This window comes from Chlorocebus sabaeus, chromosome 20, assembly GCF_047675955.1.
Source record: "Chlorocebus sabaeus isolate Y175 chromosome 20, mChlSab1.0.hap1, whole genome shotgun sequence".
Lineage (NCBI taxonomy): Eukaryota > Metazoa > Chordata > Mammalia > Primates > Cercopithecidae > Chlorocebus > Chlorocebus sabaeus.
In genome coordinates this window covers 123557934-123629436 of record NC_132923.1, presented here as the reverse complement: position 1 = coordinate 123629436, position 71503 = coordinate 123557934, and the positions used below count along the sequence as shown (strand labels likewise).

General features: G+C 45.8%; 1 protein-coding gene and 1 long non-coding RNA gene across 2 annotated transcripts; both read left to right on the top strand.

Annotated features, from left to right (window-relative positions):
• The first annotated feature begins 711 nt into the window (after positions 1 to 711).
• On the top strand, positions 712 to 13409 carry LOC140709397 (uncharacterized). The gene is made up of 3 exons (XR_012089896.1): positions 712 to 823; positions 1577 to 1809; positions 13223 to 13409. It is a non-coding gene; the product is annotated as an uncharacterized lncRNA (long non-coding RNA).
• A 12123-nt stretch (positions 13410 to 25532) lies between these two features.
• PDPN (podoplanin) lies at positions 25533 to 61356 on the top strand. The gene is made up of 6 exons (XM_007980479.3): positions 25533 to 25936; positions 49721 to 49854; positions 53280 to 53409; positions 56796 to 56834; positions 57728 to 57839; positions 59306 to 61356. The coding sequence occupies exons 1-6, from the start codon at positions 25870 to 25872 to the stop codon at positions 59310 to 59312; spliced, it is 489 nt and encodes a 162-aa protein (XP_007978670.1). The 5' UTR covers positions 25533 to 25869; the 3' UTR covers positions 59313 to 61356.
• The last annotated feature ends 10147 nt before the right edge of the window (positions 61357 to 71503 follow it).

The following is a 71503-nucleotide window of genomic DNA, read 5'->3' as shown; positions in this document are numbered from 1 at the left end:
ATACCGAGGGATAACTATATATGCTATGCTTATCCTATACAGACATATATATGATAAAGTTTAATTTATAAATTAGGTGCCGTAAGAGATTGTTAGATATGAGTTCTAAATTCCTTTTCAAAAAATTGATATGTCAGTATGTTCAGTTCTTTGCCTTCTACTTTTAAACTTAACTTCCTTGTAAAGCATCCTTTTTCCATTACCTACTCCACCCTGACTCATTCTGATCACCTGCTTCACCGTAACTCATTCCAATTACCTGCTACCTGCTGGGCCCTGGCTCCTGCTAAAGCACTCACTCGGTCATTCTCTTTAAATTAGCCAATGGGAATTAGCTGAGCCTGTGCAGTCCAACCCTAGCCAATAGGGGGGTGACACAGCAGCAGGGGCCACCTGCCTCAGGAATAAGAACACTTTCCCCTCCCTTGTCCCAGTGTGCGCTCACCATTGTTCCATTTTTAAAGGCGTACCCTTCTATAGAGAAGTAACTTGCTTTGCTGAGAATTAAAAAGAAAATTTTATATTCGAGTGCTATTTCTTTTGCGGCACTGAATCTTTATATATAACAATTTGAGGTCTTGCCCGGGATAGCATCCTCCTCCGAGGACGGCCTCTGGTGCACCCCGCCCTATTGTGGCGGCCTCAGGGGTGAGAAATCAAGACCCACCCAGTGCGAGAAATAACCTGAGCTCTCAGCAACGTGGGAAAAAAAAAAAAAAAAAAAAAAAAAAAAAAACTGGCCAGCAACCTAGTTTAAAGGATCCTCACATAGAGCAGCGACAACTCTGTGCACAGACCAAGGAAGGAGAAGCCGCAAGAGCTGGTAAAGTATTTCCTTGGTGGTCAAATTCTGGAGGGCTGAATGTGTGTGTGCATGAACGATCACAAACGACCCTGCTTGCGGTGTTGTTCATGTGGATGGTGACAAGTCCTACTGCTGGGTGGGAGTGAGTGGATCCTCTCTGTGGTTCCGTAGCTACCTCATATGACTTAGGGCGGATCCTGCCTTGGGCACCCCAACACTAAGAAGGGCCTGATTCTTCCTTGGGGGAGCGGCCAGAGAGGACAGCATGAGTAGGAACTCTGCAGAGGACCTTCAGAGAGGGAAAGGGGAGAAAGAGATCAACGTTCCAGAACAGGCAAGACACCCCTGGTTTGAGGGGTTGAGCTGTCAGGCCTCTGAGCCCAAGTTAAGCCATCATATCCCCTGTGACCTGCGGGTATACATCCAGATGGCCTGAACAACAGAAGATCCACAAAATAAGTGACAATAGCCTTAACTGATGACATTCCACCATTGTGATTTGTTCCTGCCCCACCCTAATATGATATATTCTCCCCTGCCCTTAAGAAGGTACTTTGTAATATTCCCCCCCCCCACTTAAGAAGGTACTTTGTAATATTCTTCTTCCTCCCCTACCTTAAGAAGGTACTTTGTAATATTCTTCCTCCTCCCCTACCTTAAGAAGGTACTTTGTGACATTCTCCCCGACCTTGAGAATATACTTTATACGCCTATCCCAAACCTATAAGAACTAATGATAATCTTACCACCCTTTGCTGACTCCTTTTTCAGACTCAGCTCGCCTGCACCCAGGTGAAATAAACAGTCTTGTTGCTCACACAAAGCCTGTTTGGTGGTCTCTTCACAAGGATGCACGTGACATTTGGTGCAGAAGACCTGGGACAGGAGGACTCCTTCGGGAGACCAGTCCCTTGTCCTCACCCTCACTCCGTGAGGAGATCCACCTACCACCTCGGGTCCTCAGACCAACCAGCCCAAGGAACATCTCACCAATTTCAAATAGGGTAAGTGGTCTTTTCGCTCTCTTCTCCAGCCTCTCTCGCTACCCTTCAGTCTCCCTCTCTCACTATACTTCAATCTCCCTGTCCTTCCTATTCCAGTTCTTTTTCCTCTTTAGTAGAGACAAAGGAGACACATTTTATCTGTGGACCCAAAACTCTGGCGCCAGTCACGGACTCGGGAAGACAGTCTTCCCTAAGTGTTTAATCACTGCAGGGACACCTGCCTGATTATTCAACCACATTTCATTGGTGTCTGATCACCATGGGGATGCCTGCCTTGGTCATTCACCCACATTCCCTTGGTGGCAAGTCAATTGCGGGGATGCCTGCTTTGGCTGCTCACCCACATTGCAGCCCAGAGCTGCTTACCACCCTCTTCTCCGTGTCTCTGCCTTTCTCTTTAAACTTACCTCCTTCACTATGGGCAACCTTCCGTCCTCCATTCCCCCGTCCTCTCCCTTAGCCTGTGTTCTTAAAAACCCAAAACCCCTTCGACTCACACCTGACCTAAAACCTAAATGCCTTATTTTCTTCTGCAACACTACTTGGGCCCCAATACAAACTCGACAATAGTTCCAAGTGGCCAGAGAATGGCACTTTCCATTTGTCTATCCTACAGGACCTAGGTAATTTTTGTCAAAAAATGGGCAAATGGTCTGAGGTGCCTTACGTCCAGGCATTTTTCACACTTTGCTCCCTCCCTAGTCTCTGTTCCCAATGCGACTTCTCCCAAATCCTCCTTCTTTGCCTCCCACATGTCCCTTTAGTCCCAACCCCAAGCGTTGCTGAGTCTTGTGAATCTTCCTTTTCCGCCGACCCATCTGACCTCTCTCCTCCTCCACAGACTGCTCGTCCTCAGGTCGCTCCCCACCAGGCTGAATCAGGCTCCAACTCTTCTTCAGCCTCCACTCCCCCACCCTCTAACCCTTCTATTACATCCCCTCCTCACACCCGGTCTGGCTTACAGTTTTGTTCTGTGACTAGCTCTCCCCAGCCTGCCCAACAATTTCCTCTTTTTTTTTTTTTTTTTGAGGCGGAGTCTCGCTTTGTTGCCCAGGCTGGAGTGCAGTGGCACGATCTCGGCTCACTGCAAGCTCTGCCTCCCGGGTTCACGCCATTCTCCTGCCTCAGCCTCCGAGTAGCTGGGACTACAGGCGCCCGCCACCTCGCCCGGCTAATTTTTTGTATTTTTAGTAGAGACGGGGTTTCACCGTGTTAGCCAGGATGGTCTCGATCTCCCGACCTCGTGATCCGCCCGCCTCGGCCTCCCAAAGTGCTGGGATTACAGGCGTGAGCCACTGCGCCCGGCCCCAACAATTTCCTCTTAAACAGGTGGCTGGAGCTGAAGGCACAGTCAGAGTACACGTGCCTTTCTCTCCATCAGACCTTTCCCAAATCAGCCAGCGTTTAGGCTCTTTCTCATCAGACCCCATTAAATATATACAGGAATTCCAATATCTAACTCTGTCCTACAGTTTAACCTGGAGTAACTTAAATGTCATCCTGACTTCTACCCTCTGCCCAGACGAACGGGAAAGAGTTTTTTCTCTGGCCCAATCTCATGCTGGCAACCGCCAGCTTCATGAACCAGGCTTCCAGGAAGGCATTAGAGCAGTTCCCCGAGAGGACCCCAATGGAACATCAGGCCGATTCCCCAGGTATAGCGAGGCGAGATTACATGGTTTCCTGCCTAGTTGAAGGGCTTAAAAAGGCAGCATACAAAGCTGTTAGTTATGACAAGCTAAAGGAAACTACCCAAGGTAAAGAACCCAGCCCAGTTCATGGCTCGCTTAGCAGCAACCCTTAGACGCTTCACCGCCCTAGACCCAGAGGGACCAGAAGGCTGCCTTATTCTCAATGTGCATTTTATTACCCAGTCTCCTCCCGACACTAGAAAAAGCTCCAAAAATTAGATTCTGGCCCTCCAACCCCACAACAGTACTTCATTAACCTCATCTTCAAGGTGTACAATATTAGAGTAGAGGCAACGTATTTCTGACTTGTAATTACTTGCCTCCACTGTGACAGAAACCCCAGTCACACCTCCGGCACACAAGAACTTCAAAACTCCTGAACCGCAGAGGCCAGGTGTTCCTCCAGGACCGCCTCCCCCAGGATCTTGCTTCAAGTGCGGGATATCTGGCCACTGGGCCAAGGAATGCCCACAGCCCGTGATTCCTCCTAAGCCATGTCCCATCTGTGTGGGACCCCTATTGGAAATCAGACTGTCCAACTCACCTGGCAGCCACTCCCAAAGCCCCTGGAACTCTGGCCCAAGGCTCTCTAACTGACTCCTTCCCAGATCTTCTCAGCTTAGTGGCTGAAGACTGACACTGCCCAATCGCTGCAGAAGCCCATAAGACCATCACAGATGCTTTCGGTAACTTACAGTGAAGGTTAAGTCCGTCCCCTTCTTAATCAATATGGAGGCTACCAACTCCACATTACCTTCTTTTCAAGGCCCTGTTTCCCTTGCCCCCATAATTGTTGTGGATGTTGATGGCCAGGCTTCTAAACCTCTTAAAACCCCAACTCTGGTGCCAACTTGGACAATATTCTCTTATACACTCCTTTTTAGTTATCCCCACCACTCAGTTCCCTTATTAAGCCAAGACATTTTAACCAAATTATCTGCTTCCCTGATTATTCCTGGACAACAGCTACATCTCATTGCCACCCTTCTTCCCAACCCAAAGCCTCCTTCACATCTTCCTCTTGTATCCCCCCACCTTAACCCATAGGTATGGGACACCTCTACTGCCTCCCTGGTAACCGATCACATGCCCCTTACTATCCCATTAAAACCTAATCACCCTTACCCCACTCAATGCCAGTATCCCATCCCACAGCACAATTTAAAAGGATTAAAGTCTGTTATCACTCACCTGTTACAGCATGGCCTTTTAAAGCCTATATACTCTCCTTACAATACCCCCATTTCACCTGCCCAAAAACTAGACTATCTTATAGGTTAGTTCAGGATCTGTGCCTTATCAACTAAATTGTCTTGCCTGTCCACCCTGTGGTGCCAAACCCATATATTCTACCCTCAATACCTCCCTCCACAACCCATTATTCTGTTCTAGATAAACCTAGCTGACCCCATAAATCCTAAATCCTTTCCCCACTCCCCTTTCCATTCCTTAAAAAACAGCCCTAAAAGCTGCTTCCATACTAGCTCCCCCTAACTCATCCCAACCTTTTTCATTACACACAACCGAAGTGCAGGGTTGTATGGTTGGAATTCTTACATAAGAGCTGGGACCGCACCCTGTAGCCTTTCTGTTCACACAACATGACCTTACTCTTTTAGCCTAGCCCTCATGTCTGCGTGTGGTGGCTGCCGCTGCTTTAATACTTTTAGAGGCCCTCAAAATCACAAACTATGCTCAACTCACTCTCTACAGTTCTCATAACTTCCAAAATCTATTTTCTTCCTCACACCTGATGCATATACTTTCTGCCCTCCAGCTCCTTTGGCTATACTCACTCTTTGTTGAGTCTCCCACAATTACCATTGTTCCTGGCCCAGACTGCCATCCGGCCTTCCACATTATTCCTGATACCATACCTGACCTCCATGACTGTATCTCTCTGATCCACCTGACATTCACTCCATTTCCCCATATTTCCTCCTTTCCTGTTCCTTACCCTGATCACACTTGGTTTATTGATGGCAGTGCCACCAGGCCTAATCGCCACTCACCAGCAAAGGCAGGCTATGCTATAGTATCTTCCACGTGTATCATTGAGGCTACCACTCTGCCCCCTCCACTACCTCTCAGCAAGCTGAACTCATTGCCTTAACTCGGGCCCTCACTCTTGCAAAGGGACTAAACATCAATATTTATACTGACTCTAAATATGCCTTCCATATCCTACACCACCATGCTGTCATATGGGCTGAAAGAGGTTTCCTTACTACTCAAGGTCCTCCGTCATTAATGCCTCTTTAATAAAAACTCTTCTCAAGGCCACTTTACTTCCAAAGGAAGCTGGAGTCGTTCCCTGCAAGGGCCGTCAAAACTCATCAGATCCCATCACTCAGGGCAATGCTTATGCCGATAAGGTAGCTAAAAAGCAGCTTAGCAGTTCCAACTTCTGTGTCTCACAGCCAGTTTTTCTCCTCATCGGTCACTCCTACCTACTCCCCCACTGAAACTTCCACCTATCAATCTCTTCCCACACAAGGCAAATGGTTCTTGGACCAAGGAAAATATCTCCTTCCAGTCTCACAGGCCCATTCTATTCTGTCATTTCATAACCTCTTCCATGTATGTTACAAGCCGCTAGCTCACCTCTTAGAACCTCTCATTTCCTTTCCATCATGGAAATCTATCCTCAAAGAAATCACTTCTCAGTGTTCCATCTGCTATTCTACCACTCCTCAGGGATTGTTCAGGCCCCCTCCCTTCCCTATACATCAAGCTCTGGGATTTGCCCCTGCCCAGGACTGGCAAATTGACTTTACTCACATGCCCTGAGTCAGAAAACTAAAATACCTCTTTGTCTGGGTAGACACTTTCACTGGATGTGTAGAGGCCTTTCCCACAGGGTCTGAGAAGGCCACCGTGGTCATTTCTTCCCTTCTGTCAGACATAATTCCTCGGTTTGGCCTTCCCATCTCTATACAGTCCAATAACAGACCAGCCTCTATTAGTCAAATCACCCAAGCAGTTTCTCAGGCTCTTGGTATTCAGTGGAAACTTCATACCCCTTACTGTCCTCAATCTTCAGGAAAAGTTAAAATGGACTAATGGTCTTTTAAAGACACACTTCACCAAGCTCAGCCTCCAACTTAAAAAGGACTGGACAGTACTTTCACCTCTTGCCCTTCTCAGAATTAGAGCCTGTCCTCGAGATGCTACAGGGTACAGTCCATTTGAACTTTTATATGGACGCACTTTCTTGCTTGGCCCAAGTCCCATTCCAGACACCAGCCCTCTAGGTAATTATCTTCCAGTCCTCCAGCACGTTAGACAAGAAATTCGCCAGGCTGCTAATCTTCTCTTGCCTACTTCAGATTCCCAGCCACATGAAGACACCCTAGCAGGAAGATCAGTTCTTGTTAAGAATCTGATCCCTTAAACTCTATAACCTCGATAGACCAGACCCCACTTAGTCCTCTATAGTACCCCAACTGCCGTCTGCCTGCAGGATTCTCCTCACTGGGTTCACCGTTCCAGAATAGAGCTGTGTCCGTCAGCCAGCCAGCCTAATCTTTCCTCTTTCTCCTAGAAGTCGCAAGTACTCTCCCTACTTCTGTTAAACTCATTCACATTTCTGAAGAACAGTAATAACCCTCATGAGGCCAGGCGCAGTGACTCAAGCCTGTAATCCCAGCACTTCGGGAGGCCGAGACAGGCGGATCACGAGGTCAGGAGATCGAGACCATCCTGGCTAACACAGTGAAACCCCATCTCTACTAAAAAAAAAAAAAAAATACAAAAAACTAGCCGGGCGAGGTGGCGGGCGCCTGTAGTCCCAGCTACTCGGGAGGCTGAGGCAGGAGAATGGCATAAACCCGGGAGGCGGAGCTTGCAGTGAGCCGAGATCCAGCCACTGCACTCCAGCCTGGGCAACAGAGTAAGACTCCGTCTCAAAAAAAAAAAAAAAAAAAAAACCCCATAAGCCTACTACGTCCCTTCATTCTGTTGGGTCTGTTCGTCCTTACCCTACTTTTTGCAACAGGGTTTTACGCAGTCATCCCCACTACTTGGACTGTGCCCCCAAAAACTTGTCATCCCTACTAGCTTCTGTCTAGTCATACTACTATTCACCATTCTCAACTACTCATAAATGCCCTGCTCTTGTTTACGCTGCCGGTTTAACTGTTTCTCCAAACTATTACAGCTGATATGTCCTGGTGCTATCCCCAAACTGCCACTCTTAACTCCCTCTTAGAGTGGATGGTTGATCTTTGCTGGCAGGACACCTTCTAATACTTTCACCCTGATAAAATCCTATTCTTTAGTTTTATACTCACTCTTATTCTCGTTCCCGTTCTTATGCTACCCTCTACCTCTCCCCAGCCATCTCCACCACACTGTCAATCTTACTCACTCTCTCCTAGCCGTTTCTAGTCCTTCTTTAAAAACAATTGCTGGCTTTGCATTTCTCTTTCCTCCAAAATCACCAAGGCTCCAACTTACTGCTAAAAAAAAAAAAAAGGAGGGGGGGGGACTCTGTATATTTTTAAATGAAGAGTGTTGTTTTTATCTAAATCAATCTGGCCTGGTATATGACAACATAAAAAAACTCAAGGATAGAGCCCAAAAACTCACCAGCCAAGCAAATAATTATGCTGAACCCCCTTGGATACTCTCTAATTGGATGTCCTGAGTCCTCCCAATTCTTAGTCCTTTAATACCTATTTTTCTTCTTCTTTTATTCAGACCTTGTGTCTTCCATTTAGTTTCTCAGTTCATACAAAACCGCATCCAGGCCATCACCCATCATTCTAGATGACAAATGTCCCTTCTAGCAACCCCACAATATCACCCCTGACCCCAAAATCTTTCTTCAGTTGAATCTCTCCCACTCTAGGTTTCCCACACCACCCCTAATCCCACTTGAAGCAGCCCTGAGAAACATCGCCCATTATCTCTCCATACCACGGCCAAAAATTTTCACCGCCCAACACTTCATTTTGTTTTGTTTTTCTTATTAACATAAGAAGACAGGGTGCGGTGGCTCACACCTGTAATCCCAGCACTTTGGGAGGCCGAGGCGGGCGGATCATGAGGTCAGGAGATCGAGACCACCCTGGCTAACATGGTGAAACCCCGTCTTTACTAAAAATGCAAAAAAATTAGCCGGGCGTGTTGGCGTGCGCCCGTGGTCCCAGCTACTCAGGAGGCTGAGGCAGGAGAATGGCGTGAACCCCGGAGGTAGAGGTTGCAGTGAGCCAAGATTACACCGCTGCACTCCAGCCTGGGCGACAGAGCGAGACTCCGTCTCAAAAAAAATCCTTAACCCAGTAACCCGTGGATGGCCCAAATGCATTCAATCTGTAGTGGCAATTGCTTTGCTAACAGAAGAAAGTAGAAAAATAACTTTTAGAGGAAACCTCATTGTGAGCAGCTCAGCAGTTAAGAACTATCCTAAGTCAAAAAGCAAAAAGGTAGCTTACTAACTCAAAAATCTTAAAATGTAGGGCTATTCTGTTAGAAAAATATGATTTATCATTAACCACTGAAAATTCCCTTAACCCAGCAGGTTTCCTAACAGGGGATTTAAATCTTGATTACCATACAAAGGTCCAACCAGACCTAGGAGGAACCGCCTTCAGGTCAGGAAGATAGATGGTTCCTCCCAGGTGATTGAGGGGGGAAAAATGGGTATTCAGTAATTGATAGGGAAACTCTTGTAGAAGCTGAGTTAGGAAAATTGCCTAATAACTGGTTTGCTCAAATCTGGGAGCTGTTTGCATTCAGCCAAGCCTTAAAGTACTTACAGAACCAGGAAAGAACCATTGATATCAATTCTAAGTTAATTTAGACTAAACAAGGTCTTATTAAGAGCAAAGGATAATTGAAATCCCAAACTTAGAAGGTTTTCAACAAAAGTAAAGTTTGCTAAAAGTTAACAGTGTAACATGTATTATCCTAACTTCTAAATTTATGGCCTTAGGCAGTCTAGTCCACAGAGGTGAAGGAAGTCTGCTTTAGAAAAGAATGGTTATCTTTAGGAAAAGAAAAAAGAAAAAAAGTGGGGGAGGAGAATTTATGTAAAAAGAGTGTTATATGGTAAATTCTTGTCCTAAAATAACTGGTTGTTTAAAAAAAAAAAAAAAGGATGCTTGCAACAAGTCAGAAAGTTAAGGCATGTCAAAAAATTATCTGTTAAAGTCATGGGAATAAAACAGGTTATAAAAGGAAATTTATGGAAGAAATGTTGCATAATTTCAAAGTACTTAGGCCTCCTAAATGTAAAACTATTGAAGAAACAGTTTATGTGCAAGGTGTGTAAGGAAAGTAAAATATACTTTTGTTAAAAAGATGATAAAGGAGGCATAAGAATGTGAATTTTTATCTACATTATAAGGTTAAAATATATATATTTTGTTTTAAAAGTTTAAGCCAGTTTTAAAACGTTAATTGTAAAGGAAATTCTGTGTGTAAACATATTAGCTAAAGTTAAAGAGGTATCCAGTTTTTCTGTGAACTGGACATTAAATAAAAGCACAACAGGTTTTTCTTAAAGCACTAATCTACTCTTTAACAAAAATTATAAAAAGGTTAAAAAGAGTCTATAAAAATCTTACCTTATGGTCAGACATTAAAAATTGGATAAATATGTCTACAAGGTTTTATTAAAATTAAGTTTAACATTAATAACACTAATATAAAGGTGAAATTTAGCTTATGGTCAATTTCTTAAAAATTATATACTTGGTTTATCTTCCACTTTCCTTTCCCTCCAAACTAAGTCTTTTAGCACAGGTACCACCCCTAGAATTTCCGGTAAACCAGCACCAGCCTGAAGATCACCTTCTCATCAAAGGGTGGAAAGAAAAAAACTCGAGCCAGCCTGGGAAGGACCCTACCTTGTGCTGCTAACCCCCGAGACTGCTGTTCGTATAGCAAAAAAGGGATGGACTCATCACACCCGAGTCAAAGCGCCACCCCTCTCCAAAGTCGTGGACCATAGTCCTAGGGGAAAACCCTACCAAACTAAAGATAAAAAAAATTTAACTCTTTCACCTATTCTATTATTCTTTCTTCTTTCCTCGCTCTATTGCTGACCATCTAGTTATTAACATAACCAGTCAATTTGACCTCAAACTATTGCTTTTTTTTTTTTTTTTTTTTGAGATGGAGTCTCGCTCTGTCGCCCAGGCTGGAGTGCAATGGCGCAATCTAGGCTCGCTGCAAGCTCTGCCTCCCGGGCTCACGCCATTCTCCTGCCTCAGCCTCCCGAGCTGGGACTACAGGCGCCCACCATCATGCCTGGCTAATTTTTTGTATTTTTAGTAGAGACGGGGTTTCACTGTGTGAGCCAGGATGGTCTCACCGTGTTAGCCAGGATGGTCTCGATCTCCTGACCTTGTGATCCACCTGCCTCGGCCTACCAAAGTGCTGGGATTACAGGCGTGAGCCATCGCGCCCAGCCCAAACTATTGCATTTAATGCTTGCCTTGTTATATCCTGTTGGGACTTGCCAAGTCAAAAACAGCTCTCTACTTCAGAAAAGTACCTCTGGCCCTGCTGACTCTCATCAGACTGGGCATTAGTAAATTGGAACCATTTAATCCAAGGAGATTTCAATAAAGACCCCATTGTCAACCAGGAGTCTTGCCCCTGATGTAAAGCTTTTATGCAGTAGTTGGTCCAATGTTTTGTGGACCACTAAAGAGCAAGGATAGACTGCCCCAATCGGTTTTTGTAATTTCCTAAAACCATACATTCATTTTACTAAAGGGACAGCTCCCCCTGTCAGCTAAACCTGTGCAACCCTATACAGGCTATTTCAAGCCCCCAAAGTTCTCCCCTTTTCTAAGCCGGTTCTCTTCTTTAAGCCAGTTTTATGGCATGAGGGCTAAGTTTTCAAGAACAGACGCTGCTGGATTCTTTAAAATGCGTTTCATTGATTCCCCCACCACCTGCACCTGCCTCTAAGCCTTCTCCCAAAATCTCTCACAACAGAACCATTGTTCCTCCTCCATCTAATGACAAGGCCAAGATAGCAATGGTAAAAGTTAACGACTTAAAACAAACTTTGGCAATTGAGACAGGATACCAAGATGTAAATGCCTGGTTGGAATGGATCAAATATTCCGTCCACACATGAAACAAAAGCAATTGTTATGCCTGTGCGCATGGCAGGCCAGAGGCCCAGATGGTCCCCTTTCCACTAAGGTGGTCCTCCAGTCGACCAGGCGTAGGCTGCATGATACAGCCTGGAGTAATAAGTCATGCCAAGCTCTCTCTCTCTGCTATATCCTGAAATCCGGCACCCTGCGGGTCAGCCCCTGAGAGCCATCCAGCCTCCATCACCCACCACTAAGTTCACTTCGTATCTCTTACGACAGGGAGGAAGCTTAGCATTCCTTGGGGACCTGAAAGGATGCAGGGAGCTGAAGAATCTTCAAAATCTTATCAATCAGTCAGCCCTTGTTCATCCCCGAGCGGATGTGTGGTGATATTGTGGTGGACCTTTACCGAACACTGCCAAATAACTGGAGTGGCACTTGTGCTTTAGTCCAATTGGCTTTCCCTTTCACCCTGGCATTTCATCCACCAGAGGAAGGAAAAATAAGCATTATAAAGCAAGAGAAGCCCGTTGTAGGTCTTTCAACTCTTACGTCTATTTAGTCACAATTAAAGTCCCACGGGGAATACCAGGTCAATTTAAAGCCCAAAATCAAATAGCTGCAGGATTTGAGTCAGTATTTTGGTGGGTAACAATTAACAAAAATGTAAATTGGATAAACTACATCTATTACAACCAACAGTGATTTATTAACTACACTAGAGATGCTGTTAAAGGAATAGCTGAGCAATTGGGGGCCACTAGCCAGATGGCTTGGGAAAATAGGATAGCCTTAGACATGATATTAGCAGAAAGAGGAGGAGTTTGCATCATAATTAAAACTCAGTGTTACACGTTCATCCAAAACAATGCTACCCCTAATAAAAGTATAACAAAAGCATTGCAAGGTCTGACTGTTCTATCCAATGAGTTAGCTGACCTCTTTATAGGACGGCTAAAAAAAGGCAGCTAGTAAATGGAAAGGAATAATAGCCTCAATTCTTTTTTTTTTTTTTTTTTTTTTTGAGACAGAGTCTCACTCTGTCGCCCAGGCTGGAGTGCAGTGGCGCGATCTCGGCTCACTGCAAGCTCCGCCTCCCAGGTTCATGCCATTCTTCTGCCTCAGCCTCCCGAGTAGCTGGGACTACAGGTGCCTGCCACCACGCCTGGCTAATTTTTTGTATTTTTAGTAGAGATGGGGTTTCACCGTGTTAGCCAAGATGGTCTCGATCTCCTGACCTCATGATCTGACCACCTCGGCCTCCCAAAGTGCTGGGATTACAGGCGTGAACCACCGCGCCCGGCCATAGCCTCAATTTTTACTTCCCTCGCAGCCATAATAGGTGTACTTATTCTTGTCAGGTGCTGTGTCACACCATGCATCAGTAAATGAATGCAGAGGCTCATAAAAACGGCACTCACTAAAACCTCCCTTAACTGTCCTCCACCTAATGCAGAGAAGCTGCTCCTTTTAGAAAAGCAAGCGAAACAACTAAGCCAAAACCTGTTGTTAAAAAAAAAAAAAAAAAAGTTTGAAAATAAAGCTGTAAGGAAATACAAGGGGAGGGATTGTTACATGTGAGTTCTAAAGTTCTTTTCAAAAAAATTAATATGTCAGTGTGTTCAATTCTTTGCCTTCTACTTTTAAACTTTCTCGTGACAGACTGGATTAAGAAAATGTGGCACATATACACCATGGAATACTATGCAGCCATAAAAAAGGATGAGTTTGTGCCCTTTGTAGGGACATGGATGCAGCTGGAAACCATCATTCTCAGCAAACTATCGCAAGAACAGAAAACCAAACACCGCATGTTCTCACTCATAGGTGGCAACTGAACAATGAGATCACTTGGACTCGGGAAGGGGAACATCACACACCGGGGCCTATCACGGGGAGGGGGGAGGGGGGAGGGATTGCATTGGGAGTTATACCTGATGTAAATGACGAGTTGATGGGTGCTGACGAGTTGATGGGTGCGGCACACCAACATGGCACAAGTATACATATGTAACAAACCTGCACGTTATGCACATGTACCCTAGAACTTAAAGTATAATAATAAAAAAAAAATTTGGGGGGCTTTGACATTTAGGATAATAAAAAATAAATAAATAAATAAATAAATAAACTTTCTTGTAAGGCAACTTTTTTCCATTACCTGCTCCACCCTGAATCATTCTGATGGCCTGCTCCACCCTACATTCCAATCACCTGCCCCACCCTAACTCATTCCAATTGCCTGCTACCTGCTCTGCCCTGACTCCCACCAAAGCACTCGGTCCGCCATTCTCTTTAAATTTGCCAATTGGGCTGGGCGCGGTGGCTCATGCCTGTAATCCCAGCACTTTGGGAGGCTGAGGTGGGTGGATCACGAGGTCAGGAGATCGAGACCATCCTGGCTAGTATGGTGAAACCCCGTCTCTACCAAAAATACAAAAAATTAGCCGGGCCTGGTGGCAGGTGCCTGTAGTCCCAGCTTGGAAGCTGGGGCAGGAGAGTGACCTGAACCCAGAAGGCAGAGCTTGTAGGGAGCTGAGATCGCACCACTGCACTCCAGCCTGGGTGCCAGAGCAAGACTCCGTCTCAAAAAAATAAAATAAAAAATTAGCCAGTCGGAATTAGTTTAGTCTGTGCGGGCTAACCCTAGCCAATAGGGGAACGACACAGCAGTAGGGGCCACGTGCGTCAGGAATAAGAACCTCTTCCCCTCCCTTGTCCCAGTGTGCTGTCACCATTGTTTCATCTATAAAGGCGCACCCTTCTATAGAGAGGTAACTTGCCTTGCTGAGAATTAAAAAGAAAATTTTATATTCGAGTGGCATTTCTTTTGCGGCACCGAAACTTTATATATAACAAGATTAACAATAATAATAAAATAGAACAATTAACTATCAGTATCACTACTCTTGCGCTTTGGGGGCAATTATTAAGTAAAATAAGGCTGGAACGCAAGCACTGCAATACCACGACTGTCAATCTGATCACCCAAGATGGCTACAAAGTGACTTAACAGGCAGGTAGCATTGACAACGTGAATATGCTGGACAAAGGGGTGACCTTTGAGTCCTGAGACTCAAAGACTTTGGTGTGCTGAGAGAAAGGCAGCACAATAACACAAGATTTCATCACGCTACTCAGAAAGGTGCACAACTTAAAGCTTATGAGTTATTTCTGAAAGTTTCTATTTATATATATATATATATATATATTTTTTTTTTTTTTTTTTTAATTAAGACACAGTCTCACTCTGTCACCCAGGCTGGAGTGCAGTGGTAATGGTGTAGCCTCTGCCTTCTGGACTCAAGGTATCCTCCCACCTCAGCCTCCGAAGTAGCTGGGACTACAAGCATGCACTACCACACCTGGCTAATTTTTTTTTTTGTATTTTTGGTGGAGACAGGGTTTTGCCATGTTTCTCAGGCTGGTCTGGAATGCCTGAGCTCAAGCTATGTGCCCACCTAGGCCTCCCAAAGTGCTGAGATTACAGGCTTGAGCCACTGCGCCCAGCCCTACATTTGATATTTTCAAACCGCAGTTGACTACAGGTAACTGAAACCTTGGAAAGCACAAGCGTGGATAAGTGGGGACCACTAAATCACCAGGACTTACTAGATGACTACACATTTACCTATTATTCTTTCACTTAGAGGTCCTTAGGTTAATTGGATATACTCAAAAAACGATTGAGAAAATAAAGACATTTCTAATCTCAAGAGAACTTTGCCAATGCATTTAAATAAATTGATTTTATATTATCACATGCTTTACATTTATTTTCTTTCTTTCTTTCTTTCTTTTTTTTTATTTCAGATGGAGTTTTGCTTTTGTTGCCCAGGCTGGAGTGGCGCGATCCTGGCTCACTGCAATCTCTGCCTCCCGGGTTCAAGCGATTCTCCTGCCTCAGCCTCCCGAGCAGCTGGGATTATAGGCATGGACCACCACACCTGACTAAGTTTGTATTTTTAGTAGAGATGGGGTTTCTCCATGTTAGTCAGGCTGGTCTTGAACTCCTGACCTCAGGTGTTCCACCTGCCTTGGCCTTCCAAAGTGCTGGGATTACAGGTGTGAACCTCCCCTCCCCAGCTTCTTTCTTTCTTTATATGTGTTTTAGAGATGGCCTCTCAGTATGTTGCCCAGGCTGGTCTCAAACTCTTGGCCTCAACCGACCCTTTCAGCCTCCCAAATAGCTGGGATTACAGGTTTGAGTCATGACACCTAATTTACATTTATTTTTTAAAAACCCATAAAGTTGCAAATTTTACTTATTGAAGTAACGGCAAACCTCTCCCATGACACATAATTGTCAAAGCCAGTCTTTATCAAATCATATTTTTTTCTGTCAAAAGTCTAACTTTGGCCGGGCACGGTGGCTCAAGCCTGTAATCCCAGCACTTTGGGAGGCCGAGATGGGCGGATCCCGAAGTCAGGAGATCGAGACCATCCTGGCTAACCCGGTGAAACCCCGTCTCCACTAAAAAATACAAAAAACTAGCCAGGCGAGGTGGCGGGCGCCTGTAGTCCCAGTTACTCGGGAGGCTGAGGCAGGAGAATGGCGTGAACCCGGGAGGCAGAGCTTGCAGTGAGCTGAGATTGCACCACTGCACTCCAGCCTGGGCGACACAGCAATACTCCGTCTCAAAAAAAAAAAAAAAAAAGTCTAACTTTATTTTCAATTCAAAATAACTTTATTATTATTTGAAGCAAGGTCTCCTCTTTTGCCCAGGTTGAGTGCAGTGGCATGATCTCAGCTCACTGCAACCTCCCTCTCCTAGGCTGAAGCAATTCTCCCACCTCAGCCTCCTGAGTAGCTGGGACTACAGGTGTGCACTACCATTTTTGGATTTTTTCGACCAATTTTGCATTTTTTGTAAAGACAGAATCTCACTATGCTGCCCAGGCTGGTCCCAAACTCCTGGGCTCAAGTGATCCTCCTGCCTCAGCCTCCCAAAGTGTTGGGATTACAGGCATGAACCATGGCGTCCAGCCCACGATAACTTATTATACACCTTCTTGAGAATTCTAACAGCATCTGAATTCTAATTCTAACATGGATACATGGATAAGGCTGGGAGCCTTGGCCACGAGCTTGTCTCCTGTTTGAAGTGGTTGCTGCAGCCTCCACGGTTTCTTGTCATTCTGCCTTTGCTTTGGTCTTTCAGGGCTCTCTCGGCAGCAACACATCTGAGTCAAGATCCAGGCTTTGGAAGAGGTCAAGTCATAAAATTAAAATTGTCACCACTCTCACCATTTGAATTCAGAATAACCCAGTGTGGGTCAAAATATCCCAAGTGTTTCACACTTAACAGAATATCCACACGTGTGGAAAAGAGAGAACGCTCTCCTGCTGCCCGCCATAGGGAACTCTGGTTAAGGGAGGCTGCGCATACACCGGTATTTCAAATTGTCCCTTAAATGCCCTTAGAAGGTTTTTGATATCCCTTAGGCAATGCACTATTCTAGGATTAAGGAAGACTGAGAAGTTTGTCTTTTTTTTTTTTTTTTTTGAGACGGAGTCTTACTCTGTCACCCAGGCTGGAGTATAGTAGCACTATCTCGGCTCACCGCAACCTCCACCTCCCAGGTTCAAGCGATTCTCCTGCCTCAGCTTCCCGAGCAGCTGGAATTACAGGCATGCGCCACCACACCCGGCTAATTTTGTATTTTAAGTAGAGATGGGGGTTTCACCATGTTGTTCAGGCTGGTCTCGAACTCTTAACCTCAGGTGATCCACCCACCTCGGCCTCCCAAAGTGCTGGGATTATAGGCGTGAGCCACCGCATCTGGAATCTCTTGTTGAGGTCCCGAATCTATTTTAATCAGTGTTCAGGAATCTAATTCAAACATTCAGAAGTTTGTCTTTGTATAGCAAAGTGGAAGAAGAAACAACGGGATAGGGAAGCACATCTGTGTTGAAAAGAACACACATGTTAGAATTTGGAAACTGATGCCCTTTGAACTTTCCTGTGTGCATATGTGTCACCTGGGAGGGTCATGCTGCCTCTAGTGGTCATACTGCCTCCCCACTTGGAAGACCATTGCTCTACTCCGTTAACTTTTATTTTTTCTCAGAACATTCAGCACAACCTCTCCTTACCTTTTTTATTTCTGCTCCTATCATCTGTCTCCCACACTGATTGCAAGAGGCTCAGAAACCAGGACCTGGATGTCTTGTTCCCTGCCACGTCCATGGAGTCTGGGACACTGCCTGGCACACAGCTGATATTCAATAGATAGTTGTCAAATAAAAGAATAGGTAATTGGTGTGGTAGTTCCCTGCTGCTGGTGTCAGTAATAAATATGTGATCAGGCTCCTTGGCTTTGCTAAAGAAAACAGTTAAATATCTCCAGTAACATCTTCCAGAAATCCCCTCGTGTCTCTCGCCCATCTCCAGAAACCCTAAACAGGCTGCTCCCATGTAAGGAGAGTTCCGCCCTCTCCAATGCCCAATTCCCCCTCACTAAAGGCAGCTTCGAGGCAAGGGCTCTGGAAATCGGATGCTAACACAAAAGTTGTTTTCTTCCAACTTTATTAACTTTTAAGCCTTTTCCTGTTTTCCTGTCATGGCCAAACCCACCTCTTGGCAGCCACTGAAGTCTGCATATTTGAATTAGATTCCTGAACAGTGATTAAAACAGATTCGGGACCTCAACAAGAGATTCCAAGATACCAACAAGATCCCGACTATTCCAAAGGGATTGTACCCATTGGAGGGAGGCAGAGTAGGGGCTCACCTGAGGGCCTCATGGCCTCATCTCTGGGGAGGGCACCGTCTGTGCCAGGGAGAGAATTCCAGGCTGGGACGGCATGAGGCTTGTGGCGGTGGTGGTTTGCTGTCATCCCCTCAGCTGGCAGGATGAAGGGAGAAGCTGCTCTCATCAAGCCTCCAGCAGAGCGAGGCTCCTGGGTAACTGTTACCAGGGACGCGCGGAGACCTTACCACCATCATTTTCACAAGCCCAGTTTCCACCCAGGGAAACTGAGCGAAAGAAAGGCTGGGACTGGGATCTGCGAGTCCACCACCCTCCTAGAGGGCAGGAAGGTAAACACCAGCCTCCCTCCTGCCCTCCCAGACTGTCCCTGAGTGACTTCCCCGTCTCCCACACTGAAACACATTCATTCAGACTGTTTTCCAAGCAGAGTACTGAGTCTTCATAATCAAGGGCTCTCTGAACACACCAGTGAAAGGAGCTTTCTGTGTGTATTGGTCTGAATTGTAAAAAACAACCTCCCCAATGCTTGTCTGTCCATTAAAACTCAGTATTAATCTTAAAAAAAAAAAAAAAACCCACTCCGACTGTATGCTCCCAGCCCATTAAACACCTTGATGACCATCAGAGATACCTGACTCAAATTTGATGCATGAGTCCAGCCAATTTTTTTTTGTTTTGGATTGAGGGATGGGTACTTCGTAAATGAGCAATGTGTTGTTGTGAAGAAAAATTACCAATGGTCTGAGCGAGTTCCATTTTTGCATTTCTTTGGTGCAGCGTGGAGCCCAGCATCAGATGTGGAGTAAATAAAATGGGGTATCTCGCCTTCCCTGCAAAGGTCATGTTCACCCCCTTGACCAGGTCAGTGCTCTTGGTTCTCCTGGAGCGTGTGGTGCTCACTTTGTACACACAGCCATGTCCAGCAGCCGGGCCCAAGGCTTCCCCAGGATGACATACAACACAGGAGCCTGTTGATCCACAGAGTTGAATGTTTTCCTTTCTGCTTCATGCAAAAGCCCCGTGCTTTTAATAGACCAGTGGAAAACTAAACGTCGCACCTTGTTCCTTGTCCTGAGATGCCGCAGGGCCCCACCACAGCCACAGAAGATGCAACTGGTGAAGACTCAACCTTTCCCTACCAAGTGAGTGGGTAGAGCTGCCCACTTAGGGGTAAACCACATATGACATCTGTCAGATAAGAGGACAGAGAGAGGGTGACTGGCTCAAGCCAGACTCAGGAGACATCACAGCCAGCAAATCCTGTTTGATCAAACTGAAGTATGAAATGGATGGGACGGACGCAGTGGCCCAAGCCTGTAATCCCAGCACTCTGGGAGGCTGAGGTAGGCAGATCATGAGGTCAAGAGATCGAGACCATCCTGGCCAACATGGTGAAACCCTGTCTCTACTAAAAATACAAAAATTTGCTAGATGTGGTGGCATGTGCCTGTAGTCCCAGCTACTTGGGAGGCTGAGGCAGGAGAATCTCTTGAACCCGGAAGGTGGAGGTTGCAGTGAGCCGAGATCGTACCACTGCACTCCAGCCTGGCGACAAAGCGAGACTCCGTTTCAATAAATTAATAAATAAAAATAAAGTATGAAATGGGTAAAATGTGTCTTCAGCAGCCCCAGGCTTTCTATTTTTGTGCACTTACTCCTTGGCAGTATCCAAGAAACGAATACCCATGGTACCTTCTCGAAACATCCTCCTGGGAAAGGGAGAGAACCCCATACACGTCAAGGTCTGCGAGACTGACTGTGCTAACTGTGTGTCCTTCCCAGGTGTACTGGCAGCCTAAAAGGGATCCTTAGCTATCAGTGAGTTTGCAAGGAGGAGGGGAAGTGTACTGAGATTTGGGGAGGTACTGGTAGGGCTCTCTCAGCAGCCCCCCAAAACACAGAAGTCACTTACTTGTTTCGTCTTTGGCTGATTGTACATTACATGTCATTGACTCCATCTCCAGCCTCAGGCTGGGCTGAGGTTCTTTCATGGTGAAGGTCTTCCGGCAGGCTAAGGAAAATTACAAACTTGGCTTTCACAAGTATTTATGGAGCAGTGGTAGAGGCAGAGGCCAGAGACAGAGAGAGAGATAACTCCCAAAGCGAAGCTCCTGGCTTTGGGAGCTTAGGATATCATCAAAGGGGGCAGACAGACAGCACAGCTGGGAACCTTTGGGCTCAATCCTTTAACTACAGTGGGGTGGGGTGAGACAGCCCTATTGTTGGGAAGAGATCCAGTTCCACAAGGTTACAGGGCAGGGGCCTTCAAATGTCAGATACACACAGATTTCCCCAGAAGAATGCCAGCAAGGATGGGTCCAAGGGGATCAATTTCCAATGCCTCAATGTTCTTAAGTTTTCTTCTATTTTATAATTTTTTTTTTTTTTTTTTTGTAGAGACAGGATCTTGCTATGTTGCCCAAGCTGGTCTTGAACTCCTGGCCTCAAGCAATACTCTTGCCTTGGCCTCCCAAAATGCTGGGATTATAGGCATGAACCACTGCCCTGGCTCCTAAGTTTTCTTTTCTTCTTTTTTTTTTTTTTTTGAGACGGAGTTTCGCTCTTGTTGCCCGGGCTGGAGTGCAATGGCGCGCTTGGCTCACTGCAACCTCCGCCTCCCAGGTTCAAGTGATTCTCCTGCCTCAGCCTCCCTAGTAGCTGGGATTACAGGCATGTGCCACCACGCCTGGCTAATTTTGTATTTTTAGTAGAGACGGGGTTTCTCCATGTTGGTCAGGCTGGTCTTGAGCTCCCAATCTCAGGTGATCTGCCTGCCTCGGCCTCCCAAAGTGCTGGGATTACAGGCATGAGCCACCGTGCCCGGCCCTGGCTCCTAAGTTTTCTACTGAAACTTCTGGGAGAATGCAGCACCTTCCCAATGACCCATCCCCCCATTTACAAACAAACAAACAAACAAAAAAAGCAGATTCTTATCCATCCCGTATCTTATTATGGAGCATTTCCTGGGGTGAAAAAAATCTCTTTCGTCCCAGGTTGGCAGCGTGAAACTGTGTTTTTCCTTGTGTCATCCAGAAAACCACCAGGATGGCTCATATTAGAAAGGCTAATATTAGTGGCGATGTCAGTTTACAAACGAGGAAGAGACTGTCTCTAGCTGGACCAAAGGTGCCCTCTTCAAATACAGCAGGTTGAGTTTTCCGCCTTCCAAGGCCTGTGTTCACATTTAGCAGGTTTGCAGGGAAGGCTGTCCGTTCACATCAGGGAGCCAAGTGCATGCACAATGGGTAAACATACTTGTAACTTACATCCCGTGTTCACTTTGGAACGGGGTTTTAGTTAAAATGAGGCGGCATTTGGTTCTTTACATCAGAATGTGAACTATAGGCCACAAAGACAGTTCGTACGCAGCCTCTCTTAACTGCTGAAACTGGCTTGAGGTGTGCAGTAGCTTATCAGGAGAGAATGTTTGTAAAGCTGGTCCTCCGGCCAGTCAGAGTTGTAGTGGCCTGGGTTATAAATCAGAATTTTGTTCCCACTCAAACCCTTAAGTGTGTTCCTTTCTCCTGGGCCGTAGAGCTGCCTTTGCTATCAGAGATTCAGTTGGGGATATCTCAGCTCTGGAACATTGCATATTGATTTTTAAAGTTATTATTATTATTATGAGTTTATAGAGTAAGGGTCTTGCTCTGTTACCCCAGCAGGAATGCAGTGGCATGATCATAGCTTACTGCAGCCTTGACCTCCTGGGCTCAAGCGATCCTCCCAACTCAACATCCTGAGTAGCTGGGATCACAAGTACGTGTCACCACACCTGGCTAATGTTATTTTTATTTTTTATAGAAGCAGGGTCTTGCTGTGTTGCCCAGGCTGGTCTCAAACTCCTCACCTCAAGTGATTCTCTTGCCTCTGACTCTCAAAGCACTGGGATCACAGGGGTGAACTACCGCGTGTTGAGGGGCTGGTGTCCCATCGTGTGTTGAGAAGCATCTTCCTGGCCAGATCAGCCCAGGCATCCTGGAGCAGCTCAGCCAGGTGTTCTCTGGATGATGCAGAGGCCTCGGGAAACACAGATAGCTTGAGGAGACCCTAACGTGTCATCTCCAGCATCCGCCAGGGTGGAAGGTCCCAAACTGGCAGCTCTGGTTCAGCTCCTCATTCCACTGCAGATCCCCCTGTAAAAAGCAATTTACAGACGTTTCCCACCCAGTCCTGTAAGGCACAGGCACAGTACTAATAAAAGGCTCAACTTCTGCTCTGCAATAGAAACGCATGACCCCACGGCTCCCACCTTGTAGGATCCCAGACAATTTGCATAGTGGCCTCTAAACCCACAGTCCTCAAAGCGCGGACCCAGGACCAGTAGCTTCAGCATCACCTGGGAACTTGTTGGAAATGCAAATTCTTGGACCCCACCCCTTACCTATTGAATCAGCACTTTGGCAGTGGAGCCCAGCAGTCTTGCCTTCCAGGCAAACAAGCCCTCCAGGTGAATCCACTCTCAACCTCACTTGTGTAGGAAATGGGTATCATGTTCGAAAGCCAAGGGTTGTTTTGGGGCTGAACGGAGATAATGCATGTTTCCTGGCAGGAAGGTAAAGGCCAGTTTGTAGCAGTTGCTCTTATCTTACCAGTAACGCATCATGGTTCACGGCCACGGCTTTCCGAGCTCAAGCTGTTTGCCAAGAATGGAGGTATATACTATCCTTTCCCTCTTCCCCTCAGCTGGGTGGGGGCTCATGCTTCCAGATCCCCTGTGTTTCACTTCAGCTCCTTTAGCTAACCAAGTCTCACTGCCCATATTCCTTCTCTCGTGACCTGCTCGCTCTATCTGGGATCCAGGAGGGCAAGTTCTTTCTTACCTCTGGTCTTCAGGTTCCCCCTCCCAAGACCCAGCCTCTCTCCCTAGATTTCCAGACCAACAGCACCCAGACCGATCCACAAACTCCTTCATCCTGGTCCCTCTCCCCACCCCAGGACCCCCAGCTGAATGCAATTCCTTATTACCGCCCACTCCTCCACCCTGATCAAAAGGTCATGTGACCAACCTTCTAGATTCTAGACACATCCAGGAGTGCGGGATAGAAGGCAGGTGCCCTTGAATCATGACCTAGCCTCAGCATCCCTCTAAATTAGTTGCATGTAATCCAATCTCCCCCACCTAGGTTTCATTGTGTTTCAATCTTTTTTTTTTTTTTTTTTTTTTGAGACGGAGTCTCGCTCTGTCGCCCAGGCTGGAGTGCAGTGGCCGATCTCAGCTCACTGCAAGCTCCGCCTCCCGGTTTCACGCCATTCTCCTGCCTCAGCCTCCCGAGTAGCTGGGACTACAGGCGCCCGCCACCGTGCCCGGCTAGTTTTTTGTATTTTTTTAGTAGAGACGGGGTTTCACCATGTTAGCCAGGATGGTCTCGATCTCCTGACCTCGTGATCCGCCCGTCTCGGCCTCCCAAAGTGCTAGGATTACAGGCTTGAGCCACCGCGCCCGGCCTTTTTTTTTTTTTTTTGGACGGAGTCTCGCTCTGTCGCCCAGGCTGGACTGCAGCCGCCGGATCTCAGCTCACTGCAAGCTCCGCCTCCCGGGTTCACGCCATTCTCCTACCTCAGCCTCCCGAGTAGCTGGGACTACAGGCGCCCGCCACCTCTCTCGGCTAGTTTTTTTGTATTTTTTTAGTAGAGACGGGTTTTCCCCGTGTTAGCCAGGATGGTCTCGATCTCCTGACCTCGTGATCCGCCCGTCTCGGCCTCCCAAAGTGCTGGGATTACAGGCTTGAGCCACCGCGCCCGGCCGTGTTTCAATCTTTTAAATAAAGCAGGCCATTTTTCTTTCTGAGTGTGACCTTGGAGTTACACATACGCAAAATAGATTTGCATCTATTCTCCATCTAACAGGCTCAACAGACAATGCACAGTTCCTCCTGTCAACAGACATTATTGACACTAGAGTCATAAAATGCATCTCCAAGATGCGGAAGTCAGTTCAAGAAAGATTATCTGTATCACTAGTTTTCTCCTTCCATTTCCAACCCCTTGGCTCTAGGGGTGTTGCCCCCACCCCTCAGCTTCTTGGTTCAGGTGGTCAGCTCCTGTTTGTAGCCTCAGGACAAGACGTTAGCAGGGAGATCTTTAGAAATGCAGAATCTCTCCCTACCCCACAACGGAATTGCACCTGCATAACCAGCGCCCCAGGTAGATCCGGCTGAGAAGCTATGATGAAGGGTAAGGTTTACCAAATGTTCCTGGGGACAAGTTCTCCTGCGACACTGGTTTAAACTAGGAATTCCCAAAAGGTCTGATTAATGAGTTTGGAGTGGAACCCAGGAAACTGGGTATTTAAAACAATCTCTCCTGCGATTCTTAGAAAGTAAATTTATAATGGGGAGGAGTCAAAGATAAGCATCTGAAAACAATTTTCACCCAGTGTGGATCTTCGAGACAGCGTTACGTTCTTTTGTTGAAAGGAATTTGTGGCATCTGGGAGTGGCGCAGAGACCACTTCCCAAACTCTTGTTCTTTTTTTTTTTTTTTTTTTTTTTTTTTAATTCCAACAATTCAGAAGGAATTAAAGTGAAAGACGTAAGTTCTCTCGTTGCTGATATCTGGTACCTGAGATCAAGGCAAGATTGCTTAAACCAGTAAAGTGAGGATTATGGGGGCAAACTCAGGAATAAAGAGGGTGAGCTCAGGCTGGAAGGGGACACAGGTTTGGCGACCAGATGGGTCACCGCTTGGCCCGGCCTAATCCAACTGCGCACGCCGGTGGGCCACAGCATCGCAGGGCTGGATCTCCGGGTCGGGAGAGGCGGATGGAATTCAGCCTCTGTTTCAAAACTGCCAAAGCCACCCGCTCTGCCAAACTCCCCCACCAGCCAGCTCTGGGGCAGCCCCCCGGAGCCCGCCCGCTCCCGTCCCCGGGACAAGGGCGCAATTGACCAGCGCGGGCCGCCTCCGGCCCACCCAGATGACGGCCAACTTTTTTTTTTTTTTTTTTAAGCCATCAAATTCAATATTTACAGGCACAACCCCATGCTTGGTTCTAAAACTACTGGCCACTCAAGGAACAGTTTACTTCTCACTTCTGCCCATAATAAGAAAAACAGACTTGTGCCTTGCTCTTAAAAAGAAAAAAAAAAAAAAGAATAATAAATATAGGTTTTTAAAAATTTATATATAATTTTTAAAACCACGTTTGTTGCATGTGGTCCCTTTCCCTCCTGTTGCTGAGCAGAAGAAAAGCCTATTTTGCCAGGGCGCACAGTCCTGGCGGCCCCCGCAGCTGCGGCCCTGTAACTTTAAACCTGGCCTGAGATCATCGTTTTGGCGCCGGCCAAACAGAGCCCGAGGGCGGGCCTAGCGCGCCCGGACGGAGACCACCTTGCGGCCGACCCCGCTCCCCCGCCTCCTCGGGAGAGATAAATGCTGACTCCGCTAGGAAAAGTTCTCAACTGCAAAGTTTGCTGTCCGGCTGCCTGGGGTCTGGGAAGCTTGGGCACCCTCCCGCGCCGGGGCTCCTGCTTCCACCGCTCCGGCCCCCACCGTCGCGCTCCTCCAGGCTGGGCCTGTGGCCGCGGCGCTTTTTAATCTTCCCCCAGCGCAGAAACTTGCTGCTCGGCCCCTAGGAGAGCAACTCAACGGGAACGATGTGGAAGGTGTCAGCTCTGCTCTTCGTTTTGGGAAGCGCATCGCTCTGGGTCCTGGCAGAAGGAGGTAAGACCCAGCGCAAGTGGCTTCCTGCGGTCGCTGATGGGGACGAGCGAGCAGAGACTTGCTGGAATGCCTGGGCCTGGTATTATTCGAGGTTGTCCGGGGAGCGCGGGGGAGCTGAGGGTGTGTGCGTGCCAGGCTGCTCAGCGCTGGAGGAGGAGAGGGAGCGGCTTAGCCGGTGCCAGGTCCCAAAGACACAGCTGCGCGGGTGTGCAGGGAGGAGCCCCGGAATCCACAGGCTGCGAGGTGGGCAGCAGAGGGGGCCTCCCTCCGAGTCGGCTGCGCCAGAGAGATCGGGTGGAAGGTTCACAGTAGGCAGCCCGGCTTGCTGGCAGCAGTGCCTGGGGTTTCCTTACCATAGGGCGGTGTGTTGGAGGAATACGCACGCCTCGGGACAAGCTGGCCCCATAGAATGGGGAGGGACGTTCAGGAGGGCTGGGACCAAGAGGAGGGTTCCCCCCTCTGCGGTGGCCCTGGTCCCCCTTGAGACTGCCTAGTCTGGTGCCCTGCCTATTGGACGCCCTCAGCACCCCACCAGTGGACTGGAAGAGGCTTCCTTTATCCTCTTTAGAGAGGATGGTGTGTGTGGAAAGGATCCAAGTGGAGGCTTCCGAGCGGTACAAGTGCATGAAGATTGTTACACGTTATGAACATTGAGGTTTAAGTGGGTTTGAGCCACGTGTTCATCTTGGGCAACAACAACAGTGGCCGAATGCCTGTTGCTGACTCCTTAGGCTTTAAATGTATTGGATCCCATGTAGGGGTGGGGGCGTCCACAGCTTCTATTCTCCTTTGTCCTCTCCTGGAGGCTTACCTCTTCCTGCTGGGTTGCTGTGTTGGTGATCTCCGTTGACATCTGTCAACATTTTGTTTCTTTTCTTGGGTTTTTATTTTTATGTTTCCTCAATAGAACACATGTTCTGAAGGACGCAGCTGACATCCAGCCTTGATTCCCCACAGCCAAAACAATGCCTGGCACATAGTAGTTGCTCACTAAATGTTGGTTGAAGGAATTGTAAGCTAATTCGTGATCTTTGGGGCTGGAGGTTGCTGAGCTGTGCTGTGAAAAGTAAACATTTTCGAAAACTTGAGGATCAACGTAGGCCTAGGCCCAGAGGAATACTTCTTGGAGAGGGAGTGGTTTGCAGGAGGGGTGCTCCTAACCTGGGCTCCTACAGTTGTCCACACAGACAAAAATGCCCAATCTCAGGGAAATGATAGAGTGTACTGCTCTGTGCTGGGCTGTCTGCTTCAAAGGGACAGAGCAACTCTTTTTATAGGGGCCATGGGTTATTCGTGGCAGTCCTATCTTTGGAACTTCTCTTTCCACTGGAATATATACAGTTCTGTATTTTCAGTTACATTTCCTTTCTGGCGAGACAATGTGCAAATGACACCGTTTTGTGCTCACCAGGGCAAAGTGAGGGAGTGCCCTCACTTCAGCATCTCAGCCCTCCCTGCTAAAGAAAAAGTGGCTGGGTAACATCCTTTGTTTTTGCCCAGGGAAGCTTTAGCTGTGATTCTCTTCAGCCAGCTCCTGAATGTCAAAGGTACTCCTAAAAGATGGCATTAAAACCGAAAAACCATCGTTGGTGCTGGAAACTCCACTACTAAAGAAAGAAGGGGTATGGGGGGCTGGCTGAGTGAGGGTGGGTGCTGAGTTGCCTGGCTGCCAGAGGAGCAGAGGCCCAGCAGGGTTTTTGTCTGAGAATAATGAGCGAGGCGACTTGAATATGGATGAATAACATTACTGAGCGAGGCTATGGTTGGCTTTTGTTGGGGAGCTGGGCTGGGGGGTAATTACGGTGATGAATTTTATGATCCTTTTCATAAGATCCTACGCCCTACTGGCTTTCCCTCCTCCAGCGTTATAATCTGGTTCAGTTTTATAATCTGGTCCCATGTGTCATCTCTTTGGGTGTTAGTGGATTCAAAGGAGGTCTGTTGTCCACACATCTGGCGTTTTCTTCCTTTGTCAGGCCCCACCCTCATGCTGAACTTTCATCGGGAAGGCACGTTTTCGGGGCCTCTTCGTTGGACAGTTTATTTTGTGAGATTCTGCAAGCTGCTGCTCGCTGCTAACCCACATGTGCTTTTCCGGGACCAATCCACCCAGGATTAATCATGCGGCCAACAAATTTCCCTGTGATTTCCCCGAAACGCTTGCCAGTTTGGAGGCCCTGAAATCCTCCTGAGTTGTTAAGAGTTTTTGTTGCACTGAAGGCACTTAATAAAGATCAGGTCTGTTAGAGGCTTTGTGAGGGCGGCCTCTGCATTGCACTGGTGTATAAGATCCAAAATAGCATTGAATATAGAAAAGCACAATTTAAAAAGTGTGTCCAGGCATGAGAAGACTGAGTCTGGACGTGGCCGAAGGAACTAAACCCCTGACTTTCTTTGGCTTCTGTAAAATGAGCAGCACGCGAGTGACTCTACACTGTAGAATTATAAGGACCCCAAGCCTTGGCGTGACAGTGGAGGGTCAGACCAAGAAAAAAGGACAAGACCATCCTTCCATTCTCATCGCCCGCCACGTGCTAGGAATGTTTCTAGCTACCTCTTTGGATCCTTGTAACACCTGTAAATTATGTGCTCTTATCTTGGAATATACCAGAACTGGGTTTGAAAAATAGGTCTAACTTCAAACCTCAAGCTCTTTTTACTACACTACTCTGCCATTAAAAAAAAAAAAAAAAAAAAAGAGAGAGAGGAAAAAAAAAAGAAGGGCTGGGCACAGTGGCTGCTCACGCCTGTAATCCTAGCACTTTAGGAGGCCAAGGCGGGCAGATCATGAAGTAAGGAGTTCGAGACCAGCCTGGCCAATATGGTGAAACCCCATCTCTACTAAAAATACAAAAATTAGCTGAGCATGGTGGTGTGCGCCTGTAGTCCCAGCTACAGGCTGAGGCAGAAGAATTGCTTGAACCCGGGAGGCGGAGGTTGCAGTGAGCTGAGATCACGCCACTGCACTCGAGCCTGGCAACAGAGCAAGACTTCGTCTCAAAAAAATAAATAAATAAACAAAAAATAAAGAGATTGAGCTTGAAATTAAAGGTTAACCTCACTTTAAGCCCCTTAAACATAAAAACAAAATTTTCTAAAGATATGAAAATTCTTTTCCATTAAATGCTCCCCATAATATCCTTTTAAGAATGAAATTGTCACAATACATTAAAATAGGATTTGTTTATTCATTCTGCAAATAGTTATTAAGCATTTCCTGAGTTCTTGGTGTGTTACTAGATGCAGAATTTGAACTACATGCACTTTTGAGAGAGGCACACCTCACATTCTAAAGTGTGCCCTGTAGTCCTCACCAGCAAAGCAGTCAACATGCACTTTTAAATTCCATCGGCTTATCTGAATATTTGTCATATTTCTGGCTTTGGACAGCAGGCATGCCAGGTTATAACTTGTGGAAATACGACAGGGGGAGGAGAAGGAGGGGGCGAGAACTCAACTACTCAGGAGTACCCTGGTGAAATTCATTTGACGAATCTGAATCGGATCCTGTAGGGCTCTTCCAGGAAGCCTTGCCACTCTTGGTGCCCCAAAACCTCTCAGGGAAATACCCGGTGTACACGTTTTATTGAAGAGAATCAACTGATGGAGGGTGCTGGACACTTCCAAGTGGACAGTTATTGTGACGAGTCTTAGGATTCTCATTTGCTGGGCAAGAAATAAAGCTCCGTGATTAGGCATTTTATACAGGGGCTGTGAGCTAGAGCCCTGGTAGAGAATAACTGGAATTCTGCCAGTTCCATCCAAGGCAGGAAAACAAGGTGACTGTTTCCTTCCCACATGTCTAACCCCAGCGCCCGTCCACTGGCCTGTTGGCAGCCAGCCAGTTGATGGCAAGCTCCCCTGAGTGTCAGCCGAAAGAGGTAGGAGGGCTCACCCTCCTTTTCATCTGGCTGAGTGTCTTTGCCTTGAGAATTACTCAAAGATGGATTTGTCCTTTGAGGTGAATCAAGCTAAGTCCAGGGGGAAGTACGCAGGTATGGCCAACTCGTTCGTGTAGTTGAGGAGCTGAAAGCTGACATTGTGAGGCAATGCTAAATTTAATGAACTAGTTCCCCCCACCACACCAAACACACACACACATCCGGAGAAAGATGTGCTCTTGACCCCTGTCCAAAAGGTCCGGGCCACAAAGTGTCCCAGGCAGTAGAGGGAAACCAACCCTGAGCCACTGGGGTAATAATCACCATTGTTAATGTTTGCAGCATGTACAAATGCCAGTTACGCAGAGTGTAAATGGGAAGCAGGAAAGGGGCATGCGAGAATATTTTTCACATGTTGATGAGAACAGGGCACTTCCCACAGTTCATCAGGGTGTCTCTATCCAGGAGAACACAACACAACTCGTATTTAAAAAGCTGCGATACAGCAAATATTGTCCTGCCCAAAAGAGAAGGGAATCCATTTGCCTTAGAAGAGAAGAAAGAGAATTTGCTGATGTTTAAACCTTCCCTGCCCAAAGAATTAACTGATTTAACAAATATTTATTATTATATCTATAATTATATATACATTCACATGTAAATATATAATATATAAATATACAATGATATATAAATTCATATACATAAATGTATATAATTATATAAAAATTCATATGTAAATACATATATAATTATATATAAATTCACCTATAAATATATAATTATATATAAATTCATATATAAAAAATATATATGTATATGTATATTTTTGAGACAGGGTCTCACTCTGTCACCCAGGCTGGAGTCCAGTAGCACTATCTTGGCTCACTGCAGCATTGACCTCCCGGGCTCAAGCGATCTTCCCACCTCAGCCTCCTGAGTAGCTGGGACCACAGGTGTGCACCACCACACCCGACTGTTTTTGTATTTTTAGTAGAGATGGGGTTTCACCATGTTGCCCAGGCTGGTCTCAAACTCCTGAACCTGCCTTGGCCTCAAAGAGTGCCAGGATTACAGTTGTGAGCCACCACACCCAGCCAGGAAATATTTATTGAATAGCTACAGTGTAAGTCAGGCAGTGGGGAACAAGGCAAACCCTAACCCTGCTTGTAGTTAGTAGGGAAGGTGTCATGTGTGGTGTCTGGGGGTATTCTGATCTCAATCAAGGTGGTTCTATGATGAATCAGAGATCTCTGTTTTGTCACAGTCTGGAAATTTATTCCACCTAATAGCTCCATCCTTTGCTTTTGTTGTAAATATGAAAAATAGCATCTTGGAGGTATCTGATTCCTGAGAAGGGCATGCCTTGGACAGCAAATATGCGTACAAAGCGTTTGAAAACAATTTCCTGTTCTAAATAAACTATTTGGTTTTCTGGCCTCTTATGAGCTTGGCTAATGGGAAACAGTTTGTTCTGAGCCAAATCTCCCCATAAGATTAAATATGAATCTGTAAAGCTAAGGGATCTAGATTCTGAATGGCTGATGTTAATAGCACTAACAATATAATAACAGCTAGCGCTTAGTGTGTGTGAACCCCTTTCTAAGCCCTGTTTAATTCAGTCCTCACAACAGACTACTCGGCTGGAGCTTCTTGTATTTTATAGAGGAATTAAGAGACTCAGTGAGGTTCAGTAGCCCACACACAGACACGGAGCTTGTAAATGGCCGCAGTGAGATGTAAACCCAGGCTGCTCAACCCTAGAGCCCACACCCCTAACCATTTAACTGCACAATCAACTATGCTTGGAATAGCTTGAATCCGTGCCACTGAGGACACCCAGAAAAGTGAGAGGTTGATTCCTTCAAGTACTTACTACCTTACAGCAGCAAACCACATGAATTGATGGAATGATTGATTGATTGATTGAGATGGAGTCTTGTTCTGTTGCCCAGGCTGGAGTTGTGATCCCAGCTCACTGCAACCTCCACCCCCCAGGTTCCAGCAGTTCTCTTGCCTCAGCCTCCCTAGTAGCTGGGATTACAGGCATGTGCCACCACATCTGGCTAATTTTTGTATGTTTAGTAGAGACGGGGTTTCACCATGTTGGCCAGGCTGTCCTTGAACTCCTGACCTCAAGTGATCTACTCGCCTCAGCCTCCCAAAGCGCTGGAATTACAGGCATGAGCTACCACGCCCGACCACCGCTTGTTATTTTTACAAACATGATATTTTTTCCGGCTTGTATTAACTTTGTTTGTTGCATACATAATACCGATGATGAGTATACTCAATGCTGGGAGTATCGAATCAAGGATGCTGTCCCTCTCCCCTTAAGCATTTACAGAGCACACACATTAAGTTAGAGAGGAAGCATACGCTGTGATTGCAGCTTGCAGAGAGAGGCAAGACAGGTGTGTACTTTCTACACATGTAGAAGGAACATACAAGGCAACAGATAAAGTCGTGTCCTGCATGGCACATGCTGTTGTCTGTTGCTAGGGATTTAGAGATAAGAGAGAATCTTGGAGTTGGGAGGAGCTGGAAAAAGCCTTGTGGGGAAGATGCGAGTTGAGTTTGACTGTGAAAAATGGTGGGGTTGGTTGGACCAGGTAGCAGGGACAGTTGGTCTAGGCAGAAGAAACAGCTTGAGCAAATGCGTGGAAATTAGATCAGTCCGGGTTTTTTGTGGGAAGAGTCGTGGGCATTGAGGGCTGGCAAGAGTGGTGAAGGCTGGGAGTTAGGAAAGTTGAGTTGGGCAAAGGCAGGAAATTGGGGAGACAGATGAGTCCATGCTGAGTAGAAGGGCGGATCTTTTTCTGTAGGCAGAAATAGAGAATGGGAGTGGCTCATGAATGCTGGTTGTCAGAAGATAATTAGTGAGGAAGGAGCCATAGGAGACTGAATCTAGTTTGTGAGACCAGTCTAGGGGCAGGTGCGATGGTGGGGGTGGGGGTCAGGAGGTAAAGAGGCAAAATGTGGTGACAACAGAAAGTGGGGATAAGACCAAATTTCTTTTCTTTTCTTTTCTTCTCCCCTCCCCTCCCCGAGATGGAGGCTCACTCTGTTGCCCAGGCTGGAATGCAGTGGCATGATCTTGGCTCACTGCAACCTCTGCCTCCCAGGTTCAAGCAATTCTCCTGCCTCAGCCTCCTGAGTAGCTGGGATTACAGGTATCCGCCACCACACCTGGCTAATTTTTGTATTTTTAGTAAAGACGGGGTTTCATCATATTGGTCAGGCTGGTCTCGAACTTCTGACCTCGTGATCTGCCCACCTCAGCCTCCCAAAGTGCTGGGATTACAGGCGTGAGCCACTGCTCCCAGTGAGACCAAATTTCTAGGAATAAGAGCCAGCAAGACTTACAGTTAAGCATTTCCTGACTTGTTACTAGTCACCTCTTAGAGCACTCATGACTATATTCACACGTTTAGATTGATATTAATCCATATACCATAAAATTAATCCATTTAAAGCAAACAATTCAGTAGTCTTCAGTATAGTCACAGAGTTATGCAACCATCACCACTATCAATTTTAGAACATTTTCTTTTTCTTTTTCTTTTCCTTTCTTTCTTTTTTTTTTTTTTTTTTTTTGAGACAGAGTCTTGCTCTGTGGCCCAGGCTGGAGTGCGGTGACGTAATCTTGGCTCACTGCAAGCTCCGCCTGCCGGGTTCACGCCTTTCTCCTGCCTCAGTCTCCAGAGTAGCTGGGACTACAGGCGCCCGCCACCATGCCCAGCTAATTTTTCTGTACTTTTAGTAGAGATGGGGTTTCATCGTGTTGGCCAGGATGGTCTCGATCTCCTGACCTCGTGATCTGCCTGCCTCGGCCTCCCAAAGTGCTGGGATTACAGGCGTGAGCCACCGCGCTGGACCAATTTTAGAACATTTTCATCACTCCCCTTTCCCGAAAGCACCAAACCATCAGCAGTCATTCCCATTTCCTTCTCACCCTAGACCCTGACCACCATCGATCTACTTTCTGTCTCTATGGATTTGCTTATTCTAGATATTTCTTATCACTGGAATCATGGAATATGTGACCTTCGTTTACTTAGCATGATGCTTACAAGGTTCATCCATGTTATATAGCATGCACCAGAATTTCGTTCTTTTTAAAAACATTTTTTAGAGATGAGGTCTTGCTCTGTCACCCCAGCCGAATAGCGGTGGCACAATCCTAGCTCACTACAGCCTCAGATTCCTGGGCTGAAGCCATCCTCCTGCCTCCGTCTCCCAAGTAGCTGGGACTACAGGCTCCTGCCACCACACCAAGTTTGTTCAACTTTTTGAGGAACTGACATTCTGTTTTCCAAAGTGGCTGCGCTATTTACAGTTCCACCAACAATGCATGGTGTTCTGGTTTCTCCACATCCTCACCAACACTGTTTTCTTTCTCTGTGTGTGTGTTTACATTGTAGCCATTCTCCTGCATATGAAATGACATCTCGTAGTTTCAATTTGCATTTTCCTAACGATTAGTGATGCTGAGCGTCTTTGTTTGCACTTCTTAGCCAATTGTATATCTTTGGAGATATGTTTGTTTAAATCCTTTGCTCACTACAGTTGGATTGCCTTTATGTTGTTGATTGAAAGCCTCCTTTATATATTCTAGATATTAAACCCTTAAATATATGAATTGCAGACCTTTCTCCCATCCTATGGAGTGCGTTGTCCTTTCAATTTCTTGATAGCGACCATTGAGTAACGTTTAAAATTTTGGTGAAGTTAAATGTGTCTGTTTTTTTGCTTGTCCTGTTGGCGTTGCATCATCTAGGAAGGTATTGCCTAGTCCAAGCTTACAGGGGTTTACTTTTATAGTTTTAGCTCTGATATTTGGGTCTTTGATTCATTTAGAGTTCATTTTTGTGTGGGCCATGAAGTAGAGGCCCAACTCCATTCTTTTGCATGTGGGTATTGAGTTGTCAAGGTACCATTTGTTGAAAAGATGGTTTTTTTTTTTTTTTTTTTTTTTTTTGAGACAGAGTTTTGCTCCTGTTGCCTAGGCTGGAGTGCAATGGCACGGTCTCGGCTCACCGCAACCTCCATTTCCCGGGTTCAAGCGATTCTCCTGCCTCAGCCTCCAAGTAGCTGGCATTACAGGCATGCGCCACCACGCCTGGCTAATTTTTGTATTTTTTAGTAGAGTTGGGGTTTCTCCATGTTGGTCAGGCTAGTCTCAAACTCCCGACCTCAGGTGATCTGCCCGCCTCTGCCTCCCAAAGTGCTGGGATTACAAGCGTGAGCCACCGTGCCTGGCCAAAAAGATGATTCTTTCTTCACTGAAGAATCTTGGCACTTCTGTGAAAAATCAATTACCCACAAATGTATAGGTTTAATTCTGGATTAAATTGATCTATATGTCTATGCTTCTACCAGTAGCACCGTCTTGATTACTGCAGCTTTATGGTGAGTTTTGAAATGGAAGTATGAGTCTACTTTGTCTTTACCAAGATTGCTTTGGTGATTCTCCTCTCTATTTTAATTATTTGTGTACATATCTTGTCCCTTAGAGAAGAGAGTGCTTAAAAGAGCACATGGTAGGTACGCAGTAAGCATTTGGCAGTAAGAAGAGGGAGGAAACAGGATAGACACATAGGAATGACAGAAAGCAGATAATAGAAGCATAAAAAATCAGGAGAGATGAGAGATTAGGAACTAACTTGGTAAGGAAAAGGCATTTATATGCCTGGTTCTAGACATGGTGAGTTTGAGGTAAATAGTAAGACATCCAAATTGATGTATCTGATGAATACCTGGGAAGATAGTCATCTAAAGAGTGTCAGAGCTAAGCCCTGGAGATGAAGTTTGCTGCCCGAATTTCCCCCTACATTAGAGCAAAGGGAGAAAAATGGCAAGGGAAGAACAGAAGAGATCCTCTTAGCCAAAAACAACTACTTTCTAAAAATCTACCAAAGCACACTTCAAGGTCCTAAACCAGGCTTGGGATCGAGGCCAAGGGATGCTAGTGGAAACGGCCACATTCTGCACATTCCTGCAGGCCTCGTCCTCCTGGGCTCACAGCTGGGCTGTCTGAGCTGCGTGGGGTGGACGGTGAGGTCAGATGCAAAGGGGCTTCTTGTGTCACTCTTGCAAAATCAGGGCCTGCTCAGCTGACAGCCCTGAGTGAATCAGCTCAGATTTCCATTCAGTTTCCCAGCAGACGGCAAGCGCTTCCCAAACACACCCCACTGAGAAGCTCTGCTCCAGGACAGCACTTCTAAAGCAGGTTTTTGTCATTAGGTACTAAGTGGCCCTGCCTAGAAGGGGAATGTTCATGACACCAGCCTTAGCTGAGTTCCAGAAAAGTCTATTACAGAGCTGTGATTTCAGTCTACGAAACTGTGAACTCATTTCCTCTTGAACTGAGAATGTTCTGCTTTGGTCAAGAGAGAAACGTATCCCCAGGTTGAGTAATCTTGGTTGAAGCTGTAATCAGCAGCCTCTGATGTGAACACGGAACAGTTCTGAGCCATGTTTGTGCTTGATGAGTGTGTTGATTTCACTCCCATGAACTCTGAAAACGATGAATGTCATTCATCCATTCATGGGCAGCGGAGACTGTGCTAGTGGCTGGGTCATAAACTTACAGCAGGGTGGGGCCTTGCCCTCAAGGAACTTGTAGATGCTGGTAGGGAGAAGGTAGTAAATGCCAAAATGTTATCAACTTCTATGCTAGTTTAGAGGAAATTACTTCCTCCTGGCAATGTGGAAGAGCTCTGAAGGGAAGAGCTCTTCCCTGGGCAATGAAGGATAGGTGGGGTTTGGAAGGGCACTGATAGAGCTAAAAGATGAACCTGCAGGTGCCCTTGGCAGCCCCTCCTCAATAATCTACAGAAGCCACCATCTAGGGCAGCTCAGGCTACTCCAGACCTTTCTTTAGGAGTAGAGAGGAATATAACCAGGAGCTTGTCAAGAGTAATTGGTGCCTGTGAAGACACAGTGGTTGGGAGCATGGGTTTGAGAGTCTGAATAGACGGTAATGTCTAATCCATACATTGACACTTGCTCATTTCATGGGCAGTTGACTTAACCTCTCAGCCTCACCATTGTCAGCTAAAAAATGAGATGATACTAGTTTGTGAGACTTCTGTAAAGAACAAGAGAGCGGCCGGGCGCGGTGGCTCACGCCTGTAATCCCAGCACTTTGGGAGGCCGAGGTGGGCGGATCATGAGGTCAGGAGATCGAGACCACCCTGGCTAACATGGTGAACCCCCCCCCGTCTCTACTAAAAATAATAATAAAAAAATTAGCCGGGTGTGGTGGCGGGCGCCTGTAATCCCAGCTACTCAGGAGGCTGAGGCGGGAGAATGGCGTGAACCCGGGAGGCGGAGCTTGCAGTGAGCCGAGATCGTACCACTGCACTCCAGCCTGGGCGAGAGCGAGACTACGTCTCAAAAAAAAAAAAAAAAAAGTTCAAGAGAGCATGCACCTGACACCACAGCTTGCACAGTCTCCCGTAAATCCAACAAATAGCACTCGTTATTAAAACACCCTGTGGATTGCCTTAGAGGTTAAATGCAAAGATCTGTGAAAGATACACATGAGATTTCAGTTCCTTTCCCTCTTGAAAGGGGAGAGAGGATAGATCTGACTGAGAGATAATGTCATACCTGTATTATGTCGTAAGGATCTTATATCCTGTCCGTTCTTGATGGTGTGCGTGAGCAAAACATCAATATTCAATTTGCCTAGTGACTTAACGTGACTCCTTGCTATTGAAAGGAAAATGGAGTCCCTCTCACTGGCCCATCTTCTTCATTGCCCAGTTCAGCTGCAGAAACCCTGAAAATGCTGCCCTCAACTTTGGGAGGTGACCCAGACAGGACACCCCCCTGCCCACCAAGAGCCCAAAGCAAAGTCTAGGGCATGCGGTACTGTGCAGACTGCCTCCCAGCTTGAACTCAGGGAACGTGGTTTCACATCTTCACGTACTGGGTTTCTCCTGATTTCTCCAGAGGAACTAGTGACACGTGTCTGATCTTCTCAGCTTTGACATGCTTCTCTTACATTTTACGGAAGAGTCACATGCCCCCAGTGCTGATAGCACACAGTCAGGTCTCATCTCATCATTGGCCTCAGCCTGCAGGGGCCGACAGGACCTGCCACAGTGAGTGGGCATGGCGCTGTTCGTGCGAAATTGAATGGCAGTGCAGCCAAGTTCCCCTTCGCAGGTGCTGTGCTATCTTTAGCTACACTGTCTCTTTCATTACAGGGGAAGGTGTTTAACAACTCGGGGGTGAAGCCTGGTGGACAGTGGCAGGGACATTATAAATACAGAAGATAATTTTAAAGAAGTGTTCCGGCCAGGTGCAGTGGCTCACACCTGTAATCCCAGGACTTTGGGAGGCTGAGGCGGGCAGATCACCTGAGGTCAGGAGTTCGAGAGCAGCCTGGTCATCATGATGTAATCCCGTCTCTACTAAAAATAAAAAAAAAATAGCCGGGTGTGGTGGCAGGTGCCTGTCATCCCAGCTACTTGAGAGGCTGAGGCAGGAGAATCGCTTGAACCCAGGAGGTGGAGGTTGCAGTGAGCCAAGATCGCGCCACTGCATTCCAGCCTGGGTGACAGAGCGAGACCCTGTCTCAGAAAAAAATATTCTACCTGAATGTATAAATGTACTTATGCTGTCACTCAACAGGCATCTACTAAATACCTACCATGGTGCCAGACTAGCAATCTATGGGGCAGTGTGGACTTTAGTTAGCGCTATGTATGCCTGGAGGAAGATTCAGTGAGGGGACATGTCTGTGGGTGCACAGTGGCAGGAAGGCCAAACCCTAGGTTAATTCACAGTTCTCTAGATTTTCCAGGGCCAAACTTTTGGTCCAGTAAGCAATTTACCAGGCTCCATGGAAGGGGTGAAGGGGGAAGAAAGTTCACGGGCCACATCAGTGATTATGCGGATCACACCCAGTGGCCGCTTGAAGTTGAGGGCCCACAGCTCTGGGTTAGGGAGTGGCTTTCTTTGTGTAAAGAAGCTTTGGGACTTCAAAAGTTAGTGGTTGCATCAGTAGCCCAGATGAGGTCAGGCGTGTTCAGGGTGGTGTGGCTGTAAGCAAAACATCAATATTCCAAAGGAAGGCTTCAACACTAGGTCAGGAGATAGACCAGGCTATGGGACACAAGGGGCAACTCAAAAGGTGTGGTTGAGGCCGGGCGCGGTGGCTCACGCCTGTAATCCCAGCACTTTAGGAGGCCGAAACGGGCTGATCACGAGGTCAGGAGATCGAGACCATCCTGGCTAACTTGGTGAAACCCCGTCTCTACTAAAAATACAAAAAACATTAGCTGGGCGAGGTGGCGGGCGCCTGTAGTCCCAGCTGCTCGGGAGGCTGAGGTAGGAGAATGGCGTGAACCCGGGAGGCGGAGCTTGCAGTGAGCCGAGATCGCGTCACTGCACCCAGCCTGGGTGACAGAGCTGAGACTCCGTCTCATTTAAAAAAAAAAAAAAGGTGTGGTTGAGAGAGGGAAAATTCTAATGCCTTTCTCCTGATTGTGGGAACCCACTTCATGATGACTAAGGGAAGCAACAGCAAGCAGCGAAGTTTGGGACGTTTTTGAACTGAGCGGAAGGACTGTAGAGAGATGTGAGCACCTCAGTGACTGCAGCGGGTGGTTGGCAGAGGCTGGAAAATGTTGGAGGTTGGCACCTTTCTACGGTTTGGGGTGTGTTTATTTTCAGGCTTTCGGGCTCAGTTTTGAGATGTGATAGAAAAATAACATACAAAAAAGCCTGTGTCTGGGCAAAGGAACAGAAGTAGGTGTTTTTGTCTTCCAAATAGACATTTTAACATCTCTTCAAAAGCATAACTTTATCTCAAATGTAATTGGGGAGGTGCTAGAATTAATTATTAGTTATCCTAGAGTTTGTTTTATAGGGGAAAATCAGAACTTCCTAGAATATGAATTAAAAAAAATTCTGCTTCTCAGCAGCCACAAGTCATTCCAATACCATTTCATCATCCATCTACAAAGACATATTTATTTGTGCATTTATTTATTTATTTATTTATTTAAAAAATTTTTTTTTGAGATGGAGTCTTGTTCTGTGGCCCAGGCCAGAGTGCAGTGGTGCGATCTCGGCTCATTGCAAGCTCCACCTCCAGGGTTCACGCCATTCTCCTGCCTCAGCCTCCGGAGTAGCTGGGACTACAGACGCCCGCCACCAGGCCCAGCTAATTTTTTGTATATTTAGTAGAGATGGGGTTTCACCGTGTTGGCCAGGATGGTCTCTATCTCCTGACCTGGTGATCCGCCCGCCTCAGCCTCCCAAAGTGCTGAGATTACAGGCGTGAGCCACTGCGCCCGGCCCATTTGTGCATTTAGACACTAGGGCAGCCCAAGATGCTAGAAAACACTGAGCAACATGAAAGACTTCTTTAATCTGTTGACTAATACCCTAGGTTTCCTTTGAAAATCCCGAGGGTAACTCAGCTTGTATCTTGTTTACTTTAAAAATCAGCGTCACCAGTTGAGGATAAAAATGCTGTAGAAACTGCTCCAGCAGTCAGATTAGGGAGCTGCAGGTCCGCAGAAATAGGAGTGGAAGAAACTTCTCCCTCACATCAAGATGGAAATGGCACAGGAGCTCCTTAGCTAAATTTTATGTAGAGGACTTAACAAGATGAAGTCCCCATCTAAAGACTCAGCACCGCAAAGGGATAGCCTTACTTTGTTCAGTAGATCTGTTTCTACCCTAAATGTTGTTTGTCAGTAGAGCTGTGACAGGTGGTAAAATGAATTCCCACTTTGGGAGGCCAAGGCGGAAGGATTGCTTGAGCCCAGCAGTTTGAGACCAGCCTGGACAACGTAGTGAGACCCCATGGTCTACAAAAAATAAACCAAATTAGCCAGGCATGGTGGTACACACCTATAGTCTCAGCTACTTGGGAGGCTAAGGTGGGAGGATCACTTGAGCCTGGAAAATCGAGGCTGCAGTGATCCAAGATTGTGCCACTGCACTGTAGCATGGGTGACAGAGGGAGGCCCTGCCTCAAAAAAAGGATTCTACTGGGTTCGCATTTGTTTATTTCTTTTCTTTTTTGGTTTTGTTTTGTTTGGTTTGGTTTGGTTTTTGAGACAGTCTTACTCTGTTACCCAGGCTGGAGTGTGTGGCAGGCACTATCTCCGCTCACTGCAATCGTTGCCTCCCAGGTTCAGGTGATTCTCGTTTCTCAGCCTCCCAAGTAGCTGGGATTACAGGCACAAGCCACTACACCCAGCTAATTTTTTGTATTTTTAGTAGAGAAAGGGTTTTGCCATGTTGGCCAGACTGGTCTCGAACCCCTGACCTCAGGTGATCTGCCCTCCTCGGCCTCCCTAAAAACTGGGATTACAGGTATGAGCCACCACGCCTGTCCCCCGTTTATTTCTGATTGTCAGTGGGTAATGACTTCAAATACTTCCCAGCCATCACCTGCCCAGTTCTTTCCCTCCTCACTGCCAGTGTCCTGGTGTAAGCACCAAGCCCTCTCCGCTGTCTTGACAACAGAAAGAATCTAAGCTTCTGTCTGCTTCAGCCTGATCCTGGCACCGTCCCTGATACACACAGTCCACTCACTTACTTGAGTTAGAGTGGCCTCTGGGACTCAACTGAGGTCACCCCCTCCTCAACATCTCCTGGCTTCTCTTCACACTCCAAACACAACTGAAACCCCGTCCTTACACACTTCTACAGAACCACCGCTCCACACCTCTCAGCCCCATCTGTGTCCTCCTCAGCCCCTCCACCCGGCGACACTGACCACCCACCCTCCCGTGCAGCGCCCCATGCTCGTTCTGGGCTTCGGGGTTAGTTAACACCGGCTGTTCCCCTGTCTGGAACTCACCCATTCACTCAACAGCTGCTTACTGAGTGCCTGGTATGTGCCAGGGATTTCAGGCATTGTGGACATTGAGATGAAGCAGCCTTTATCGAGCTTATATTCCAGTAGGTCAGACAAGTAGTGAGTAGGTAGCAGGGTGCGGATAAGCACTCAGGTATATGTGCTGTGGAAGAGGGGAGGGGTACTCGCTTAAATGGACAGTCCAAGAAAGTGCCCCCCTCCTCTTTTTTTTTTTTTTCCCAAGATGGAGTCTCCGTCTGTCACTAGCCTGGAGTACAGTACCGCAATCTCAGGCTCACTGCAACCTCCGCCTCCAGGTTCAGGCGATTCTTGTGCCTTAGCCTCCAGGAATTCCCCTGCCTCAGCCTCCTGAGTAGCTGGGACTACGGGTGTGCGGGTCTACGGGTGTGCACCACCACGCCTGGCTAATTTTTTGTATTTTAGTAGAGACGAGGTTTCACCATGTTAACCAGGATGGTCTCGATCTCCTGACCTCGTGATCGCCGGCCTCAGCCTCCCAAAGTGCTAGTGGGATTACAGGCATAAGCCGATGTGCCTGGCCAGAAAGTGCCCTTTGAACAGAGATCTGAAGGCATGAGGGAAGCTATCTTATATGTTCAAGAAGCTTTTTTTTTTTTCTTTCTTTTTTTCAGACAGAGTCTTGCTCTGTCACCCAGGCTGAAGTGCAGTGGTGCAGTCTCAGCTCACTGCAACCTCCACCTCCTGGGTTCAAGTGATTCTTGTGCCTCAGCCTCCTAAGTAGCTGGGATTACAGGCATGCACCACCACACCTGGCTAATTTTTGTATTTTTAGTAGAGACGGGGTTTCACCATGTTGGCCAGGCTGGGTTCGAACTCCTGACCTCAAGTGATCTGTCCACCTGAGCTTCCTAAAGTGCTAGGATTAATAGCTTATTTGATGTGTTGCTTATTTGTTTATGGTGACCCCACCCCACTCCAGGAGTACTCAAGTCCTTGAGAGTGGAGCCTTAGCTGTTCACTTCTGTCTCTAGTGCTGAGAACGTGGCCCAATGCATAGCAGGTGCTTGGTAAACATTTGTGGAAGGAATACAAGTGCTGGGAGCTGAGGCTGTAGAGGTGAACTCACGAAGGCTTCAGTCTTGGTTTTTGCTGCTGCCTTGACTTGCACAGTTCAGAGGAGAGAGGGCTGCTGCTGCTCAAAGAAACACCTCCTTTTAGAGCAAGTCACACCTTCCTTCTAACCTGCTGTTGCTGAAAGTTTAGATTCATCCAGATTTCTCCTGGGAAGGGGACACACTGGAGGAAGTCAAGACTGTGGTCATTAAATAAGACTGGAAGATTCTAACAAGATGGGATTTCATAAGAGGCAGTGAGGTGCCAGGGGAAGCGATGGTTCCTGACTACCAGGAACTTGATTTCTGGGAAGATGAGGATGGCACGTGGGCAGAAGGGGAAGGATCTCAAAACCCAGGGAGGGAGGGAGCAGGCATTTTAGCCCAAAGCTGCCAGAGGAGCACATCACGAAAATGCACAGCTGCTTTTTAGTTGTATGTGTGAGTCCAGGGATGCGGTCAGAACATTGGGCTTTGTGTCCGCTAATGAATCCCGTGAACTTGGCACATCACTGAACTTTTTTTTTTTTTTTAAGACAGAGTTTCGCTCTTGTCAACCAGGCTGGAGTGCAATGGCACGATCTCAGCTCACTACAGCCTCCGCCTCAGTTCAAGCGATTCTCCTGCCTTAGCCTCCCGAGTAGCTGGGACTACAGGCCTGTGCCACCACGCCCAGCTAATTTTTGTAATTTTAGCAGAATACCATGTTTCACCATGTTGGCCAGGCTGGTCTCGAACTCCTAACTTTAGGTCATCCACCTGCCTTGACCTCCCAAAGTGCTGGGATTATAGGCATGAGCCACCGCGTTTGGCCACATCACTTAACTTCCAACCTTGTTAAAGAAACAGTAATTCTGACACTTGTTAAAACTGTAAGGAAGACTTTAGTCAAGACCACTGTAATAAGGGCCATTGCAGTAGGGAAGAGAGCTCAGGTTCACTTCTGGGTAAAAGGAAAAGTGGGGGGTTTGTAGCCCATAAGCAGAATGAGGGGGTCAGTGGGTGGAAAATTCCTAAGAGATGTCTGGGCTGGGGGGATTCTTGCTAAACTGGCCTAACAAGATTCTTTCTGAAGGCAGGCCAAGGGCCTAGCCACCACAGCGCTGCTGTGAAATCAAGTCAGTTGGGAGACACCGTGTAAACCCTACATTGTGAGTAGTAAATGTGAGTGAGAGGGTGTTAGGACAATGAGGTATCTTCCACGTTAAGTGGAATTTCCAATGCTGCGTCAGTGCCAGATCTTGAACAACCCCAAATGCACCTGTTTGCATACTTACTTTTCCTCCTTGCCCTAGACACTGAGTTTTATTCTAGCTACTCCCTGGTCACTGATTTAACTCAGCAGCTGTCAGTGATGTGAGGAGGAATTGGGAGCTTACAGTGAAGAGAGCACGGATTTAGAAACAGGTTCTGGAGAGTCTGCAGACAGAGGGCCACGTGGAGAGGGGACAGTTAGCAGTGTCCAGGCCACTTAACCACTTAAGCTGGGCCTTGTGCTGAGAAGTTTCTCCTGTAACTATGACATACTATTTGTTTGTTTCTTTGTTTTGAGACCATGTCTTGCTCTGTCGCCCAGGCTGGAGTGCAGTGGCACGATCTTGGCTCATTGCAACCTCTGCCTCGTTGGTTCAAAGGATTCTCCTGCCTCAGCCTCCTGAGTAACTGGGACTACAGGCATGTGCTACCATGCCTGGCTAAGTTTTGTATTTTTAATAGGCACAGCATTTTGCCATGTTTTTTCGGATGGTCTCAAACTCCTGGCCTCAAGTGATCTGCCCGCCTTGGCCTACGAAAGTGCTGGGATTACAGGCCTGAGCCACTGCACCCAGCCATGACATAGTATTAGAAAGAAAAGATTTGTCTCAATGAGAGCTGGTTTTGAAGCAATAGGGAAAAGAGAATTTATCGGGGTGATTGGCCAATGTTTTGGGGGGGGAAATTATATTTCTCTTTTATTATAATATTTCAAAATAAATGTAAGACAAATAGAAATATTAAACATAAGAACAATACCATAAGGAAAATATAGGTGAATATTTATGTGATCTTGAGGAAGGGTTTGTGAATGTGACGTCAAAGAGAACAAGTTTAAGAAGTTTGACTACTGATATAGCTTGTTCATTTGCAAAAGAAAGATGTAGGTGCCAACTAGGAAAAAAAAAATGCCAGCAGCATTTAGGCCAAAGAGTAAATTCTTAAGGTACGAAGAGTGCTTACAAGAGGGAATGCCGTGCAGAGAAAAAACTGTCACAAAAGAAGACAAATGGATGAAACGACTCGCTCCAGAAATCAAAGAAGTGTAAATAAAAACAGAAGACTGAAAACACTTATTTAAAAGATTTTTATTAAGAATTTGGACTATTACAATACAATTACAATAACAGCCTGATTTAATGTTCCATCTAAACTCTAAAGTACTTTTTTTTTTTGTCTCCCAGGCTGGAGTGCAATGGCTCAATCTTGGCTCACTGCAATCTCTGCCTCCTGGGTTCAAGCGATTCTCCCGCCTCAGCCTCCCGTGTAGCTGGGATTACAGGTGTGCACCACCATGCCCGGCTAATTTTTGTATTTTTAGTAGAGACGGAGTTTCTCCATGTTGGCCAGGCTGGTCTTGAACTCCTGACTCAGCTGATCCACCCGCCTCAGCCTCCCAAAGTGCTGGGATTATAGGCGTGAGCCACCACGCCCAGCCAACTCTGAAGTATTTTTAAAGAAATGGCAGGCCGGGCACAGTAGCTCATGCCTGTGATCCCAGCACTTTGCGAGGCTGAGGTGGGAGGACTCCTTAAACCCTGGGCAATGTACTGAGACTTCTTCTTTACAAATATATATATATAAATAAATATAAATAAAATGAGACCTCATCTCTATAAATACAAAGGAGAGAGAGAGAGAGAGAGAGAGAGAGAGAGAGAAGGAAGGAAGGAAAAGGAAGGGAAGGGAAGGAGGAAGGAAGGAAAGAAGGAGAAAGGAAGGAAAAAGAGAAAGAAGAAAGAAAAGAAAAGAAATTCTGTTTGTAAAAGAAATGCCCACTTTGGGAGGCCGAGGCAGGTGGATCACTTGAGGTCAGGAGTTCGAGACTAGCCTGGCCAACGTGGTGAAATGCCATCTCTACTAAAAATATAAAAATTAGCTGGGCATGGTGGTGTACACCTGTAATCTCAGCTACTTGGGAGGCTGAGGCAGGAGAATCGCTTGAACCCAGGAGGTGGAGGCTGTAATGAGCCGAAATTATACCATTGCACTCCAGCCTGGGTGACAAGAGCGAAACTCCATCTCAAAAAAAGAAATGTCATCCTGTAATTTGTGCAATCTAAAGAGTTATTAGACATGAATGCAAAGATAAAACTTATTCACAGTCAGTGATTTCATATAAATAAACATTGCTTAAGTTTATTTGTTCTCAAAATTAAGAACCCCAAGAGACAGATGATTTATCAGATTATCTTTTCCTGGGAAATAGAAACTTCAGCCTAGCTTTTCTTTTTTTTTTTTTCTTTTGAGACAGAGTCTCACTTTGCCGCCCAGGCTGGAGTGGCATGATCTCAGCTCACTGCAACCTCCACCCCTCCGAGTTCAAGTGATTCTCCTGCCTCAGCCTCCCGAGTAGTTGGGGTTACAGGCGCCTTCCATTGCGCCCGGCTACTTTTTGTATTTTTAATAGAGATGGGTTTCACCATCTTGGCCAGGCTGGTCTTGAACTCCTGACCTCATGATCCACCTATCTCCACCTCCCAAAGTGTTGGGATTATAGACGTGAGCCACCGCACCCAGCCCAGCCTAGCTTTTTAAAAGAATCACAGCAACAACAAATTTCAAAGTAAGTGGATCAGTTGGTTGCTGCCGCATTTGGAAACTTCCACTGAGCCGTGTTCGGCTGAGGCTGGGTGTGGCAGGAAAGGGTGTTTATGTGAGCATGCGGGTACACCACTCCAGAACTGAACTTGCAAGCCAGGCTGTGGGTGCTGGTTTATGATGGCAAATTCGTCACTCTACGGTTGTAGAAACAATTGTGTGTGTGCGCATATGTGCATTGCACACATGTGTCTTGAGGAAAAGAGGATTGGAAAGTGAAGGCATCAGCACATGATTTGAATTTCACGAGGAAGGGGAAAGGAACATCAGATGCTGGCTGGAAACTACTAGGCCAGATGCAGCTGGCCTAGTAGGAACTCTTCACCCAGGGAAGCCTTCAGCCAAGATAATAAGAGGGACAATTGGGGATCTCTTTAGTTAAAGTTCAGCTTTCCCATGGAGCAAAAAGAATGCCAGGGCGGTAAGACAAAAGACATGCATCTTAATCCTGACTGTCATTCATAAAACACCTTTTGTCCATTCAGAGTGATTTTAGTACTCCGCTCTGCGGGCCAAGAGTAGAAAAGAGCAAGAAGGAATTTTTATCAAGTTACGCTTTCAATGAACTGAGCTTTCTATGAAAGAATTCAAACTAACTTCATTGAGCACTTGATTTTTTTTAAGGCAAGGATTGTTTTAAGTTAGATACACCAAATAAGTAAGTGATTGTACTGAACAGCTCCAGAAAACATGTTTAAAATTGAGGATTTGTTAACTAAGTTCAAACCAGGGGAGGAAGAAAATAAAATGGGAAGCTCAATACGTTTTGTAATAAGGACTACTTGTCTGGCAAAGGGATATTTGCCATTGAGCTCAATATAAATACACTAAATGTTTGCTTATACTGCAAGCCGTGCATTTTTGTAGGAACCAATCACCAAGCCTTACCTCTACCCCTACTCCCGCAAAAGGCCACAGAGAGAGGCAAACCATTTGCGTGCATGGAAATATTCAGTTATTGCTAACTAGTAAACCCCCTGCCATATACCCCAGATAAAAAAAAAATGTTTAAAATCTTTAGATAGCTCATCCAAAGCTATCTGTACTGGATTAGGACTCTAGAATCAAAGAGCAGGCTCATAGAACAAGTGAACTTACTTCAGAGGCTTCCTCCCTCTAGGCATCAAAGAAGCTATAATCAAATATTTATTAGCTGTGCCTCTGGCTGGGCCGCCTGAGCAGTGGGGAGAATAAGGTATCTTAAGGCAAGGAATGGATTGCTAATGTAAGTGCTGCCTAGAGACAAACAAACATCTGCTCTTTAATTACACAAAGGAGTCTCCAAGCACCTCCCTCCCCTCGCTCCGGGGATGTGTATGCTTGTGTATTTTGCAACAGTGTTTAGTCATGGAATTTCCAGAACCACTGGAGTCTAGGGAAGAAGCCCATGGCCAATGAGTCACATTTTTAATGCATGAAGAAGGTGATTTGGTGATTTTTAGAGATGATGGTTGAGCATAGTCATGAGTGGTTTGGATCACTGCAACAGAAGTTGAAAAAGAGGATACTGTTGTTATCTGCTCTGTCTCTCATTGTAGAATTCAGCCTGGTAGTCCACTCCAATCCCCTGCTCCACCAGAAACCTTTTTTTTTTTTTTCCTTTGAGATGGAGTCCCGCTCCATTGCCAGGCTGGAGTGCAGTGGTGTGATCTGGGCTCACTGCAACCCCTGCCTCCCAGGTTCAAGCGATTCTCCTGCCTCAGCCTCCCAAGTAGCTGTGACTATAGGCGTGCACCCCCATGCCCAGCTAATTTTTGTACTTTTAGTAGAGACGGGGTTTCACCATGTTAGCCAGGATGGTCTCGATCTCTTGACCTTGTGATCCGCCCGCCTTGGCCTCCCAGAGTTGCTGGGATTACAGGCGTGAGCCACCGCGCCTGGCCCAGAAACCTTTTTCGTTGGTATGACACATCATTTGTCCAAATGTTAATGCAGAAAAGCCAGGGCCAGGGGCAGTTCATTAGTTTGGCTGTGTTTTGTTTTTCTTGAGATTGAGTTCAGGCTGGAGTGCAGTGATGCAATCTCAGCTCACTGAAACCTCTGCTTCCTGGGTTCAAGCAATTTTCCTGCCTTAGCCTCCCGAGTAGCTACGATTACAGGTGCTCACCACCACACTGGGCTGATTTTTGTATTTTTAGTAGAGACAGGGTTTCACCATGTTGGCCAGGCTGGTCTCAAATTCCTGACCTTCAAATGATCCACCCACCTTGGCCTCTCAAAGTGTTGTGATTATAGGTGTGAGCCACTGCACCCAGCTAGTTTGGCTCTTGGTGTTACTAAGTGTTCTATTGGCATCTTGGCATCCCTAAGCAGATTAGTGACCCTCCCCTGTAGACAGTAATCTCAACTGTAAAGTAAGAGGTAAAACTCCATGTAATCTATGAGGTCTGTGGTCAGAGCCTATGGTTCTAATTGTCGAAGTGAACAGCAGTCTCAAAATTAAATGGAGAGAGTTTGATTTTAAAAAGATGGAAGTTGGATGTGATGGTGAGCACCTGTAGTCCCCGCTGCTTTGGAGACTGAGGCGGGAGGATCGCTTGAGCCCAGGAGTTTGAGGTTATAGTGAGCTAGGATTGTGCCACTGCACTCCAGCCTCAGCCCGTCTCTTAAAAAAAAAAAATTAATTTGAAAAGAAAGGGAAAAGAAGAACAAAATCAATAAAAAGAGGGAGACCCCAGTTTTGCATGGAGTCTGCGAAGGGATATATTTAGAAATCTTTCCTGTTGACTCTAATTTAGAGTTTTTAGGTCTAGATGAATATGTTAATTCATCATATGAAATGAAACCAGAAGGAATCAGGTTCCTTATTGAAAAGGAAAGATGTACGTCCCCTGTGCAGGCCACCTCGGTGGGGCCCCAGGGAGGGGCTGGCTGCTCTACCTTTTAATGTTTTCATTTTCCTTTGCTTTGCAATGGAGATAACCAGGGTGCTGATGGACCAGAAGTGCTGCAAGGACAATGGATTGGTTTCTGGCACCACAGTAAGCCAGAGAGAGGACCCCAAAAATAAAACAAAAATTTCCAAAAGAAATGGAAAAGAAAATAATCCGAATGTAGCCGGCAAGTTCGGTCTGCTTATGCGGTTTCCACCTTAAGCTCTGACTCAATCTTTCTTCTTCAGCCAGCACGGGCCAGCCAGAAGATGACGTTGAGACTACAGGTATGGAAGGCGGCGTTGCGATGCCAGGTGCCGAAGATGATGTGGTGACTCCAGGAACCAGCGAAGACCGCTATAAGTCTGGCTTGACAACTCCGGTCAGTGTCCTGGGAAGAGAGGAATTTTTTCTGTAGGCATGTGATCACATGCAGGGTTATGATGCATATTTTACTTTATATATAAATATATCTATCTGTAAAATCAGCATGAGCCGCCATTCCAAGGAATAGTGATGTGGTTCATCAAAGAAGAGTAAGTCCTCACTTAATGTTATTGATAGGTTCTTGGAAACTGTGACTTGAAGCAAAATGACTTATAAAGAAACAACATCATTTGAGGACCTGCTACATGTCGTTTTCCCTAAAGTCGCAGTTTCCAAGAATCTATCAACAATGTTAAGTGAGGACTTACTGTCCTTCCTAATTTCATCCACGTAGCTGATCACCGGGGTTTGAAAGTAGAAGCCGAAGCTTCTCAAATTGGTAAGGAGCCACGATTTTACATTTTCAATCCGTTACAGCCCAATTTTCAATACAGTGAAAGTTTTCTTGGGTGTTGTGGCAATGTCATTGCTATAAAGGGTTCTAAATATATGTCTTCTAGAACGGGCATGGTGGCTCACACCTGTAATCCCAGCACTTTGGGAGGCTGAGGCAGGTGGATCACCTGAGGTCAGCAGTTCGAGACCAGCCTGACCAAGATGATGAAACCCCATCTCTACTAAAAGTACAAAAATTAGCCAAGCCTGGTGGCGTGTACCTGTGATCCCAGCTGCTCAGGAGGCTGAGACTGGAGAATAGCTTGAACCCAGGAGGTGGAGGTTGCAGTGAGCTGAGATTGCGCCACTGCACTCCAGCCTGGGCAACAAGAGTGAAACTCCTCCTCAAAAAATAAATACATACATAAATAAATCAGCCAGTCAGTCTCCATTTCTTTTCTCACTATAGACTTGTAATAAACAGGACTAGAAAGTAAGTCAGTCTCAATTTCTTTTCTCACTCAGACTTGTAATAAACAGGACTAGAACCAGTCCACAAACCACATGATTACAGACTATTGAGCCTCTTAACCAACACATTCTTAACCTGATGAATTTTAATTAACTCATATGTGTGGCATACCTGCCATAGACAAGACAAGGTGCCAGGCACTGGGAGGGATTGAGGAGGTCAATGAGCCACATCCTCGACCTTTGAGGGACTCTGTGATTTCTTTGGTAACAGAACAGAGGTGCCTGCCTGCCTGTCTGACCTGTACACCGGCATCTCCTTCACTTTCTCTATTTCTGCCATCTTGGCCTTTCTGACCTTTGAACACACCAAGCTTGTTCCAACTTAGGCTTTTGTTTTCTCCGCCCAGAACACTGCCCAGATCTTTCCACGAGTGACTTTTTCTTATAATTCTCAAGTTTGATGCCATCTCAAACAGCCTAAAGTAATCTCACCCCCACATCTGTTGGAAGTAAAGCTCAGAGTCATAGAGAAAACGAACACTTAAAAGATTTTTCACCAAGGCAAATTTATTTCTGTAGAAGGGTGTTTCTCGCAGGACTGGTTGTCACAAGAGCACACCGAACAAAGGAGGGAAAGGATTTTTTTATTCTTAATGCAGTTTGTCCCTACTACTATGTCCATTGGCTGGAGTTGGGGACAGCACAATTTAAACTGAACCCAACTGGCTAACTTGAAAGACAGTTTTGGCAGGAAGTCGTTACAGTGGGAGGAGGGGTAAATTACAGAATGGCTGACTTTTTCTTACAATTCTTTTTTTTTTTTTTGAAACGAAGTCTCATTCTGTCGCCCAGACTGGAGTGCAGTGGCGCAATCTCGGGTCACTGCAAGCTCCGCCTCCAGGGTTCACGCCCTTCTCCTGCCTCAGCCTCCCGAGTAGCTGGGACTACAGGCGCCGCCACCACGCCCGGCTAATTTGTTATATTTTTAGTAGAGACAGAGTTTCACTGTGTTAGCCAGGATAGTCTCGATCTCCTGACCTCGTGATCCGCCTGCCTCGACCTCCCAAAGTGTTGGGATTACAGGCGTGAGCCACTGCGCCCGGCCTTCTTACAATTCTTAAGGTTGATGCCATTTCAAACAGCCTAAAGTAGTCTCACCCCGCCCCCATCAGAAGTCACCCTCTAGCCGTTAGGTCAACAAACCACCCGCCAGATTTGGCCCGCCCACTGTGTTTGTAAATGAAGTTTTATTGGAACACAGCAATGCCCATTCAGTTGAGAATTGTCTGGCTGCTTTCCTACTTTAAGAGTGGAGTTGATTCGTTAGGACAAAGACTGTGTGGCCTGTACAGCTGAAATATTTACCCATCTGGCCCTTTACAGAATAAGTTTTCCAAAGGCTAGTCTAAGTCTAGTCTAGACAAGGCTAGCTTATATTTCTTTCAAAGCACTCAAAATCATATCAAACCACCCTTTGTACTTGTTTACCTACTAAGTGTTCATATTCTGCTTCCCCGCCCCAGAATGCCAGCTTCAAGAGAGCAGAGAATTTATATTATTCCCATTATAATCCTGGGGCTTGGAACCATGCTGGGCCCATAGGAGGTGCTCATTAGCGTATGTTTTATATTGTAGTTTAAAAAATAGCATGAAATGTATCATCTCAACCATTTTTAAGTGTACAGTTCAGTAGTGTTAAGTATATTCACGTCATTAAACCGATCTCCAGAACTTTTCATCCTGTAAAACGGAAACTCTACCCATGAAAGAATAACTCCTCATTCTTCCCTTCCCCCAGCCCTTGGCAGCCACTATACTACTTTCTATCTTACGAATTTGACTCCTGTAGGCACCTCATGTAAGTGGAATCATTCAGTACTTGTCTTTTGTGAGTGGTTTATTTCACTTAGCATAATGTCCTCAAGGTTCATCCATGCTATGGCGTGTGTCAGAATGTTTGTCCTTTTTAAAGCTGAATAGGCTGGGCGTGGTGGCTCACGTCTATAATCCCAACACTTTGGGAGGCCGAGGTGGGCAGATCACCTGAGGTCAGGAGTTTGAGACCAGCCTGACCAACACGGAGAAGCCCCATCTCTACTAAATATACAAAATTAGCCGGGTGTGGTGGCGCACGCCTGTAATCCCAGCTACTCAGGAGGCTGAGGCAGGAGAATTGCATGAACCTGGGAGGTGGAGTTTGCGGTGAGCCAAGATTGCACCATTGCACTCCAGCCTGGGCAATGAGCGAAACTACATCTTAAAAAAATAAAAATTAAAAATTAAAAAATAAAGCTGAATCATGTTCTGTTGCATGTATAGACCATGTTGTAGACACTTGGGTTGCTACCACTTTCTGGCTATTGTGAATAATGCTGCTATGAACATGTGTGTACAACTGTCTCTTCAAGACCTAATTGTTTCTGTTCATATTCTTGTTTCTACTTGCAATTCATGCCATCATACGTTCTATATTTTTATGCCACCTTAACTCCTTTTATCTTATAAGGCAGGCTGTATATTTTAAGACGGCAGGCTTTATTTCCTGTTTTTTCTCATTTACACCTACAATAGGTAGCAACAAGTGTTAACAGTGTAACAGACATTCACATCGAGGATCTGCCAACCCCAGAAAGCACAGTCCACGCCCAGGAACAAAGTCCGAGCACCACAGCCTCAAATGTGGCAACCAGTCACTCCACAGGTAAGAAAAGCAGCCACCTCCACAGGGGCTGATCTACTTTTACATAATCGGTGCATTCCAAAGTCCACCAGCAAATATAATAATCAACAGGGGGCATATTGGTCTGCAAGAATGACTTCTGAACCAAGTTTTATATGGTAGGTTCAGAATTCGATCTGAGTTGATACATTTGGTTTAGTGCGTTGCTGAACATATCTCTTTACCTGGAATAACCAGTGATAACACTGCACAGGGTGAGTTAAGTAACTACTGAGGTTGCATGGCGGACCCCAAGCTGATAGAATGTGACGCGAAGAACTTTGTGTTGACACCCAAGGGCACAACACTCAACCACCCTCTGTAAATCTTCATAGATTCTCTAGGAATACTTACCACCTTCCATTGAGTTCATGTCTGTATGCGTGGTGCAAGAATCTGTTCCCAACCCGTCTTGCCAGGATTTGGGTTGTACTTGTGGCTCACGGTTGGCACCTGCAGTCCCGTGACTGGAACACCTTGGAGAAAAACTTTGGAGGGAGTGTTTTGAGTCTTTGCTGTTACTCTATCTAGACCGTCACTGATGATAAGGAGGAAAAATGATTGTCCATTTAAGAAATAGAAAGAGATCACTTCCTATTTCTAGAGATTTCTTGAGAAATTCAGTGGTTTGGGGTTTTTAAAAAATGCCTTATTTTATAGTGGATAAGGGTGGGAGAGAAAATGAATGAATCCTGTGAAAACCTCAGTGAGTGCTGGCTAACTTGAGAAATTTTATGTGAATCATTTAATCTAGATAGGTCTTACATAGAAAGATCACGTCTAAACCAGTGGTTTCCCAAACTGGTCGCAATTCAAAACACCTAGAAAGCTCTTCTTTACTGTCCTTTTTACATTTCCAGGATCAATCACCAATCTGGTTTTAAAAACTATGGTTCTTTTTAGGATTTAAAAAAATGCTTAATTTTTGTACCCCCATGTTTACAGCAGCATTATTCACAATAGCTAAAATATAGAAACAACTCAAGGGGCCACGGATAGTTGGATAGATAAGCAAAATGTGGTGTATATGATGGTGTATTATTCAGCCTTGAAAAGGAAAATGCAGACACATAATACAACACGGAGGAACCTTAAGGACATTATGCAAAGTGAAATAAACCAGTACAAAAAAAATACTGTATGTCTCTACTTATATGAGACCCCTTGAATAGTCAAATTCATGGAGACATAAAGTAGAGTGGTGGTTGCCAGGGGCTGGGGGAAGAGGAGAATGAGGAGCTGCTGTTTAGTGCGTAGAGTTCCAGTTTTGCCAGATGAAAGGGGTTCAGGAGGTAGATGGCGGTGATGATTGCGTAACAGTATGAATGTACTTAATACCACTGAACTGTACGTTTAAAAATGGTTAATTTAGTACCTTTTATGCTGTATGTGTTTTACCACAGTGCGTGGGGAAGAGGGGAAAAGCCTTATAAAGGGCTTTGAGATAAAACCTGAAACCCACTCCAAGCTGTTAAAGAAATGATTCACATTTAAACACTAGAGAAAGCCAAGTAGAGCTAAGCAAAGAAAGGAGAATCAATATAAACGATCATTGGAAAACATTTCAAAATTTTGGAGAATTGCTCATCTGTAACATGGGTTGACAGCTGTATATTAGCAGCAGAAAATTGTGCCATCCATGTTGAATATTCTATCATACTTCATACCCCTCTTCTATTCCTTTAAAAAAAAATTCTCAGTTGCCTGGGAAAGAACTCATGTTACTGTTTCTTCCTGTCTCTTGCCCCACCCTATCACAAAATTGCCCCTCCCTGTCACAAAAAATTGTGATTTAAGGCACGTTCCTACTTAATACATCATTATCCCAAGGCATTTTCACAAGTGAGCCAAAATGTCATTATAAGCATGCAGTTTTGAAGGGGTAATTTTATTAGGGCAGCAGATGTTCAGTTTTGCTGTGAAACACCCGCATAAGATAATGTGCACACGTGTGATGCATGCTCATGATCACAGTCAGTGCCATTGGGAGGGAGATGGGAAAGATGGCACTAATAAGCTCTAATTTAATAATAACAAATCGTCCACAAACTTTAGTAATATATTTTTTAACCAGTGGTGTCTTTGATAATGGTACATTAAGAGCCGGGAGTCAGCAGCCACATGGTAGGCAAATGACAAGCCAATGATTGACTTATCTCTCCAGGCAGTTGACTTCTAGCAGTGACATTTGGGGAGTTGATTTGATGCCGTCTTTGTTCTGGGAAAGCTCAAACCCAGCCGTGTTCTATATAGTGGGGGTAGCACAGTCAGCACAAGCTCTTACGTACTCTACACCCATGGGCTCAGCTTGTGCAGGGAGTGCCGGCTTCTGGGACCTGTATCCTGGGGGCATCTTGAAGGAGGCACCTTGTGCTGAGGAGAGCCTTGGTACAAAAGGGATGGTTTTCAAACCCAACCATTAGAAAAAGTAGGCATCTTTTACATGATAGTTGGCTAGTTTTACCACTGAGTAGGGAAGCTTCTGGATATCTGGGGTATTTTGCAAGCTGTGAACTAAGATTTTAGGGCAGGGCCTGTTTGATGATTAACTTCTCCAATTTCTTATTAAATCAAGGTATCTTGACTTTTTCTCCATCTGCAAACTAGTCAATAGCCACCTCCCAGAGGAGTAAAGGACTCGTTATATAAAGAGGTCAAGAAGAAAAATGAAACATTTTTATTTTTAAATAAGTTATTGCATAAAATTATTCAAAAGAAACTCACAATGACAAATATTCACATTGTAACTATTAGACTAGGTTTGACTGCAGATAGAAACCCTAAAATAACAGTGGCACAAACACAAAGGGTGTATTCGCTCATGAAACTTAGCTGGGCCTGTTGTTGCCTTGTAAAAATCTAGATTTTGCTACCAAAGCAGCAGCAGGAAATAGATATTGAGACTAATCAGTCTTGGTCACATCTTCCCAAACTAGAGTATTATCTCACAATGAGTAATACCTCTTCACAGTCTGTCCCTTCTCTGTGATCTTGACATTGGACTAAGAATCCACAGCTCTGAATTCTTCTGCTACCTTAACCTCTGATACTTCTTGATCATTTATTTAAGATCTGTGTGGCTCAGTTACCTTTACTCTGCTTTCTAAATTAGATGAGACAAAATTAATACATGGAAAAGTGCTATGAGCCCATTGGTGTGAATAAGGGTTCATAAATTAGATAATAATAGTTACAACGTGTCACAATGGGGTTTGCTTAAAAATCCCCTGATCCAATTTATTTAAGAAACTATCCTGTTGGTTTATGTTTTGCTACTTTCCACTTGGGTAAGTTCACCTTTTGCCAATTGTTAAATTATAGTTATTAAGCCCTAATAATTCTACATTATTATATCTTTCTCTTTCCAGACAAAGTGGATGGAGACACACAGACAACAATTGAGAAAGGTAGGCTAGATTTTGGCATCAAAATACTCCTACTGGAGCTTTTAAAAAATTTCTTTGAAGCTAATTGTTGAGACGAATTGCATTCTTTTCTGGATTGCAGTCAATGCGAGCAGAATAGAAAACCTTCGAGAACAGATTCCAAGCTTTTTTTTTAAGAGAGAAAAGGGAGGCCGGGCGCGGTGGCTCAAGCCTGTAATCCCAGCACTTTGGGAGGCCGAGATGGGTGGATCACGAGGTCAGGAGATCGAGACCATCCTGGCTAACACGGTGAAACCCCATCTCTACTAAAAATACAAAAAAAAAAAAAAGTAACCGGGCGTGGTGGCAGGCGCCTGTAGTCCCAGCTACTCGGGAGGCTGAGGCAGGAGAATGGCGTGAACCCAGGAGGCGGAGCTTGCAGTGAGCCGAGATAGTACCACTGCATTCCAGCCTGGGCGACAGAGCAAGACTCCACCTCAAAAAAAAAAAAAAAAAAAAAAAAAAAAGAGAGAGAGAAAAGGGAATTCCTTGTATTTGAAAATAAGCAAACTCCAGATGAGTCTATTCCATTAATGTCAGATATGGGGAATGGTATCATATCACAGTTTGTCATTACTAAGGGTGAAAATAGGGGCTAACTTAATAGCCATACGTAAACACTACCCAAAAATGAACACTTAAGCCAATGTGAGTGTTATGTTGATAGATCCTCAGACCCAGAAATCTTCCCATTCGTAAAATAGGATTAGGCTAGCCCAGATTTTCTACTTTTGGAAGAAATGCTCTGTGCTTAAACAACATAGATCATTATTTGCTCTGTACAGTAGGGCAGTGGCTTTGTTTATATATTACATATTTTATCACCGATGTGTTTTTTATCTGGGGCTCATGCTTTTTTTCTCTCTCTCATTCAGATGGTTTGGCAACAGTGACCCTGGTTGGAATCATCGTTGGGGTCTTACTAGCCATTGGCTTCATTGGTGGGATCATCGTTGTGGTTATGCGAAAAATGTCGGGAAGGTACTCGTAAGTAAATAACTTATACCCATGTGATAGGTAAATGAAGGCTATCATGTCTAGAACTCAAATCTTTGAACTGATAGAAATCTCTAATGTAAGCTGGGTGTGGTGGCTCATGCCTGTAGTCTCAGCTGCTGGGCACCTGTAGATCAGCCTGGGCAACACAGTAAAACCCTGTCTCAAAAAAATAATCTATGCTATAATGGTCCTGTTCCAAAGTTCCTTACTTGGGGCTTTGAGTGCAGTGGCTCACACCTGGAATCCCAGTGCTTTGAGAGGCTGAGGCAGGAGGTTCAGTTGTGCCCAGGAGTTGGAGGCTGCAGTGAGTTATTATGCCACTGCACTCCAGCCTGGGTGACAGAGCAAGACTCTGTCTCTTAAAAGTGAGAAAAAGCCCCATAATCTTGAGAAAGGCTACATCTGAAGTTTCCTCAGAAGAACAAATGTCTACTTAAGCCTTATAAATTTCCAAAAGAAGAGAGTCAGAGCCAGAGAGGGCTCGTAAGCTCACTTCTGCTGAGATCTGACCACGTTTGATCTCTTGTCTTAATTTTCCAACTAACTGAACTTGGAAGAAAACCCAAACCAAGTTTTAACCTGATGCCTAATCAGCCTGCCTCCAGCCATCAGAGGTAGGTGGCTTCTAGAAAACCACCTGTCACAGAGTTAGCAGCCCATTCTGATGAGGAGTTCCACCGAAGGAGGGGGTCTTTTTCATTGAGATCTCCTACTCTTGCCCTGCGTGCACCCACACACGTGGTCATGGACTCCTAGCTTTGACTATTGATGAAGGGAAGGAGTTTTTTCTCCTTATTAAACTTCCTTAAGAATTCAGAATATCTACACTCATGGCCAGAGGAAACCTTTTTCTTTCTTTCTTTTTTTTTTTTTTGGAGACAGTCTTGCTCTGTCACCAGGCTGGATGACTCACTGCAACCTCTGCCTCCTGGGCTCAAGCGATTCCCCTGCCTCAGCCTCTCAAGTAGCTGGGACTACAGGCATGCACCACCACACCTGGCTAATTTTTTGTATTTTTTAGTAAGAGACAGGATTTCACCATGTTGGCCAGGATGGTCTCGATCTCCTGACCTTGTGAGCCACCCGCCTCAGCCCCCCAAAGTGCTGGGATTACAGGTGTGAACCACCGCACCTGGCCAGAAACATTTTTCTTATAGGTGTTGGGGGATGATATATGATGGAGGGGAGGGGAGAGGACAAGTGATAACACACCTGGAGGGTTGAGGGATACAGGTGACAACACAGCTGTGGACTCAGCATGTTTGGAAAAGCCAGGGAGTCTGACCCTGCTGTGTGAGGACAAAGGGATAGAGGAGGAATGTCAGGAACAAGAGATCACCAGGTGTCAGAACTGGGAGGATTTAGAGCAAAGGACAATAGGAACAAGGGCTCGCGGGGTTACTAGTCACAATGCCAGTAAGAGACACAACTGTCACCTTTCTCTATTCTCACAGGCCCTAAAGAGCTGAAGGGTTACGCCCTGCTGCCAACATGCTTAAAAGAGACCGTTTCTGACTCTGCGCCCTGTCCCTGAGCTCGTGGGAGAAGATGACCCATGGAACACTTGCCCGGCCCACTCGGAATCCATGGTGACCTCTCCGCTTGCCAAAGTAACTGAAGGAAAGACCGTTCACCAGACTTGGCTCCTCTAAACATTTGCCTTTCAAACATGTTTTAGAATATACATTCTCTAAAAGATGATTTGAAAGACAAAATTCGTAGAAAATGGAGCAAAACTGTGTAAGCTGATTTGTAACTAAGACTGGACCGCTGGATCGATGTTAGATGCTGTAACCATGTGTCTCCGTCTGACCGTTCTTGTTATTGTTAAAATGCAGAGGAATCTGGAAATATTTATATCCACGGAGTCCTTGGATCCAGTGCCACGTCAGTAAATAGCACCAGCGTTTTGCAATTGCTGATCTGCTGAAATGTACCACACATTCTGGTCTAATTTGTTCTATCTTTTAAAGCCTGATCTGGTGTGAATAATCAAGTAGAAAATCTAAACTTGGATAACACGTGATGAGCAACTGCCTTTAGCTGGTCCAGATTAATCATTTCAAAGACATCCATTTTAGATCACAAGCAGGAAGTCTATAGTCTCAAAGGCACTTTGTATCTCCCGAGTAGGCCACCGGGCAGCCCCTAGAGTTGCTTTACCCAAATCCTTCTCCAGCCATGACTTGGTGACTCCAAGCTTGCTCCCATCTGCCCCCTCCACTTCCCTCAGATGATGGGGAGCCAGGGCTAAGGGGGCAGCCTTCTCTCTTCCCAGTGATGCATATCCTTCAGATTGGCTGCTTTGTTCTGGAATATGGATATCTCAGCCTGGATGCTGAGGAAGCTGCTGGATGCTTCATGGTGCTAGTGGCTCAGGTATTTTTGAAACTGAGAACCACGTTGGCCCCTGTGCAGAAAGAAATCCTATGTGAGCCTCTCGTATGAGAAATAAAACCTGCCAGTTTTATAACAACATTCACTTTATGCCTCTGAGGAAAGACACAGGGAACAAAAATCATTTTGTACAATCTTAATTTTAAAAGCAGCTGGACTTAAATACCTGGTTTAAAAATAGAAGATATCCCCGGTCCTCATGACATACCACAAATATCTGTGGGGTCCTATTGAAAAGAACGAAATAAAGGAGCCCAAGGGGTCATTCTGTCTCAGCACCGTCCAGCCTGGCACTTCTCTTCCCATATATCCGTTGTTTTTTCTAAACAAAGTTTTTATACTGAGCAGATGTTCTGTCGTGATTGCGGTTGTGCAATTCTGGTATCCTCTAAATTTGTAAGCATTCGTAAAACAGGAAAAAGTAAACTATCAGTCAGAAGCACAGCCCATTCCTCCCATTTTTTGCAATAACGTGTGGATGTTATTTTAAACAGTGTGTCTGTGTATTCCCAAATCCAGCTGGCCCCACCGGCTCAGATTCCACATATATATCTATTTTTTGAAACGTAGTCTGCAACCTCTGCCTCCCGGTAATTGTACATGTGTCAGGGCATCAAAAAGCAATTCTAATGCCTCAGCCTCCCACGTAGCTGGGACTAGAGTTGCCCGCCACCACACGCGGCTAATTTTTGTATTTTTAGTAGAGATGGGGTTTCACCGTGTTGGCAAGGATGGTCTCCATCTCTTGACCTCGTGATCTGCCCGCCTCGGCCTCCTGAAGTGTTGGGATTACAGGTGTGAGCCACTGTGCCCTTCCTCAGATCCCGTATTTGAACATCAGCTGTTTGAGAGAAGGGGGATGAGAAGAGCTGGATGAGTTTAAATAACTCACTTTCGTTGTTCAGATTCCTGAACAGGAGTTGGGATAATGGCCATCTTCTCTTTCCTATCCTTTCTTCCCCCCTCACTGTGAAAAATAACAGTCCACCCCAAGTCATACACTGGACCCAGTGCCTGCGGGGACAGGACTGTGGGTTTCTTGGTCACACCTGTGTTGGTGCTCAATGCAGTGTAGACATGTTTTCAAATAAAACAGATGATTGTGTACAACAATGAGTCAGACCTTTGTTGGAAAACAGACAAGTCTGGGCCACACTTGGGAACATCTCCAGATAAGATTACAACTTAGGTAAACGCCTGCCTGTTGCCTTGCTTGAGAGTGTATTATAGATGGCCAGAGGAAAGAATTCTACAGGAAGAAAACACGCCTACACCTTTCAGTTAGGTCTGCCAAAGTAGGTCAAGCAGAAGCATGGGCAGGGGAGACACATGGCACCTGGGGGCTTTCGCCCTCTCTGGTCCCAAAGGGTTAATGAGGTTTTGCCTGATTTTTTTTTTTTTTTTTTTTTTTTTTTTTTTTTGAGATGGAGTCTCTCTGTTTCCCAGGCTGGAGTGCAGTGGTGCAATCTCGGCTTACTGCAACCTCTGCCTCCTGAGTAGCTGGGACTATCCACCACGCCCACCTAATTTTTGTATTTTTAATAGAGATGGGGTCTCACCACATTGGCCAGGATGGTCTTGATCTCCCTGCCTCGGCCCTCCCAAAGTGCTGGGACTAGAGGTGTGAGCCACCGAGCCTGGCCGCCTGATTCTTAATTTCTCAGCACTGGAGAGTAAAAGCAGGTGAGGGAGCAATTTCATTTTGCCGCTGCTAGTCCTCCCTAGACACCTGACCTCAGGAGAGGTGAATCCCTGTTGCTGTGGGACGCTCCACCTTGCTCACCCTGACCCTGTCTGGAGATTGCTCTGGCCAGCTCCTGCGTGGATACTGCAGATCTGCTCCTCCTGACCCCACCTCACCACTCCATTTGGATTTCATCCTTCTGATGTGTGTCCCCTCCCTGCCAACTCCATCCCCACTTGTAAGGGTCAGGTGCTAGGAGCAGGAGAGCAGTTAGCCCCATGACTTCCTCAAAATAAATATTCACTTTTGTTAAATCAGGATTGTTGAATTTGTCCGTTGTCAGCAATCCTGGGTGCCCATTTGAGTTCCAAATGAGGAACCATATTGTATGTCTGTAGTCCCAGCTATTCAGTAGGCTGAGGTGGGAGGATCGTTTGAGCCCAGGAGTACAAGGCCAGCCTGGACAACAAAGTGAGAGCCCCATCTCTTAAAAAACGGACCAGAGTTCTAGTCCTGTTCTGCTCCTCTACACCTGTAACCCTTAAGGGAAGTCATTTAACTTCTTTGGGCTGCAGTTTCTAATAAGAACTTTCATGAGATTGTCAGAAAGCATCCCTTTTCTAGCAGAAAACTAACCATGTCTACCTAGTTCAACAGATTGAAAGAGAATGTACCCTCAACTATGTTACATGTAAATTTACATTCCATTACATGCCACCCCCAGGAGACGACTAGAAACTGGTGGCGGTGCCAAGGCCCTGAAAGTTTAGGGAAACAACTCTTATCAGAGGTATCTGGGAGCAGGGGGTGCTGAAGCTAACTCTGCATGGTATAAAGGCCTTGTTTTTAACCCTTATTTTTTCCTCTCAACCTGGTAAAACCAGTTGAAAAAGCAGGGCTTAGTTCTGCTTCATGTGCCACCTTCAAGGCTCGGCATTCATGAACAGGAAAGAGCAAGGAACTGTTCATCCCTTGCTGTCTCTATTTTAATTTTTTTATATTTTTTATTTTTTGAGACGGAGTCTCGCTCTGTCTCCCAGGCTGGAGTGCAGTGGCGCGATCTCAGCTCACTGCAAGCTCCATCTCCCGGGCTCACACCATTCTCCTGCCTCAGCCTCCCGAGTAGCTGGGACTACAGGCGCCCACCACCACACCCGGCTAATTTTTTGTATTTTTAGTAGAGACGGGGTGTCACCGTGTTAGCCAGGATGGTCTCGATCTCCTGACCTCGTGATGCGCCCGCCTCGCCCTCCCAAAGTGCTGGGATTACAGACATGAGTCATCGCGCCCGGCCTCTATTTTTATGTTAATTCAGATTTATGTAATATTCAGGGCATGGGGCAGTTTGTGACATGCTTCAATTGAGGAATGATGCATGTTTTGATTTTAAAACTTTCACCAATTAAAAGTTCATTGAAAGTGGAAAAAATTCTCCCCAAACTCGCTGCATATTAATACAAACACTAAAAATAGAATCATCCCCTTGTGTGCACTGGAGGACTCGTTACCTGAAACTTTGCCTTTCTCTTTGCTCTTCCTGAAGCTTAAAATTGGGTTAGAACATGTAGTAGATCCTGGATTTTTCAACTCAGTAAACATAAATGATATAAGTGTGGTTATTGGTCAACAAGGCAGAATGAGTCTCAGACCACACCCACTGGCGTGAATGGGAGGTGTTTTTTTGTGGCCCAGGGGCCCAGCATACAGGTATGTACCTGGTATAGGCAAAGCCAGCTTGAAAGCACTGAACAGTATTCCTCAGCAGTTTTTCTTACTCTGAGATTATTTTATCAGACGCTGACTCAAAGCACGCCGTGTTCTATTTCTGCATCCAAGGGCTCCGGGCCATAGTACAGACAGTCCTATGCGTGGTTCTCAGACCTTGCTCCTCCTCCCATTTTTTCTTTCCTACCTCCTTCTCTACTGCTGCCTTTGCTTTTCCACGGATGCAGATCTTTGAGAAAATAATCACGTGCCGGTCACATACCAGGGCGATCAGCAAATGTTTCTGAAGTGATGGCTTCTTTCTGGGTGCTGCTGAAGTAGTCAAAGAAATCGTCTGAAATATGTGCTTGAACAAGAGCACTTACGGTCCTCCACATGTAACCTCAGGAAGGTGTGCAAGTGTCCTGACCATAGCAGGAGGTGGACCCCTTCCTCTTGCTCCCGTTCCCACCCTGCCACAGAGCATCTGTAGGTGAGGCTGGATCTGTTGATGGCCCAGGGCTCACTGGACGGGGGGTACATGGTGTGCGTGCTTGTCCAGCAAGATCCAGAAACAAACGACACTCCCTTGGGTATAACTGCTGAAGGACTCTCATGGGACAGGAGTAATCTGTTCATTCGTTTATTTATTCATTCAAACATTTATGTTCAGGCCTGTCCCAGGTGCTGGGAATCCTGTGAATGAAACCAACAAAAATTCCTGCCCACATGGAGCTTACATTCTAATGCTGGGGACTACAAAAAATAAGTAAATCATAGAGTGTGAAAACGGGAGACAATGGAGAAAAACACAGCAAGGAGAGGAAGTTCAAGTTTGGAGGAGCTGCAGCATGGAGTCTGGGGTGGGAGAAGGCCTCTCCGAGAGTTAAGCCATGTTCCTGAAGTGGCAGAGTAAGGAGTGATCCTGATGGGTACCTGAGGGAAAAGTATTTTTGGCAAAGGGCATAGCAAAGGCCTGAGGCAGGAGTACCCTTAGCATGTTTTAGGGAATGCAGGGAAGCTCAGAAGGCTGGAGCAGTCAGCACAGGGGACCGTGGTAGGAGATGATGTCACAGAGGTGGAGCACCCTTGGAAATGGGGAGCCATGGGAAACTTTTGAGCAGAGGAGTGACGTCATCTGACTTATATTAAAAAGAAAAAATCTTCATCTCTTTGGGAACTGGCCAGTGTGAGAATCCAAGCAAGAGATGATGGCGGTTCAGACCAGGATGATAGCAGTGGACATGGTGTAAAGTGGTCTGGTTCTAGTGATAATTTGAATGAAGTCAACAGAATTATCTGATAGATTGGATGTGGGATATGAGAAAAACGGGAGGGTCAAGATGACGCCAAAGATTTTGACTTAGGCAACTGGGATAGTGGAGTTGCTATCGGTTAATAGGGCAAGGCTGTGGATGCTGCAGGCTTGAGAGAGCAGAGCTGGAGTTCTGTGTTGAACATGCGGAATTTGAGCTGTGTACAGATAGCCAGCTAGGGGTATGAAGCAGGCAGTTGGGCACATGAGTCTAGAGCTTAAATGAGGGATGACTGGAGACATAATTTGGGAGTTGCTAGAACCTAACAACCATGACGCTGATGATGAGCTCACCATGGGCATGAGTACAAATAGAAAAAGGCAAGTCCAAGAACTGAGCTCTGGTGTACCTCAAGGTTAAGAGTCAGGGATATGCAGAGAGATCACCAGAGTCTTCCACCATGGATTGGATGAGATACCTTTCAGGATTAGCCATTCCTGTTCTCTTCGGTACCATCTAACAGTCTTCTGATTAATAATCCAGCTCCCCAAGTAGCTTAATACTGGAACGAGGGTGCCCTGGGCAATGGGCACAAATATTCCCACCATTGGAAAAGAATATTATTAGTTGAAAATTACTAACTTGGCATTTGGGGTTATAACCAGTTTCTTATGAGTTGATTGGCATGAGTTAGGTCCTAGGACCTGCTCAACCCTGGATACTGTTACACAATTAGGATTTTAAAACTATAAATCTGCAGGCCAGAATGATGACCACATCAAAATACTCCTGCATGTTGGGCGCCCAACTCTTCCCTAGACAACACTTCTATTGTCAAGTCCCAACTATAATGGTTCCTACGTGACCTCTCAGTTTAGCATCTGTCTGCAGCCCTGAATTACTCTGATCAAGCTTCCAAATGATCTGTGTGTGTCAATTCCAGGCCCTCTTCTTGGTCTTGTCTTCATTCATCCTTTGCAGGATGACTTCAAGGACTTCTTGAAGTCATCTTCTCTTGCTTGGTTTGCATGACATACTCCCATAGTGGTTGCCCTTCTTGGTTCTCTGCAAGCTGCTCCACTGGCTCTTGTCTTCATCTCCCGCTTTGCTCACAGGCATGCTTCAGGCTTACTTGTCGCTTCTCTGTGGTCTCTCCCTTGGAAAGCTCATCTACTCTCATAGTTTCAAATGGCGTAAGCTCCGGAAGGGCAGGCATCTGTTTGGTTCTCGGCTACATCCTTAGCCCCTGCAGCAGTAACTGGCACATAACAGTACCTCCCCCTTTACATGTGCACCACCAGCCTCCTAATTCAGATCCTCAAGCAAAATCTCATCACAATTGCAAACTCAAATGCCCACATCCCCTCCTCCAATCTGATCTACATTCTACCAATGGGATCTTCCTAAAATGTACTTTTTTTTTCTTTTGCACATGCCGCCACATTCTAAAAATGCTCCAGTGATTTCCTACAACATAACTTAACGGTCAAAGACTTCTACGCTTTTTTTTTTTTTTTTTTCCTTAAGATACAGGGTCTTGCTATGTTCCCCAGTCTGGATTTGATCAAACTCCTGGGCTCAAGCAATGCTCCCACCTCAGCGTCCTGAGCAGCTGTGACCGCAAGCCTGCACCACAGCACCCAGGGGCTTATACACTCCCATCCAAGTACCAGCCAGGTCTGACCCTGCTTAGCTTCCAAGGCGCGTCCAGGGTGGTATGGCCGTAGATGCTGGCAGCTTCTGTACTTTATCATGGGACTGATACCACATTTGTACATCCAGTGTATTAGAGTGAAAAGAGCATGGCTCTAGACCCTGGCTGTTGCAGCTTTGGTTCCAGGCTGTCCTACTGCCAGTGTGGAGGAAATTGCTTAACGTTTTTACGTCATTACACTCTTGATTTAAAGGAACCAAGACTCAGAAGGAAAGCATCGTTATGCAATGCTGTGTGTTACATGTATACACGTGAAAACATGGGACACCAATCCTATGGGAACCCCGAAGCAGCTGCATAGCTCAGCCTTCAGGAACTGAGAGTTTTCTACACAGCACTGGATTCTGGATTGTCTTGACCCCTCTACCACTGTTCTGGACAGTTTTCCTGTGCCCCTGTGAGTCTATTCTCCACTTTTCCTGCCCTGACTCTGTGACCTGAGAGGCTGACTTGAATACACTACATCAACCAAGCTCTCTTGCTCTCAAGGTTCTGGCTGGGTTTGGCCGATGGAAGGCACTGAGAGGTGATCAAGGGCACCAGAAGAGACAGGCTGAAGTATTTATTCTTCCAGCTTCTTCTCTGCAAGGCCACATGCTGCCAGTCATTGTGTTTTTCTTTTTTTTTTTTCAAGAAAGAAAAAAAAGTCATTGTGTTTTTCTTTTTTCGAGATGGAGTCTCGCTTTGTCGCCCAGGCTGGAGAACAGTGGCACAATCTCGGCTCACTGCAACCTCCACCTCCGGGTTCAAGCAATTCTCCTGCCTCAGCCTCCTGAGTAGCTGGGACTACAGGCATTTGCCACCATGCCCAGCTAATTTTTTGTAATTTTATTAGGGACGGGGTTTCGCCACGTTGGCCAGGTTGGTCTCGAACTCCTGGCCTCAAGTGATCCACCCGCCTTGGCCTCCTGAAGGGCTGGGATTACAGGCCTGAGCCACCATGCCCGGTCCAGTCATTGTGCTTTTCTACCAAAAACCCCAGCTCCTGTTGGGTGGCCCTTTGCTCTTATCCTACGTCTCACCAGGTTCCAGGAACCAACTCCTCCTTTTGCGTCTTTAAACCTAGGGATGCTAAGGGCTTCTCACAGTCGCTAATCTTCAGGTGCTTCATTGTCCCTTTTTGGTTTCCTTAACCCTGTGTTGCCACTGGTAAAGAGTTCCTTCATCCAACTCTCTGCCATCACTCTTTTGAGGGTGCCATGTGTTTCCTGCCAGCACCTTGACTGATAAAACCTCATGGGCAAGTGTTGGTGGCCAATATTAGGGTGACCTAGCCCCTCGTTTTCCTTCCCTTTGTGATTCCTGCCACTACCAACCAATGCATTTATTTTCTGCTCTGAGCATCTATTCTCTACTTCCTGGTTTCTGCTTCTTGATAAAGTCCACTGACTCACCCCTTAAACTGCACGTGGTCTGGTAAGGTCCCACCCTGCTCCCATGGTCTCTCTTTGTGTATTCTCTCAGCGTTAGCCCTGGCTAACAGCACACTGATTCACTCCTCATTTCCAGGACTTCTGATGTCTAAGGAAATCGGATTGGCCTGGCTAGTCACCACGGCCTCTATTGGCCAGAGCTTCCTGTGCCAGGCCTTAGGTCACTGCTTACCGCAGATACCCACGCTGCCCCCGGCAAGTCATTGTCCGTTCCTTGTTGACAGGTGGTAGTTATGGAAAGAAGAATGCCCAAAAAGGTGTGGAAAATAATACTCACATCACAAAGTTTTTATCAGTTTTAAAGTAAATAATGAACGTTTAATGCCTGTATGAAAACACAGAGACTACTCTGTAATTAACACAATTATTCCAACAACCACTTCTTGCTTCTATTATAGTCAGTTACTCTTACATCATCCCTGTGAAGCAGACAGGGCAGAAATTATTTCCAATTTACAGATGAAGAAATTGAGGTTCAAATAGTTGCCTAAAACTACAGTTACCCAATGCCCGAAGTACAACCAGAATGCAGGTGTCTTGATTTGTTCTCCATCCCTCTTTGGTTTGGTCCACTTGTCTTTTTCTTTTCTTTCCTTTTCTTTTCTTTCTTTTTTTCTTTTTTTGAGAGGGAGTTTCGCTCTTTTTGCCCAGGCTGGAGCGCAGTGGCACAATCTTGGCTCATTGCAACCTCCGCCTCCCGGGTTCAAGCAATTCTCCTGCCTCAGTCTCCTGAGTAGCTGGGATTACAGGTGTATGCCATCAGGCCCGGCTAATTTTGTATTTTTAGTAGAGATGGGGTTTCACCATGCTGGCCAGGCTGGTCTTGAACTCCTGACCTCAGGTGATCCGCCCGCCTCAGCCTCCCAAAGTGCTGGGATTACAGGTGTGAGCCACTGCGCCCGGCCAATTTATTGTTTTTGTTTGTTTGTTTGTTTGTTTGTTTTTGAGACAGAGTCTTGCTCTGTGGCCAGGCTGGAGTGCAGTGGCATGATCTCAGCTCACTGCAAGCTCCGCCTCCAAGGTTCATGCCATTCTCCTGCCTCAGCCTCCCAAGTAGCTAGGACTACAGGCGCCTGACACCACGCCTGGCTAAGTTTTTGTATTTTTCATAGAGACGGGGTTTCACCATGTTGGCCAGGACGGTCTCGATCTCCTGACCTACTGATCCGCCTGCCTCAGCCACCCAAAGTGCTGGGATTATAGGCGTGAGCCTCTGGGCTTGGCTACGGAAGTTATTTTTTAAATTATAAAATATTTTAAACATACAGAAAATTACAGAGAGTAATGAAAAAGCCTCCTATACCCCACCATCTGGCACTAGCAAATCTTAACATTTTCGTATATTTTCCATATAATTTTGTTTTAGAAATAAAAACTTATTCATGTTGTCCCTCAGGGACCCTCCTGACCTCAGTTCCTCTCTTCCCTCCTTCCCAGAGGGACCATTCTCCTGAACTGGATGCGTTTCATATGGAACATGCACATTTTCTACTATTCTTATTTTGTATGTATATATTGATAAGATATAGCATGAATGTGCATGTTTTCAACTTTTATATACACAAAATTATTCTCTGCAGCTTGCTTTCTCTATTCACAGTATTGTTTTAGATTTATCCTTATGGATGCAAAGAACTCTGACGCATCTACATAGCTGATGTCGTTTTGAAGTCACCATTTACTTACGTTTTTTCCAGTCAATGGATATTTACAATGTTTCTAGACTTTTGAATCACAAACAATGTTGTGACAAAGGGGGTCATAATGAAAGAAGTTTTATTTTCCTAGGGAGCAGGATTTTGTCCCCTAGGAAAAATAAAAATGAAAATGAGTTGATTTTTTGGATATTTAAATATCCAGTTCAGGTAAAATGACTCATGTCTGTAATTGCAGCACTTTGGGAGGCTGAGGCAGGAGGATCAATCACTTGAGGCTCAGAAATGGAGGTTACAGTGAGCTGTGATTGCATCACTGCACTCCAGCCTGGGGGACAGAGTGAGGCCCTGTCTCTAATAAATAAATAACTAAATGAATAGTAAATATTCAGACATGACTATGAATTACCTGGCATTTTTCTCAGAAAAGTGCTGCTCAAGCTGAGGCAGGCAAATTGTTTGAGCCTAGAAGTTTGAGACCAGCCTGGGCAACATAGCGAAACCCTGTCTTTACAAACAGTTAGCCAGGTGTGGTGGGTGTGGTGGCTCAAGCATGTAATTCCAGCTGCTTGCAAGACTGAGGCATGAGAATCTATTGAATCTAGGAAGCGGAGGTTTCAGTGAGCCAAGATTGCGCCACTGCACTTCAGCCTGGGCAACAAAGCAAAACCCTGTCTCAAAAAAAAAAAAAAAAAAAGAAAAGAAAGAAAAGTGACACTCATATAGAAATGTGGTTTAAATTAATTGGATTTAAGTGGTCAATAACTTCACAATGATCCTTTGTCTGTATCCATCTATTTTCCCTCAGATGACCACCTGATCTGACTTTTTCCTATATGAAAGCATGTGAATAAAATGTTTATCATTTCTTTTCAAAATGATAGAAATGTCTCATCTACATTCCATGAAAACATTTGTGGAGCTAGTTAATTATTTCTAATGGGAACATGACTTAGTGCAAAGTCAGCAGTTTTTATAGTATAAGGTGATTTTTTTTGTTGTTGTTAAGTACAAGGTGATTTATCAGATGTTGGAAGAGATTTGCTTAACATGTAAAAGAAAAAGAACTTGAAGATGTGAAATTGGCCCTGAGAGAAATCCTTCTGGTCACCAGAGTCCAAAAAGATTTATGAGAAATATGTCAAAAATGGAGGAATTTCATAATAGGCTCCTTCTCTGAAATGAAAAAGAATTGCTAGGCACACAAAATTAATTCAACATCTTTCTTTCCCCTTCCTCTCTCTTTTCTTTCTTTCTCTTTTCTTTCTTTCTTTCTTTCTTTCTTTCTTTCTTTCTTTCTTTCTTTCTTTCTTTCTTTCTTTCTTTCTTTCTTTCTTTCTTTCTTTTTTTCTTTCTTTTTTTCTTTTCTTTCTCTTTCTTCTTTCTTTCTTTCTTTCTTTCTTTCTTTCTTTCTTTCTTTCTTTCTTTCTCTTTCTTTCTTCTTTCTCTTTCTGTCTTTCTCTTTCTCTCTCTCTCTTTTTTTCTTTTTTTGACAGTCTTGCTCTGTTTCCCAGGCTGGAGTGCAGTGTTGAGATCTCTGCTCACCGTAACCTCTGCCTCCCAGGTTCAAGGGATTCTTGTGCCTCAGCCTCCCAAATAGCTGGGATTACAGGCATGCACCACCACACCTGGCTAATTTTTGTATTTTTAGTAGAGACAGGGTTTTGCCATGTTGACCAGGCTGGTCTCAAACTCCTGACCTCAAGGGATCCGCCTGCCTCTGCCTCCCAAAGTGCTGGGATTACAGGCATGAGTCACCATGCCCGGCCTTTTCTTTTTTCAAATAGAAAAGGAATATTCTTGATGTTG

Bases quoted from the DNA above. Each gene is read 5' to 3' on its own strand.
- PDPN (XM_007980479.3), top strand. From the start codon at position 25,870: ATGTGGAAGGTGTCAGCTCTGCTCTTCGTTTTGGGAAGCGCATCGCTC. The intron at 49,855-53,279 runs GTCAGTGTCCTG...CACCTACAATAG, and splicing joins AGTCTGGCTTGACAACTCCG to GTAGCAACAAGTGTTAACAG. The intron at 56,835-57,727 runs GTAGGCTAGATT...TCTCTCATTCAG, and splicing joins ACAGACAACAATTGAGAAAG to ATGGTTTGGCAACAGTGACC.